The sequence below is a fragment of the Suncus etruscus genome, chromosome 18 (assembly GCF_024139225.1).
Source record: "Suncus etruscus isolate mSunEtr1 chromosome 18, mSunEtr1.pri.cur, whole genome shotgun sequence".
NCBI classification, from domain to species: domain Eukaryota; kingdom Metazoa; phylum Chordata; class Mammalia; order Eulipotyphla; family Soricidae; genus Suncus; species Suncus etruscus.
Window position 1 is genome coordinate 35717521 of NC_064865.1, and position 72089 is coordinate 35789609.

A 72089-nucleotide genomic window follows, 5' to 3' on the forward strand; every position below is an offset into this window, starting at 1 on the left:
TGGTGCTCCTTCAGAGAACTGTGCCAATTCTAAGGTTAGCATCAAGGTTCAGGTCTGGATGGTTGATATTTGGGATCACATGATATCTAATTAGAGTCCCCATGACATATGTTCAGGGTGGAAGAAGCCCCTGTCTTATAAAATTTATGGGTTCTTATTCCTAATAGATATGAACTTGTTTCTATACATAAGATTTCCCCATTTTAGTGTGCCTGTGCAAAAAGAAACTATTTCATATTATATTTTTTGGTGCATTTGGGTGTAAAAATGATAAGCTATACAATCCCTGTGCCCTGGTTTTGACCTGATCTTTTATCTCAAACAAGACTATTCTACTAGAATTTTGTACTAAGCAGAACCCAAACAAACAAAATTAAAAATTAAAATTAATAAAAGAGGAATGGAGGAGACTAGCTTTACATTTGGAAATAAACACACTGAGATGTACAACTATAAGGAATTAAACACACAAAGAAAATGTATATATCCCCATTAAGTCTATTTAGATAGTCTTGGGGGGAGTGAAAAGATCCAGGGCACATTTTTGTCCCACAACTTGGTCTTATTTAGTCTGAGAAATGATTTGAAGCAGTATAGCATTAGGTTGCTGCTGACTAGCTCTTGGGGTCCAGTTGAATTACAAAACCTTTTTTGAGTCCCCTTGAGGAGAATGAATGCATGAGTGGTGAAATATGAAGAAATGAGACCACACAATAAATGTATGGAAGAAACAGCATTCTAAACTTTAATTTGTGTGGCAAGTATATATGAGGTAAATTGCCAGTCACAGGTATGAGAAGAATGTTTGGATTGACAAAAAACAGATATATTATGGTATACAGAAATATTAACAGTATCCCTGTTTGATATACAAAACAATTCACCTGGCAAAGGGAATATGCAGCTCTTGTAGAAAAAAATATATTGAGTAAGAGTTCTGAGTTAAAAGGGAAAATAATTAGTTTTAACAACTCAAAAGCAGATTCTTCCCAGCTAGTTTTAGAAGTAAAGCTATTTTTTTTGGTAGCAGGTTTCCCATTTATGCATGAGAATCTATTTGTGTAATAGGAGTAGGTGAAAGAGCCAGACTAAAGAAATGCAAATTTCATACCTGGTAAAGACTTTTAGCAACTTGTGCTACATCCTGGCTAAGCCTTTTTCATGTAAATTCTGAGTTGACAGAGAGAAGAAAATTGTTTTTAAGTATCTTTATTTGGTGCTGAAATTATCCAGGTAAAGAGAATTTAACCAAGATTTTATTTATTTATAATACAACAGAAAGGAGAATATTACTAATGGACCAATTAGATATGAGGGAAATATAATATCAATACCATAACATGAATCATAGAAATATTTCCAATTTCCACGCAGGGGAGAAAAAGTCCCAGGGGTGTCTGCTGGTAAAATATCTCTTGGGAATATTCAGGACAGTGATCCACGAAGGAAAGAAAACATCCCAGCAGGTCTTCTGGTAAAATATTCTTTGAGAATATTAAAATTTCTCTTGTTATGATGTGACATCGAGTAGTATTTCGAGCTGGGGGTCCCTCTGAAGCTGAATTAGGTAGCATGCAACAGTCCACAATGAAGGTGGGTGGGAGAAAAAAATGCCACATAGAATGAATCAGGATGAGTGGAATTTCAGCTTCTTGCCAGAGTAAGAGATGTTGGGCTGAGAAGGTGTTCTTTCACTCTGAGAGCCTAGTGGCAGTTTGCTGAGGCAGGGGGATAGTCTCGTTCCTAAGAAGTTAAGAACTGAGGGTAAAGAAAATTGTATAGGAAAAAATAATGGTTCAGGATCAAAGGGGTGAGAGGATAGAAGGAGTTCTGAAATGGGGGGAGGAAGGATAATATATGAGAGGCCTATATAGACATATAGGCATTGCTTGTTTACAGTATAAATTAGACAAACTAAGAGGAGTCTGCTGCATACAAACTCAGGCCCACTTATAGACAGACATTAAAGATCTAGTCATAGGTATTTGAACTCATTTTAGTTGAACATCTGACCCTGATGGGGTGGGTCAGAACACTTAAAAATAAATAATTAAGAAAAAATAAATAAGGCTGGAGTGATAGCACAGTGATAGGGTGCTTGCCTTGCAAGTGGTTGACCAGGGAGGGACATGGGTTTGATCCTCGGCACCCTACATGGTCTCCTGAGTCTGCCTGGAGTGACCTCTAAGATCTTCTGGCTTACTTCATTTAACATAATATTTTCTAGTTCCATCCACATTGCTGAAATTGCATGATTGTATCATTTATTGCTATGTAATATTCCATTGTGTATATGTATCACATCTTCAAGATCCACTCATCTACTGTTGGGCATCTAAGCTGATTCCAAATCTTAGTTATTGTACTGAGTGCTGCAATCAATAGTGGTGTGCATACACACTTTTGGATGGATGTCTTTCTATCTTGGGGCTACACCCAAGAGAGGAATGGCTGGGTCATATAGCAGCTCAATTTTGAGTTTACTGAGAACCCTCTATAATATTTTCCATAATGGTTGGAGCAGGTAGCATTTCTACCAGTAGTGGATGGGAGTTCCTTTCTTACCACATTCCCCCCTACAGAGACTTATCCAATTGGTTTGATATGTGCCATCCTCACTGGTGTAAGATTGTACCTCATTTTTGTCTTGATTTGAATTTCCCTAACAATGAGTGATGATGAACTGATGTGTTGATTGGCCATCTGTTGGTCTTCCTTCAAAAGGTATCTATTCATTTCTCCTCCCTATTTTCAATATTTTTTATGTTTTGTGAAGCTAATCTTTGTGAGTGCTTTGTATATCCTTAATATGAACCCTTTATCAGATGTGTTTAGTGAAAAAATTTCCCCATTTTGTTAGCTGTCTTCTGGTTTTAGCCCATGTTTCTTTCACCATTCAGAAAAATTTTAGTTTGACATAGTCCCATTGACTTAGGTTTGATGCTATATCTCTTGCCATTGGCATTTTATTAAAAATATTTTTGAGATATAAGTTTTGGAGTGTTCTGCCTGTTTTCCTCAATGAACTTTAGCTTTGGATCTGATTTCAATGTCTTTAACTAATTTTGAGTTGACTTGTGTTTAAGGTGTGAGGAATAGATCAATATTTAATTTCTTATGGGTGATTATCCAGGTGTTTCAACACCATTTGTTGAAAAGACTGTTCCATTTCAAATTCTTGGCTCCTTTGTCAGATATTAGTTGACATATATCTGGGAGTATGCCACTGGATATTCTATTCTGAAACATTGGTCTGAAACTCTATCTTTGTTCCAGTACCATGTTGTTTTGATAATTATGGTTTTATAATAAAGCTATAGTAAAGCTTCAGTTGGGGTGAAGTGATGCCACCCAGCTTCTGGTTTTTCAATATGCATTTGTCTTTTGTGGTTCCAAATGAGATCTAAATTTGGAAAGGCATTTGCATTGAATCTATATAATAGTTTAGGTAAGATGATCATTTTGATAATGTTGATTCTTCCTACCCATAAACATGGAATGTTCTTGCAATCCTTAGGTCCCTTTCCATTTTTTTCTGAAGCATTTTGAAGTTTTTATAGTATAGGTCTTTAACCTCTCTTGTTAGTTTAATACCTAGGTACTTGACATTTTTAGGTATTATTTTAAATAGGATGGGTTTCTTTATCTCTTTCTCCTCTGCTTTATTATTTGTATAAATGAAGGCTACTGTATTTTGTGTGTTGACTTTGTAGCTGTCCACTTTACTGTATTGGTTTATTGTTTCTAGTTTTTCTGTGGACTCATTAGGATTTTCAATATATCTCAACACTATAATCTGCAAAAAGAGATATTTTGACTTCCTCTTTCCTTATTTGAAGTCCTATGATTCCCTTCTCTTGTTTGATTACTATTGCCTGGTCATCTAAAACTATGTTAATTAAGAGTAGAGACAGTGGACAGCCTTGACTAGTGCCTGACTTTAGTGGAAATGTTTTCAATTTTTCTCTGTTAAGGATAATGCTGACTGTGGGCTTTTTATAGATAGTTGTAACTTACTTCATGAAGGTCCTTCTAACCCTGTTTTGCTGAGTGTTTCTATCATGAATGGATGCTGGATTTTGTCAAATGCCTCTCTACATCAATTAATATGATCATGTGGTTTTTGTCTTTCTTGTTGTTGATGTGATGTATGATGTTGATGGATTTATGTATGTTGAACCATCCTTGCATCCCTGGGATAAACCCTAAAACCAACTTTGTCATGGTGTTTTCCCATTTTTGGTAAATATTGCCAGTGGTTTGTCTATCTTGTTTATTTTAAAAAAAAACAAAATAACTCCTGTTTGTATTGATTCTCTTTCTATTGTTTTCATTGTTACTGTGTTGTTTATTTATATTAATGTTTTTATTATGTGTCTTCTACCTGTGTTTAGATTTCTTCATTTCTGGGTTTCCAGATACTTAAGGTGTACCTTTAAGCTATTGATGTTTTCATTTTCCTCTTTCCTAACATAGGTCTCTATTGCTATTATTTCCCCCTAATCACTGCTTTTGCTGTGTCCCATAGATTTTAGCACTTCATTACTTTATATTCATTCATCTCAAGGAATATTTATATATTTTTCTTTTTCCCCTTTGATTCTGCTGTTGTGTTTAGGCTTCAGTTGTTAGATTTTCTCCACATCTTTTTACAATCAATCTTGATCTCTGTTGCATTGTGGTCTGATAAAGTCTTTGGTACAAATTGACTTTATATATAAGTTTTATTTGTGTCCTAAGGCTTGGTCTTCCATATAAATCATTCCATGTTCACTTGAGAAGAATGTGTATTCTGTTTTCTGAGGATGGAGGGCACATTATACCTACAACTTATAGTTTCTCACTTAAGGCTCTTATGTCATTGATAGTTTTCTACCTAATGGATATGTCTAGTGGTGGAAATGGTCTGTTGAAATCTCCCATTACTATAACATTTCTGTCCATATGTTTCTCCAGGTTTGTGAGCAAACATCTTACATATTTTGCTGGCTCTACATTTGGTGCATAAATGTTGGTCATACTTAGTACTTCTTGGTCTAATGTTCCTCTAATCAATATGAAGTGTCCATCTTTGTCTCTGAGTACTTTGTTGAGGTTGAATGCAATTTGGTCTAATATGAATATAGCTGTCCAGCTGTTTTTTTCCCCAGTGGCATGTATAATTGATTTCCATTCTTTTACTCTTAGTCTTTGTCTATCCTGAGCTTTTAAGTGTGTTTCCTGAGGGCAGCAGATATCTGGGTTTTCTTTCCTAATCCAACCTTCTAGTCTGTGCCTTTTAATATGAGAGTTTAGTTCATTGACATTTAAAGAAATTATTGACAAGAGGGTTGTTGTGCAATTACATTGTATAAGGTGTTGTTACAGTTAGTGATTTTTTTGTTTAATTGATCTCTGAGTAGATCATTTAGTGTCAGTTTGGTTAGCATAAATATTTCAAATTCTATTTTGTTCGATAATGTTTAGAGCCCTCCCTCTCATATAAATGAGAGTTTTGCTGAGTAGTAGATTCTAAGTTGAAAGTTTCTTTCATTCAGTAGTTTAAATATGTCATTCCAGTGTCTTCTTACCTGAACTGTTTCAAATGGAATATCTGGTTTGAATCTTATGTTCCTTCCTTTGTACTTGAGTTTTTTTTTTCCTTATTGCTTTGAAGAATCCCTTCTTTTTGCCATTTGGATTACTATATGTCTTGGTGTTGATTTGTTAAGGTTTATTTTATTTGGTATTTTTTTTGCCTCTTGGATTTATTTGTACAGCTGTCTCTTTCCAGAGAGAGAACCCACCTCTGATGATCTGCCCTCAGGAGATGTTTTATGTGTTGTGCCCTCCCGAGCAGTTCTAGGTGGAGTGCTTCTCAGGTTCATAGAATATAACAGAGCAAAAGTTTCAAATGGCTCCCGTGTGTCAAAGCACACAACAAGAATCAGCTGTGGTGCATGTTTTGAGTATTATCATAGCAAACCTGTATGCCAAGTTTGAATGGGTCTAATACATTAACCTGGGCTTTTATAAATGTTCAGCAGCCTCGAGGCTATTGTGATTGCAAAGATTTTGGCTGTGACAGTTGAATGTATATTAAGACTGCTCTGAGAGAAAATTGAGGCATCATTAACAAGTTGGGACAGAGCATGCATTATCTGAGTGGCAGCTGGTTTTGAATGGCTGAGGGCTGGTAAGCAATGTTTAGCTATCCACGTAGTATCCTAGTAGTATTCTCTTACTAGGTGAGTGTGCCTTTTTTTAGTTTGTTTTTGGGTCACACCTGGTGGCACTCAGATATTACTCCTGGCTCTGTCACACCAAGTTGCTCTCAGAAGTCTCTCCTAGCAGGCTCTGGCGACCATATGGGATGCCAGGATTCAAACTGGGTCCGTCCTGTTTTGGCCGCATGCAAGGCAAATGCCTTATCCCTGTGCTATCACTCTAGCTCCAAAGTGTGCTTTGAGGTCTGCAGAATGGTGCTAATGGTGTGTCTCTCTCATTTAAGACTAAAATTGATTGACAGAGACCACGTCTTTTTGTCAGAGCACTGTTGACAATTTTCTATTTATTTGACTCCAGTCTACTCAAGAATTAAAAGTGCATAGAATTCTACTCTAGAACTTTCAGCAGAGTTTTAACTAGGGCAAGTGTAGTCCAATATGGCTTTCACCAGAAATTTCATCAGCAATTTTTTAAAAGATCATCATTCTTTTAATCTTCAGTGACTCCAGCCACTTTTATAGCCCTTTTTCTTTCCTCTTGTGCTTTTACTGTTAAGTTCATAGCTTGCAGAGCAATTGTCATATCAGTACCTCCTATCGAGAGTAAAATTTCAGACCTTAAAATTCTTTTACTGATTGCAATGGTTGTCAATTTTGGAGATTTTTTTTTTCATTTTCGTTTTGGGGTTACAGTGAACATTGCTCAAGGATCTGTATCTCTAAGCTCTGGGTCACTATAAGTACAGATAGGGGCATCTTATGTGGTTTTTTTTTTATATCAAAAGAAGTTTGCTAACATACAAGGCAATTGACTTATCTCTAATATAATATATTTGGCCTTATAATGGTGAGTATTCTTTGATTATTGTATTATCTCATATACAACTGTCCTATGCTATAATTTCTCTGTTCAAATTTTAGAACAGTTTTTGTGCATATTGATTCAAATTTTTGGCATAGATTTGATGTGATGACTGGAAGAGGTAAACATAGATTCTCCCTATGCAACTCCTTGTATTCTCACTTACAATCCTTTTCTCATAATTTTCTTAATGTACTTATTTGTTAATTACAATACCTGTACTATTCCATGTAAGTTAATGTCAATTTTTATATTTTAACTTAGTTTCTTCTCTATTAATTTAAAGTTAGATAACTGTTAATGTGACTATTTTTAGATGTGTAGGTGTACAGCTTCCTGTCTCTTTAAAAGTATTTGTTTTTAAATCCTAGTCTCTAGGTCAGAGACAGCTAGGCCACAGGCAGCAGAGACTAAGGCTTGGGACATAGAAACCATGTTGGTGATGCCAAGGTGAGGGACAGAATCCAAGGCAGGTAACCAGAACTATGGAACTCATGTCAGAGACAACAAGTCGTGTTGTGGGTGGCAGAGCTGAGGCTTTGGGACCACAAGTCATCTTAGACTAGAAAATTATTATAGATTTTAAGAATTCACTATACATAATTTAACTAATGAAGCCATTATTTAGTAAAGTTTACCCTCACCAATGATGATTGGCCTAGAAAAATGAAAAACCTTTACATCTGACTGACTTTATAACTTTTAAGCATTCTGATCCATTTCACCTGCATAAGCTTTTCAACTGTAACCCATAGATTAATCTTTAGTGTCTGTCTATGTGTGGGGTGAGTGTATATGTTAGCCACCTCAATGCTTGTCTAATGTCTCTCTGTAATATACATTGTGTCTGTTTATTTTTCTTTCCCCTGTTATATATAACCTCTTCTCCCCCACCCCTGCTTGCCACCTTACAAATCCTTTTCTAGCCCTTCACTCTCTCAACCTCAATATGTTATTTCCCACAATTCAACCTTTTTTACCCTCAGTTCTTAACTCCTCAGGAACCAAAATGTTCCCTTCCATCCCAGGCAACTTCCAACCACCTCCCAAAGTGTAAAGACAGATTCCCAGCTCACCTTACCTCAGCCCAAGAAGAAACAGTAACTGTCACTGGTGCTGATTTTCTCTCAGCGACCCCTTTTCTCCACCTCCCTTCACTGTGAACTATTGCTCGCTACCAGATTTGGTTTCTGAGAAACCCCAGCCTCAGAACATTTCCTGATGTGTAACTGTTGGGAGCCATTTTAAGACCTCACAAGACCATATTGCAGGCTAGAGATGAGCTCCGAATTTATTCTACCTGCAGACTATTTCAAAAGACTTAAAAGGAACATATATATCTCCTTTGAATACTTTTTTGATGTGTTTCCTTAATAGGTGTATCTCTTATTGTCTATCTTCTTATATAGTGCCAGTTTCCCTATTCTTTTATTTGCATCTATTTACTAGGAAATTTTAGTCGATAAGTTTCTCCAGTGTTCCAACTTCATGTTAGAACCAGGTTAGGTTTTTGGGATTGTTTAGCTTGTGATTTTTACCCCCACATGCACTCCTTTTCTGCATAGGCACATTAAAATGGGGGAAATCTTATGTGTGCAAACAAGTTTTTATCTAATGGATATAGGAACACATAAATTTATATAGCAGTAGGGCCTTACACACTGAAAACTTGTCATAGTGACACGGCTTAGACTTCAGAAGATCAGACATTGACTATTCACCCCTGAAGCTTGGATCTCATCTATGGAATCAGCATGGTTTTCTACACCAGCACCAGGAATTGGACTTCCACCAGGGAAGGCTCTAATACTGCTCTGACATCGACTTGCTTCAGAGTGGGTTCATATGAAACCCTGACCATTTGGTAACAGCAACAACCTGCTTTCAGGGCAAGGATTCTCTGCATTGCCACTTAGTGGTGACATGAAATCAGAAGATGCTCCATGTAGCCCGGATTTTGACATAGGATCTGTACAAAAATCAGGATCTCTACAGAAACCTGATCACAATAACCATGATTATGAAGAGCTTTTACTGGGACTACAGAGAAAGACTTTGGGGTTAGACAACTTAGAATGCCCAGAGCTTGCAGTTGATCTTTTGCCAAGATGCTTCATGAGTTTTTAAGCCAAAAGTTTTTCCTTTCTATTATCCCCATATTTTTCTGTGCCTATGCAAAAACAAAACAAAATAAAATGACCCTATCTCACATACCACTTTAATGTATGTTTTTATATTTTATCTTTTGAATTAGGGCTCCCCCTTTTTCATAGAACATTGGGACATGGATTACTTTATTTTGCAACATATTCTTGCTTGTTTTTTTTGGGGAGGGGTTATCACCCAGTCACCTGGCAAAACTCAGAGGTTACTCCTAGCTCTGTGCTCAGAAATCGCTCCTGGCAGGCACGGGGGACCATATGGGATGCCATGATTTGAACCACCGTCCTTTTGCATGTAAGGCAAATGCCTTACCTCCATGCTATCTCTCTGGCCCATATTCCTGCATATTTTTTAAACGAAGAGGAAAGGAATAAAGAAAGACTGGAGGACAAAGTTCAAGTGGTCTAGGATGAACTGACAGAGAAACAAATAAAGACAGAACTAAATATACAAGCCAAAGTCAATAATAATAGAATCAATGTACTAAACTTTAACAATCTAAACTTAAAGGGACCTATTATACTGCAGCTCAGGGGGCAAAGTGTGGTGGTATAGGATGAACTCTAGATCCTTTGGTGGAGGGAGTTTGATACTGAAGGTGGGGAGGGCTCATTGTATATCTGAAATTCAACCTTGAAGACTCTTTAAATCACAATTGTTTCAAAAAATTAAACAAAATCAATGAAAACAAAAATTGGTTCTTTAAATAGTAAACAAAATTGATAAACTATTATGAAACCCAATCAGAAATGAAAAGGGGCAATTACTATAGATACTACAGAAATCTATAGGGTAATAAGAGACTTCTTTAAGAAACTCTATGCCATAAAACATGAGAACCTGGAAGAAATGGATGATTCGTGGACTATTAAATTCTCCCAAAATGAAAAGTTGATTTAGCATATCTGAACAGATCCTCATTATTGAGTCAATTAAAATGACAATCAAAAATCTTCCCCAAAACAAAAGCCCAGACCCAGATGGATTAAATAACACATTCTTTCAAACCTTCCAAGAAGAGCCCTCTCTATACTTTTTAGTATCTTCCAGGAAATTGAAGAAATGGAAACACTTCCATGTAGCTTTTATGTAACTATCACTCTGATACCAAAGGCTGAAAAAGATGCCACAAAAATATAACTGCAGAACAGTTTCTCTGATGAAAACAGAACCAAAGATTCTCAGCAAATTCTTAACAAATATAATTCAAAGCCTCATCAAGAAAATCATACACCATGACCAAGTAAGATTCATTCCAGAAATCAAGGATGACTAAACACCTGCAAGTCATTCAATATAATACACCACATTAAAAAAATCAAAAAACACATGATCTTATCAGTAGGTGCAAAAAAGCATTTGATAAGGTGAAACACCCATTCATTATAAAAATTCTCAACAAGATGGAAATAGAAGAATCTTTTTTCAATATAGTCAAAAGCATTTACCACAAGCTTATGGCAAATATACTCAGTGGAGAAAAACTGAAAAACTTTTCCCTAAGATCTGGCACAAAGGCAAGGCTGCCCCTCTCACCACTCCTATTCAACATAATACAGGAAGTATTTGTCATAGCAATTAGGCAAGAAATAGATATCAAGGGCATTGAGACAGAAAAGGAAGAAGTCAAGCTCTCACTGTTTGTAGATGGCATGATATATACTTAGAAAATCCTAAAGACTCTACCAAAAAGCTCCTGAAAACAAAAGATTTGTTAGCAACGTGACAGACTACAAAATTGACACACAGAAAACTTTTTTTAGGGGGCTGTAGAGATAGCATGGAGGTAGAGCATTTGCTTTCCATGGAGGACAGTGGTTCGAATCCCGGCATCCCATATGGTTCCCCGAGCCTGCCACGAGTGATTTCTGAGCACAGAGCCAGGTGTAATCCCTGAGCACTGCTGGGTGTGACACCCCCCCCCCAAAAAAAAAAGAAAAAAAAAGAACAAAAAGAAAACTTTTCCACTTACAGTAATACCACAGATATTCAAATACCTTGGGGCCAACTTATCTGAAAAAGTGAAAAATCTGGGGCTGGAGCAATGGCACAGTGGTAGGGTGTTTACCTTGCATGCAGCTGACCAAGGACTGACCCCAGTTCGATCCCCAGAGTCCCATATGGTCCTCCAATCCAGGAGCGATTTCTGAACACATAGCCAGAAGTAACCCCGAGCAACACCAGGTATGGACCCCGAAAAAAAAACCAACAAAAAAATTAAAATTAAAATAAAGTGAAGAATCTACCTGAGCTCTTACTGCTGCAAATTATCAGACTCAATAAAATGACAATGTGGGACAAAAATGTGCCCTGGATCTCATCCCCCCCAAGACTATCTCAAAAGCTTTAATGGGGATATTTATGTTGTCTATGAATGTTTAATTTATTAATATTTATACCTCTTAGCATGTCTATATCCAAATGAAAAGGTAGCTTCCTCCATCCCCCTTTTTTTAAAAAAAATATTTATTCTTCATTTCTTATTCTGGATCTCATCCCCCCCAAGACTATCTCAAAAGCCTTAATGGGGATATTTATATTGGCTATGTATGTTTAATTTATTAATATTTATACCTCTTAGTGTGTCTATATCCAAATGAAAAGGTAGCTTCCTCCATCCTTTTTTTTTTAAAAAAGATATTTATTTATTTTTCATTGCTTATTCTGGTTCTGCTTAGTATGAAATTCTAAAAGAAATATCTTCTTGGGATAAAAGCTCAGGTCAAAAACAGGGCACAGAGATTGTATAGCCTGACATTTTTACTCCCCAATGCACCAACAATATAAAATGGTATCATTTCTTTATGCATAGGCACACTAAAATGGGTAAATCTTACATATCGAAATAAGCTCTTATCTATCTACTAGGGATAAAAACCCATAAAGTTTATCATACAGGGGCACCTCCCACCCTGACCATTTGTCATGGGAACTCGACTTAGACCTCATGTGATTGGACATCACTGGACGTCCAAATCCTGGATCACAATCATAGAACTGACACAGTTCCCTGCAACAGCACCAGGAATCAAACTTGCCCCTTGGGAGAGTCCCAAATACAGCTCTGGCACCAACTTGTGCCATGTTCATACAACATCCTAATGACTAGGAAACAATAACTTGATCTTAAGGCAGGTTGCCTCATCTCATCACCTAATGGTGAGATGAAATAAGAGGGCACTTCATGCTTTGATCTATGCAAAAAACAAGACCACTAATTACAGAAGACTGACTGCAACAACCGTGACTGAGCAGGACTTCTGGAACCATAAAAAAAGACACTATCTTAGACTTTTTTCCCTAGGACCTGTGCAAAAATCAAGATCTCTAATTACAGAATACTGACTTTGACAACCACAACTGTGCAGAACATAAAAAGACTTCAAAATTTGAAAATGAACATGGCTATAACGTGGATCCCATGACAGTAACCTTCAATGGTGGAGAAACCCTGCGGGGTCCTAAAGCCCCCCGGAGGGGCCCGGCCAGCGGGGAAGCGGCTGGGAGGCTCTTGGACGTCCGCACCTTTATTTGGCTGGGTTAAAAGAACAACCACACCTGTAAAAAATCTGAGAGAGGTTAGTAATGAAGACCTCAGGCGAAATATCCGATCAGAGGCAAAATTTATTGGTTCAGCATCTCTTATATAGAGGAGGAGAAATGGGCAGGTAAAAAGGACATGTCAATCATACTTTTTGGCGCGAAGGTTATAGAACAAAGGCAGTAAAATATTCAGAGGGGAGGGAGACCTTATGTCTCCAAAGTGGGATCTACAGCCCGCTTATCTGGAGCTAACATCAGTCTGTGAAGGGGCAGGTTTTTGAAGGTAGCTATTAACTCCGGAAAGAAGCTAAAGGGAGTGGTCTAGATCTGGAATTAGCATTGGGGTGTTTACTTTTCTCTTTGGCTTCAAAGAAAAATCTCCTTCAGCTGTGAAATACCTTTCCTGTTAGCTCAAAAGCTTACAGCAAAGTCTGCAGGTAGGCAGCCTTAGGTAAAAGGCTGCATAAAAGACAGAAGACAGAAAAATTTATCTCTGACAGGATACTGTCTCCAACAAAACCCTATATTTCTTCAGCCAAGGGAATTTCCTTTCTAATTTCCCCAAATACTGTGCATGTACAAGAAGGTGACACTGGTTATCCCCTTCCTTTATATTTTTTCCTTTCCTTTTCTTTCTTCATTTAACTTTATATTTATAGTTTCTAGACATGGGCTCCTCCACCATTTTTTTGTCTTCTTTTTTTAATTTTTATTGTGACCAAAGTGCATTACAAATCTTTCACTGCATCATTCATGGTACATAGTGATAATGAATGAGGGGCATTCCCATCACCAGTGCTGTCCTCCCTCTGCCCCTATTCCCAGTATGCATCCCATATCTCCCTCCTCTACCCCCCCCCCAGTATGCTAGTGCAACTGGTCTCCACCTAACAGCTTGTTGTAGATTGAGCATCCATTCCACCATCATTGGAGATAAAAAGGATAAGAAAAAGGGGAGAAAACAATTTGGTGATAACTACCAAAAAAAAGAAAGGAGAAAAGAAAAAAAAGAAAGAAAAATGGAAGAAAAAGGAAAAAATGGACTTGACCAATAAAAACAAATCTCTAAATAATAAACACAATCATGAAAAAGGAAGAGAAAAGTGGAACAACAAAGAGAAGGAAAATAAATTCAAAAACTAACAAATCAAAACAAAACAAGAAAAAGTATGGGTGCTGGAGTGGTAGGGTTTGGCGTTCCCCCACTTTTTTTTTGCATAGGCACTATAAGCATTGGGGAAGAAAGGGAATTCCCATGGCCTAAGAGATTCAGGGTTTCTCCATCCTTGAAGCATTCCATCATGGGATCAACCCCTGGCTCCATATATACTCATTACCCCATCCCAAAGGCTTTTTTGTGATGCCAGGAAAGTTTCTTCTTGGTTGTGTGTGAGAAAATCAAGCCACTGTTGCTAGCGATCTTGGTATTTGCGCAGATTATAGATCAGGGTCTAAGATAGAGTCTCTAGATTCTTGAGGTTCCTATTCATCGTTGTTGTTCCACCTTTTTTTTTTTTTTAACAGAACCATAAAACATGAATCATTTGTTCTGCCTCATAAGTTGAGGGAAAAAAGTGGAAAGTACCAGGGCAAGGGATCTCATGAACATTGAGTGGAAATAAAAGAATGATCAGACCTAAAAACCTAACCCAAGATCAAAGACAATAGAATCAAGAAACCCAAACTCCAACAAGCTATACAGAAAAGGGACCTGTTACACTAGCAGTTCATAGGGCTAAGGGCAGAGTAATGGTATGCATGCTGGAAACCGGGGTGGAGGGAGGTTTTGTGATGGGAATGGCCCTAATTCACTGTAACTGTGTACCTTAAATATAACTGTGAAAGACTTTTAATTCACATTGCACAATATAAATTATTAAAAATAAAATTGGGTTGAAAGATTAAAGAAAAAAGAAATATAATGCTTGACTGAAAGACAGGCAGGGGATTGGGGAGGAGGTTAATTGGGGACATTGTTGATGGGAAAGTTGCACTGGTGAAGGGGTGTGTGCATTTTATCTGAAACCCAACTATGAATATGTTTGTAACCATGGTGCTTAAATAAAGAAATTATTATTAAAATATTGTATTACCATGATTTGCCAAGTTTTTCATAATACAGTTTTAGGCATTCAATATTCAAAAAGCCACCCCCTCAAAATATTCCAGCCACTACCAAAGGAACAAAACTTTTCTGTATCAACCTATTGGAAGCACTTTCTCCTTACTGTCCTCCTATTATCTATGATCTATCTATACCTCTCTGTTATCTATAATGCTATAGTCCTGTAGAGGAGTGAGAACACCCAATGTTTCTTTTTACTTATTTTACTGAACATCCATGTTTTCAGAAAAAGAAACTTTTTTATTATAATAATTTTTATTGTGACCAAAGAGTGAATAACAAGTTGTTCACAGTAATATTTAAGGTACATAGTGACAATGAATTAGGGCCATTGCCACCACCAGGGTTGCCCTCCTCCCTCCACCCCTTTTTCCAGCATGTGCCCCATATCTCCCCTTTGTCCCCCGGAGTGCTAGTGAAACTGTTTTTACTTTTCTTTATGTGAAGGTTATTGCAATGTATATACAAAAGAATTTTAAAACCCACTGCTATGAAGTTGAATACTTGGCTATGTATAAGGTAGGTTATAGTAAATAGTATTGACATGAATATAGAGTTTCCATATTTTTCAAATTAATTTTCTTCATTCCTTAGAATTGGAACAGCTTAATCATATGAATGGTCCATTTTTATTATATTTTTTATCATTTTTCAATTCATGTCATATTTAAATTGATTTTACTAATGGATTTTACTTTTTAATTTATTCTGTTCATTGAAACATTTTTTGGGTGGAGTCATGCCCAGCAGAGCTCAGATTTTTTTTCTGGCTCTGTACTTAGAAATTACTCCTGGAAGTCTCAAAGGACTATATGAGATGAAAGGGATCAAATACTGACCAGCTGTTTCAAGCAAATGCACTACCCACTGAACAATCACTCCACTCCTCTATTCATGCATTTTATGAAAGTGCAACATTATGTATCTTAACTTATTTATCTTTCCTCTGGAAATATTAAGACATTGAAACTACTAAATTTAAATATGATATTATCTTTTACCTTAACATTTTTGCGTTTTGAGAGTAGACATCAAGAAGTAGAATCAGCAGCAAATTTGTTTTTGTTCAATAACTTTGTCCATTATAACTAAAACTTGTATAACTATTGTTTCATGTTACCTAAATAAGGACTAGCAACAATAACATACTACAAATAGTTGCATCTCTTTTCAGATTTTTATTAAGATTTTTCATCATATTGGAATATATTTACAGCTAATGTGATTATTCCTCACTGCTGGCAAGATTGTTTAGCATTCCACCAGTAGTCACAGAACTTTAACATCTTTCTAGTATAGCTAGAGGAACAGACTTTCTTCTTACTCCTGTCTTAGTTACAATTTACTTAGTTACTAGTTACTATTTCCTCAACTTATTTCATTTTAATGTATTGAATTATTTTAACTGTATAAGAATAGACCTTATGTTCCACATCAGGATGAATGATCAATAACTGAAATATTAATTTTCTTCTCAATAACTGAAATATTATCATTATAATAATTATAATTTTTATTATAATAATGAAAATATTATTTTCATTTTCATTATTACTATTTTTGACAAAGCAATGTAAGTTCCCTGTTTCCTTATAAGATAATTTACTCTCATTCGTTTGGTATCCATAGCCATCTACTGTATTGAAACTATCACACATTTTAAAATAAGATTATTAATGATATTTGGTTTATTATTTATTAAATTGTTTCTCAACTTAAGATGCATCTTAGTGTATTGCCAAATTACATATTAACAATTGTCCTTCAATATTTGTAAACAGTAATCTTTCATAATTTTTATTTAAATTTACTGCTGAAAAATTTGAATGTATGTAGTTATTATTTTTTGAATGTTGTTTCTGTAGTGATATTTAGAATGTTGTCAGCAGACTAATGTTACATGAAAATTAGATTTCTAAAGTATCTGGATAGATAGTTTTCAAGAACAGTTTTCAAGAACTCTAAGACTGATTTCTTCACCATGTAATATTTTTTTTTAAATATGGACCGCTTCACTAATTTGCATGTCATCTTTGGGCAGGGGCCATGCTAATCTCTGTATAGTTCCAATTTTAGTATATGTGCTGCCGAAGTGAGCACACCATGTAATTTCTTGATAATCATACAAATATTCAGAGAAGCAACTCTGAGAGTATTTACTGAATGCTAACAGGCGTGGCTCCGAAGAATAAAAGTTAGTGCTTACAACTAATTTATGAAACAAGTAGAGTATTCTAAAGCCTTTACAGCAATTTGACTAAATAAACTAAGAATATTCAATTTAGTATAATAATTAATTGATAGTATAAGTAGTTTTATTTGATTAATTTTATCGTAAATTATTTTAGAAAATTATATAATATAATACAAGTAATTTTATAAAATAACAGAATTATATTTACAGAAAAAGTAGGAATGCTTAATGTTCAGACTCTGCTCATGTAAACTTTTTGAGCTCTGTATCAAAAGGGGTTATGACCAATGAATTGATCTGAGGACAGTCTCCGAATACTATAGTCAAAATTTTAGAAAAAATGTGATGTTGTCTTCATTAATTATGGTCTTCCTCTAATCATTTTATTGAGTTTCTGGGTAGAAGTCCACGAAATTCGGTTTGAAGTAAGGACAGAGTGATCCAGTAAAGCTGGGTTGGGTGAAGGTGTGAATGTGAGTACGATCAGTAAGGTTGTAGAAAGAAATGTTATTATCCTCATAGTCCAAGAAAACCACAATCTTTTGTGGAACATTTTTTATCTGGATGCTTTCTTCCCTGGAATTGTCTTGGAAACCACAAGTAAGAGCTCTATATTCACATCCCTTCTTCTCTAAGACTCTAAGTTTTTTTATAGATGAATGTTGGAGTGAGTTGTCTTTCCTTATTTCCTTCTCATAAACACCTAAAGTCCACTCGCCAGTACCTTTTAAATCCACTTCCCAATAATATCTCCCTGAAGTGAAATAACTTTGATTAAGTTTGATAAAGTTGTCATCTTCTTCCTCACTGCTTATATGTCCAACTTGTGTTAACTCTTTGAGATTCTCTTTGTCCTCTGGATAAGATTGATTCTGATTAAAGTGTTCATGCTTTAAAGTCACGTTAGCTTGAAGAAAAGAAAAGGAAAAGAAGAAAGTAAACATTTGAAAACAAATCATTCATACAGTTTATTTTTTCAAAAAAAACAGAGAAAATGTAAATAAGATAAAGGGAGAAATTACTTTTTCTCTGATAAACATTTATTGATGAAAGGTGGACAGGGAAAGATTGTATTTTCACCAGGAGTTCAAGTCTACTTTCTTTTTTCTTATTCTATAGTACTCTTTATACTGCTAGTATCTAAACAGAAATTTTACTTGAAAATAATATTCTTTTCATACTCTTTACAAGTTACTTATGCTCATTATTTATAATAGATACCATGTGGCCTGAATTCTTTTAACTAACTTTGGACATTTTGATAACCTTTAATTTAATTAACTTCTGTTGAATTATCAGATTAAGTTTTCATCATAGAACCAAGTTGTTGAGAAGCACAGATGAGATAAAGATATGAGGCAATATATGATTGTGGAGTCACTACCAGAATAGCAAATTCTGACACTAGTTTTCAATTTAGGCTAATATTTTATCTTCATTTTCTTTCCTGAAGTTGTAAAATCAATGGTTTATCAAACTCAAGTGTGATCTAATTTAGGAGGGAAAATCAGGATAGCAGAAGAAAGTTTGGAAATGGCAGTGGGTGAGTGAAAAATGTTTTCAGTTCTTACCCAACTGAAAATGTTCCTTTCTCCAGTCTGAAAAATAGCAATAAAAATGGAGACTAAGATTAAACTGTAAGTCACTAATAAAAAAACAAAATGCTCTCTTTTCTACACATCACTTGTACTTTCAACTTTCCATATAGTCTTCTCTAAATTTCACAAACTCTTTTAAATTCCATAAAGTTAAGCAAATTGCATGCTTTCTGTGCTGTATTTAAACTTAGGACTCTTTCTCCCAAGTCAGGCCTATTTTGATGTAATCACTTTTTTTTCCAGTCACACAGGTATAGAGACTAACTGGAGTAGAATGTAGTATTTTGTACCCCATGATCTCATTTAACTTTATTAATATCCTCCTCAAATAGAATAGAAGCTATGAAAAATATTTTCCTTTTATCTTGAGGATTTTTTCCCAGATCATCTCAGAGTTGAGGTTAAAGTTATGACTAAGACTTCTAAACTTATTCCTCTATTTTGGATTTATAATAAAATCTTTCATATTTTTCTTCAGAGAAATTTGTCAAGGTTCTCTACTTCTCAACATTATCTGATTCTCTCTTTGGTTACTTCTTTTATGATAGAATTTGGACTTCTGTTTAAAGATTTTACATTTTTTTTTGGTTTTTCAGCTACACCTGTTTGATGCTCAGGGGTTCCTCCTGGCCAAGTGCTAAGAAATACCCCTGGCTTGGGGGGACCATATGGGATGCCAGGGGATTGAACCGTGGTCCTTCCTTGGCTAGCGCTTGTAAGGCAGACACCTTTCCTCTAGCGCCACCTCACAGGCCCCGATTTTACATTTTTAAGCTAAAATCTTTATTATTATTATTATTATTGTTGTTGTTGTTGTTGTTGTTGTTGTTGTTATTGTTGTTGAATCACACACTCAGGAATCACTCCTGGCAGGATGGAGACACCATAAGGGGTCAGATAAATGCAAGGCAATTACTGCTGTGCTATCACTCCAACCCCTAAAGGTTTTACTTTTTATATATATAGAAAAAAGAAAGAAAGAAAGAAAGAAAGAAAGAAAGAAAGAAAGGAAGGAAGGAAGGAAGGAAGGAAGGAAGAAAGAAAGAAAGAAGAAAAGGAAGAAGGAAAGAGAAAGAAAGAAAGAAAGAAAGAAAGAAAGAAAGAAAGAAAGAAAGAAAGAAAGAAAGAAAGAAGAAAGAAAGATAGAAAGAAGGAAAGCAATGAAGGAAAGCAAAGAAGGAAAGCAAAGAAAGTATGCCGTAGGGGCCGGAGCGATGGCACAGTGGTAGGGCGTTTGCCTTGGATACAGCTGACTCGGGATGAACCTCGGATCGATCCCCCAGTTTCCCATATGGTCCCCAAGCCAGGAGAGATTTCTGAATTCATAGTCACCAGTAACCATGAGCATCACTTAGTGTGACCCAAAAAAGCAAAAATCAAAATAAAGGGGGGGGGCAGAAGCAAGAGAAAGAGATAACAGGCCCAATAGTGCAGTGTTTTAGACCTGAAGTGTTAGTGATCATTAAGGCAATGCTGGAGACACATGCTGTACTGACATGAATCCAATTCCCATCCCTCTGAATGCAAGTATGTACTCCATTCTTTTGATCTATTTTAACCTCTAAGCATTTTAATTTTATGAATATTTTTATAAAATTTAAAGGATTTTTCAAACATTTTAAAACTGAAAACAATCATAGAAAATATGTAATAATAGAAAGTAATAGTTAATATTTGCCCAAATATAAAATATAATGTTTACCTTTTTAATTTTCATAGTAATATTACATTGTTTTATTAATAAATGTTAATTTGGCTCTCCAATTTTATAAAGATTACTTTGCATTTTGCACTTCCTTCTCTAAAATAAATGGGATAACAATTTATACTGAGTCCTCTTCTAACCAAACTATGGGGTTTTCCAATTAGCAATTAATTATTTATATTCTTTAGCTCTGCAAAACAACTTATTATCTGTCCCACCACAAAACACAAGAGATTGATGTCAAATAAATCTTTATTTTGTCAGTAGATATGTGGTGTTCATATAAGTGTGAGTGTGTGTGGTTACTAAACTCAAAATAGTAGGCTACACTGTAACATATAATGCCAGGAGCAAAATTACATACCAGGATATAGCCATGCTTTCTTCCAATCTAAAAACAAGAAATTCATGTCAGACAAAGTAAGACATTAATGTAAGGCCTAATATTCCTCACCTTCCCCTTTTATTACTTCTTAGAAGTCATCATTAAATCTATTGCCCCCCTTTTTAAAGGAAAGACGTTGGGTTGGGAATCAGAACGTCAGGTGGCATGGGAGATCCCCAGGATCTTACCTGCATCATATAAGAACTTTCGTCTTTCTGAAAGAACAACATGTAACTATGATACACAGAACTGATATAAGAGAAGATTATTCTTACTGGGAAAAAGAGAAGACTTACCAAGCTCTGCCTTAAGGTTTTCTGAAACAGAAGATATAGCATCATCAAATTAGGTTTATCTGCACTTTAGTTTGTGTAGTAATTAAAAGAATCAAGTGTGTTCTTAAAGTTGTGTGGTCTCCATAGTAAAATGAATGGAAAAATATTTAGCTCATATTTAAAATCTAAAACAAGTACTCAGAAGTCACTGGAAAGTGCTATTTAGTTAGAAAACTGGGAATTCCTGCTTCTAAGATATTAAAAAATTGTAGGGTTTTTGAAGCTATTCTTAGTGTAGGTTTTTTGTTTGTTTGTTTTGTTTTTTGTTACTCCTGGCTATCTGCTCAGAAATAGCTGCTGGCAGGCACGGGGGACCATATGGAACACCGGGATTTGAAACAACCACCTTAAGTCCTGTGTCGGCTGCTTATGCTGCTGTGCTATTTCTCGAGCCCTTTTGAAGCTATTCTTAAAGTGAAGAATGAAAAGCTAAATGAAACAAGACATTTTCACAAGTTAGAAGCAGCAACAAAGTTGGGTCCCAGAGTCCAGGAAGGCATCCACAAGTCTGAAAAGCCCCACTCCACATGCTTCAAGATCACTGTCCACATTCCTCTAAATATGTTACATGGTTTTCTCCTTTCCATGTGACTCTCAAATCTGTTCAATTGTGATATTTTGTACTTTCCTAGGGATCATTTAGAAACTTTTCATTTCACCATCCACTGTGTAGCAATATCCTCAACTTGTACTTAATCTCTGATTTGCACAGAAGTCTAAACTAAACTCACCTCTTTTAAAAAATAATTTTTATTGTGACCAAGGTGAATTATGAATCATTCACAGTAATATTTAAGGAATATAATGACATTGAATCAGGGGTATTCCCACCACCAGTGTTGTCCTCTCTCCACCCCTATTCCTAGCATCCCCCTTTTTTACCCCCTGGACTGCTGGTATAACTGGTCCTTCTGTGTATAGCTTGTGGTAGAGGGTATCGATTCTATTGTCATTGCCTTTGGGTTTGGTGTTTAATAATTTTTTATTTCTACTCAATATTTATATGACTGTTTGGTCCTGGTACCATCCATTTTGTTGTTTTTTAATTTTCTTCTATTTTTTTTTCAAACACAAACACATAACTTAAATCATCTTGTTCTGTCACATAAATTGAGGAAGAAAAACAATAAAAACATAAACTCACCTTTGACTTTAGATGCATCTTCCTTTTCTTTTTTCACCCGATCTCTTTCCAGAAATTCTTTCTCTCGTTTTCTAACTTCTCTCTCTTTGGCATGATGCTCTTTCCAACCAATATAACTAATCCCAACAATGAGGAACCCCAGCACAGGAACAGTACCTATCAGAGCTGCTTTCCATGGAGATATCCTAGGGAAGAAGGGTTCTAACACAGAGACACAGAGACACACATACAGATGAGGACTGGCTTGGAGGAAGCCGTGGACTATCTCTCCAAGGCACCCCTTGCTCCACATCTCCACATTCTCATTTCTATACCCTAGCCATACCCCCAACCTTGTCTTAAGGTTCACACTTCACTGACCTGGGAGGAAAATGAGTGACTTTTTCTCTTGTCTGGAGATAGGATTCTGAATGGAGCAGGTCACATTACCCAGAGACTTGTCTGTGACCACAAGAGATGTCTCTACATGAAAGAGCCCATCTCTGTCTTGACTCAAGGACTCAGAGAGGGACAGAAGCTTCATTCCAGACTCGTCATTCCACTGAACTCTGGGTTTTGGAAACCAACCTCCTGAGGAGCACAATACCCTGATCCCACCATCTTCAGGTCCTGCCATGTGTACGCGAGGAGTAGAACCCAAACCTGAGGAGATAAGACATGTGTCTATGTCCTGTGGCTCTTGAGAAACAAACTATCTGAGGATGAAGCTTGTAGGGCTTCATCAGTCACTAGAATAAGTAAATTGAAACTCAGAAATCAAGAATCATATCCAAAGAGTATGAGGATGGACTGTAATTCAGTTCTGTATTTCAGTTTTTGTTGTTATAAATATTGCTGTTTGAAAGTGAGGAATGCTCAGGGACACTCCTGGCTGTGTGCTCCTTGATCAAACTAGGGTTGACTATATGAAACAAGAACCTAAACTCTATTATCTTTCTACCTCAAGTATCTGGGATTCAGTTTTTAAATAAGTTTAATATCTTTGTAATAAAATAAAGTTGTTCCTCTTCCACTTGTTTTGGACAAAATTTATAGTGAGATTTGACATCCTTCAATTAATGTTACTAATGGAACTTTAGTTTAATTTGCCTTTTCTCTCTGAGGGTATTAATACCTATGTAAATTAATCTCAGGGTTTTTGAGGATAGTAAAATATTGTCAGATGCAATACTTATAACATGCAGTTCCAAAATGGCCTCTTGGGAGATGGGTCCATCCTTAAAATGACACTGGTACTGGCCATCATCAGAGGCACGGACATGCTGGATCCGCAGAGCCACAGCTCCCTTGTCAATGGAGTCTCTCAGTAACTCTGTCCTGCCACGGTACTCCAGCATTTGTTCTCCATCTTGTTCCTGTCCATTCTGGTACATAAGCACTGTAGAGGAGAGCTGAGATCTATTCCACCAGATGTGCATGTGGGCTGCACTCTGTTCAGGAGAAAGCTGACAGGGCAGTGTGGCATCTGTCCCTAGCAGAACCATAACAGGCTCAGTTGGTCCCTTCACAGAAAACTCAGCCACTAAATTAAAAAAAAAAAGACAGAATGAAAATTATTTGAAAAGGAATGAGATGAAACCTTTATTTGTATTTATTTGGAAACATTTCTATTTGTAAGACTTTCAGAAAAGTTTTATACTTTCATAAATATATTATAATAGGTATAAACATACATCACTTCTATGCTATATAACATGTACTATTTATAAATATATTCTGAGTTATTTATCATAGCTATATATACTGCATAAAATATACATACACATAAATGCATATAAGCTCAGTTTTACTCAAGGAAAATATAACCATATTACTGCATACAATCATAATCATTTGATTATACTTGATACTGTTTTTTCATCATGCTTAAATATTTCATATATTTGTGAATATTTCACAGTGTCCTAATTATTTGTACAGTCTCCAACTAAACAGTTTTATATTTATTCACATGATAAATTTATACTTTTAGACAAAAGTGCTGGATAACATATATGGAAATTAAACACTTTGATACTTGCTATATAATGAACTCAAATGAAAGATTATTTATAATTTATACCCAATTAAAGATTATTGCTGGGAGCCCCTCACCCAAAAGCCATAATTGTTACCTCCTCTTTAGATTTTTTCCAAATATTGCCTCTCAAACATTATCCATAGGATTATTTTATTTTATGATGTAAGAAATAATTACTTGATAAGATGCTTTGAATGTGGAGAAACCCTGTATCTTTTAGGGCAAGGGAATTCCCTTTCAAATATTCCCAATATTTACTGTGACTATGCAGAAAGAAAAACAAAAACAAAAACAAAAAAACATACTCTGGGGCCGGCGTGGTGGATCTAGAGGTAAGGTGTCTGCCTTGCCAGCGCTAGCCTAGGACAGACCGCAATTCAATTCCCCCGGCGTCTCATATGGTCCCCCTAGCCAGGAGTGACTTCTGAGCGTATAAGCAGGAGTAACCACTGAGTGTCACCGGGTGTGACCCAAAAACCAAAAAACCAAAAACCAAAAAACAAAACCAAAAAACCAAAACAAAACATTCTCCCCCACAAAACCTTCCTTTTTTCCCTTTCTTTTTTCTTTCTTATTATTGTTGTTTCTTTTGTTTTTTTTTGATCTTGTTGATCTTGTGTGTGTGTGTGTGTGTGTGTGTGTTTGCCGTTGCTTGTTTTTTTTCCTTCTTTCTTCTTTTAAATTGATATTAATAGCTTACAGAGATGGACTTCTCCCAGCCTTTTTTGACCCCAACAGAACCACAGAACTTGAATTACCTTGTTCTGCCTCATAAATTCGCGCGAGGTGGGGGGGGAAGTGGAGGATACCAGTAGTAGTCACTTGAACATTGAGTGGAAATAAAAAATGATCAGACCCAAACACCAAACCCTAAGTCAAGGACAACAGAATCAAGATATCCATTTTACAACAAACTATATACAAAAGGATCTGTTATACTAGCAGTCAGGGGGCAAAGAGGGAGGTATGGAATGCATGCTGGGAACAAGGGTGGAGGGAGGACAGCACTGGTGGTGGGAATGGTCCTATTTCACTGTCTCTATGTACCTTAAATATAATGTGAAAGACTTGTAATTCACAGTGGTTCCAATAAAAATATAAAAATAAGAAATACAGCCATGTTTTAGGCACATATAAAAATGTAAAATAATCAGATTGGTCTAGAGTGGTCGTATAGGGTTTATGGCATTTGCCTTGCATACTGCTGGCCACAGTTTTAATCCTGACATTGAAAACAGTCCCCTGGAACTGCAAAGAGTAACCCACATGCACAGAGCCAGGATAAGCCTTAAGTACTACCAGGTGAGGACAAATATGAAAGAAATTAAATGAAAAAGAACAACCAGATAGTGTTAAGGGTATCCTGAATTTAAAATTTCTATACTTAGATTTTGTTTTCTATTTTTGGTCCCTTTGTTTGTGGCACATACAGTTGTGCTCAGGGATTTCTTCTGGTTCTGTATTCAGGGATCTCTCCAGGAAGTGCTCAGGTCTTGGAGATATAGCCCCCAAAATGGGTCTGTGACTTTAAGAACAAAGGGTACTCTCAATTAGAAACTCCTGTGTCAAACTGAGAGTTGGTTGCCAGGCACATAGGAAACCTTGTGAGAATACAGGGGTAGAGGAGTTTTGTGGAGAGTTATTGGTGGAGAGTTATTAGCTAGAGGGATGTTGACTAGACTTCCTGAAAGGCATTGCTGTAAGCCCAGCTTGTTGCTTGTTGCTGTACTATTTTTGCTTTTATTTTTCTTATTTATTTTTAATAATTTATCTCCCATTTACCTGAAAACAAATGTATTATAATCAGCTATATCAACTATGTAACTATGTGATACAAGCTCTTTAAATAAAGCTCCTAAAACTCCTCTCTGTTTTGTCCTATTAAACCATTTATAGAGAAACCCTGTTGGCTGGAGTCATTGCTGAGCAACAAGAGGAAGGCATGTTTTGTTACATTTGGTGCTTGGAACAGGTGAGTGATGTGGATCTGTCTGTATTGGATAGTAACTTTGAGAAACATGTGGTTGTTGACTGGAATTGTTGCTGAGTGACAACTCTTAGGGTAGAATATTTGGTACTGTGGATTGAATCTGGGTTGGTTGCTATAAGGCAAACAGCAAATACCTGAACACTTTATGGCACTATTGCTCTGGCCTCAATAGTATCAGTGTAAATACTACAAAATTGTATTTTATGCACACTTGCAAAAACTAATAAGCTAAATCTAATACACTTAAATATAGGGAAATATTAGCCATCAGTTTTATAAACTTTGTCCAAAGGAATAAAATGATTTATAAAAAGGAAAACCATTCAATTTTCAGATTGGCACTTCAAAACTATTAGCAGCAAACAGAACCTGGATTGTTTTGGGATATAACTACTGGTGATAGGGTAAAGTGAAGACTAGTGGATAACCAACTAGTTTCATTATAAATAAAGTCATTGAAAACAAGACAGAAAATAAAAATCATGAAGAAAACTAACCTGTTGGGCACCAACTGGACACCTGCAGAAGAAGAAGGAAAGAACCAGCCAGAGAGATGCTAAGTAGGGGTACCATCATCACAGTGGAGGGTAGGCAGTACAAATTTTTTACTCTGATAATGAGGTATTCTGTTGGAGAAAGTAGTGAGAAAATAATCTGAGTGAAGATATTTTCTAGAAATCATGTTTGGGCAGTTTCCATGTCTGTATTCAGGCATCTTCATAGTCTCTGTTCTTGAACAAGATATAAATCAAATTGTGAAAAATTATGGGTACACCAGACATGCAGCTGAAAGCTGGCAATCTTGAGAGGAGGCAAGTCAACTCCCCATCCTGCTGAATCCATGCCTGATACAGCCATCACCCATAATGAACACTTCCTCAATTGCCCTGCTTCACTTCTCCTCTATCGATCTCTGCAGAGACACCAGTCTGATCAAAACTCCATGTATGCTGGTATTTGAGCTGACATGAAGAGGACATTATAAGAGTGAGTGATGGTACCCTCCCGCTGTTTCTTGTACTTCTGGAATCCCTGGCAGCAGAAAATACACCCACAAAAGACTCAATAATAGTGCTTGGAATTACTGAACAACTTCATTTTTGTTGAATTTTGTAATCCTGGTAGGAATACACTAATTGGTTTCTGAAATCACCTAATATCCTAAAACAAATGAAGTGACAGAATGATCAACTAGCAACAAGAGCTAACTAAACCATCTGAGGACGATTTAATGACCTCATTGGAGAAAACAATTTTCACAAATTTGCTTGTTGCTGTACTATTTTTGCTTTTATTTTTCTTATTTTTTAATTTTTAATAATTTATCTCCTATTTACCTGAAAACAAATGTATTATAATCAGCTATCTCAACTATCTTACTATGTGATACAAGCTCTTTAAATAAAGCTTAAAAATCATGTTTGTAGGCTAGAGAGATAATAGAGAAATTTAGGTGCTTGACTTCCATGAAGGCAATCTTAATTCAATTCCTAAACCTGCCAGCAGTGATCACAAGCACAGAGCCACGATTAATCTCCAAGCATCACCTGGTGTGGTCCTAAAACCAAAAGCAAAAACTTGTAAGATTACCACCGTGGAAAGAAGGGGATCAGATGAGGTGGTAGAGATAGAGGGACACTTGGACAATGATGAAAGGAAGTGAACTCTCTGGTGGATGAATGGAAGTGAACTCTGTGGCGCTGGATTGTGTTATTTATGAAACCTTAATATTAACATTATTGTAAAACTAAAATAAATTTTAAATCAAACTTGGGGACTACAGAGATATTAAATCATGTAGAATGCTTGCCTTGTACTTAACTACCCTAAATTCAATCCCTGGCTCTTTATATGGCCTCTCAAGTTCTTCCAGGAGTGGCCACTGAGTACCACAGTATGTGGCCAAAAATTTTAAAGCATCACATTTGGCTCTTTTTCCTCACAAGTGTTAAGATAAACCCTATCAACTTTCACTCATCCATGGTCTTTTCCTTTCTCTTTCAAAAAACTGACAATGCACATAGAAACCATAAATGATTCTCTTGTGTTCTGTAAACTTTTTACTTTATAAGTAAAAAATCCATCCTTTATCAAGTTTCACTTCAAATTGATATTCAATGTCAATAATTTATCAAATATAGTTCATTCACAGTAATTTATTATCATATTCTTATATTTATTAATTAATTTAATAATGCATTGTTCGTACCTTTAATAATTGCATTAATTCAGAATCATACTTCAGAAAGGGAAGGTTGTTTCCTTCAGTCTCTGAATTTGCTTCCTTCTTTGTCTGGACTCACATGTCTCCTCAACTTCCCACCTACATCACCACATCTCTCTTACCATATAGATTGAAGCAGACAAGAGGGATATCTTGGAAGGTCCTGTTCTCCGTAGAACACCATTCAAATCCCAGTTCCAGAGACAGTTTTTATCTGGCTGTTCTGTGATCAGCATCCAAATTATGACTGCAGAGGTTGTAAGGGGCCAGTTTCTAATTCACCCATGATTTGAGAAAATATTCTCAAGAAGGAAAACAGGTAGTGATTCTAGGAGGTCATGCAAAAGTCTTCCCTAGAATGAGTTTAGTAAGAAAGTCACAGACTTTCTCTAACTTTTCTAGTCACTTTGAAAGTGCAAGTAATAAAGTAATAAAGTAAATATTAGGAGACTTTGAACTGTGCTGAGCCATACAATACAAACTCTAACAGGGGTGGAGGGAGGATAACATTGGTGGTGGGAAGGCCCCATTTAATGTCACTATGTACCTAAAATATTACTGTGAAATATTTTTAAACCACTGTGGTATAAATAAAAATTATTAAAAAAATAAACATCAGTCATTTCACACTTAGAAAAAATCTAGCATGTTTTCTCCGTCCACATGGAAAAAGCTGGAATCACATTATTCTGGCAGGTGCTCACTTTCTGACAATTAGATCTGTTATCAGCCTAAGTTTCAACCCACAAAGTTGAACTCTCCACCTTGTGTACTGCTTCCTTTTCCCATGAAGCCTTTTATGCTCTGCTGAGTACTCCTTCCCTTGCAATACCTTCTGTATCACTTGGGCTCTAACACCCATTCAGTATAGTGGGTAGAACATACTTGGAAAAGTAAAGAAAAATATCTATAGGGAGAAAAAGGAAAGGCTGAAGACTCTATTTGCTCCTGTCTACTCTGTTCATTATTTTAGTCTATTCCAAATTACAAATACATAAAAATATGAATTTCGAATGAGTCTGAAAAGAATTCGAAATATATATATGAATTTGTATGTATATTTATGTAGATACATACCTTAAATTTTTTTTGTTTTTGGTCAATTAGTTGATTGAATTCAGTTAACCTGTGGAGAGAATTTGGAGAAAATTACAAAGAGGGGCCGAATAGATGACATGGAGGTAAGGCATTTGCCTTGCATGCAGAAGAAAGAAGGTTCAAATCCTGGCATCCCATATGGTCTCCAGAGCCTGCCAGGAGTGATTTCTGAGCATAGATCCAGGAGTAACCCCTGAGCAATACCGGGTGTGACCCAAAAACAAAAACAAAAAGAAAGAAAGAAAAGAAAATTGCACAGAGCACATACTAGTGTGTGTTCAAAGGAGGAAGGTAAAGAATGCTGCTAGTATAAGTGGTCCCCTCTGTGACCAGCTTGTTGTAGATTGGGTTTTGATTCTTTTGTCGTTGGCTTTGGATTTGGTGTTAAAGTCCAATCATTTTTATTACTACTTAGTGATCATATAACTGCTCGGTTTTGGTACCCTTCATTATTTCCCCCTCATTGAGAGGCAGAGCAAGATGGTTCAAGTTATGTGATTTGTTTGAAGAAAGAAAAGCAATAATATGAGGTAAAAATCAAGCAAGCCAAAAAAAATGGGCAGAGTCCAGAGAGGCTCTTAACATCAGTTTGAGAGAAGAAAGGGAGAAAGAAAGAGAAACACCACAGCAAAAAAAAAAAAAAAAAAAAAGAAAAAAAGAAAAAAGAATGAAAGAAAAACAAAAAATCCAATGAGCACTACAGCAATAAAGACAAGCACCACTTAATAACCAAGGTTCTGAAATAAAAAAAAATGAAGCACAAAAATAAGTGAAAATGGATCTCTCCTTCCTGGGAGCCGGGAGTCTAGCAGGAGGAGTTTTGGCAGGCCCCCGCCATGCCAGAGGCCTGCTTGGCCAGGCCTAGTGGGGGTGCGGGACTTGGGTAACCCCAGCACCCCTCTACCGCCCTGCTCCAGATCTCCAGGGCTTCCCCGGGCCACACGCCTGGGCAAGCCGGTGAGTTGGGTCTCTTGGTCGAGCTTGAAGGTACCCTAGGCCTTCCCCCACCATCCATGCACCTCCTTAGGGAGGGTCTGGGTGGGACTCTGAACTTATGGTCTCCCAGCTTCTTGAAGGATCTCTCCTTCCTGGGAGCCGGGAGTCTAGCAGGAGGAGGTTTGGCAGGCCCCCGCCATGCCGGAGGCCTGCTTGGCCAGGCCTAGTGGGGGTGCGGGACTTGGGTAACCCCAGCACCCCTCTACCGCCTTGCTCCAGATCTCCAGGGCTTCCCCGGGCCACACGCCTGGGCAAGCCGGTGAGTTGGGTCCCTTGGTCGAGCTTGAAGGTACACTAGGCCTTCCCCCACCATCCATGCACCTCCTTAGGGAGGGTCTGGGTGGGGCTCTGAACTTCTGGTCTCCCAGCTTCTTGAAGGATCTCTCCTTCCTGGGAACCGGGAGTCTAGCAGGAGGAGGTTTGGCAGGCCCCCACCATGCCGGAGGCCTGCTTGGCCAGGCCTAGTGGGGGTGCAGGACTTGGGTAACCCCAGCACCCCTCTACCGCCTTGCTCCAGATCTCCAGGGCTTCCCCAGGCCACACGCCTGGGCAAGCCGGTGAGTTGGGTCCCTTGGTGGAGCTTGAAGGTACCCTAGGCCTTCCCCCACCATCCATGCAGCTCCTTAGGGAGGGTCTGGATGGGGCTCTGAACTTCTGGTCTCCCAGCTTCTTGAAGGATCTCTCCTTCCTGGGAGCAGGGAGTCTAGCAGGAGGAGGTTTGGCTGGCACTGGTAATCTCTGTCCAGTCTACATTTTCAAAATCGTGCGGGGGCGATAGCCCCCGTGCGCACAAGAAACATTAATAGTACTCTCACAAGAAACATTAATAGTACTCTCACAAGAAACATTAATAGTACTCTCACAAGAAACATTAATAGTACTCTCACAAGAAACATTAATAGTACTCTCACAAGAAACATTAATAGTACTCTTACAAGAAACATTAATAGTACTCACTATCATTGAATTATGTTTTTATGTATGCAGAATGTCCATTTTGTACTCTGCCCTTTTGCATACCCCTTCATAAGTTCATATTTCTCTTTAACTTCTTTAACTCCTATCATCATTACTCCTTTTTTACCCTTTCTAACTTAAGTACGGTAGAGTCAAAGTCACAGACCAAAGTGGTGCCCTAGAGTTAACACCCACCCAACAATTTAAAAAGGACACATATCTTTTCAACATTTTATGGGTGTTTTCTTTGATGGCTATAACTTTTGCTAAATACTTTCTTATACAGTGATGATCCCCCTCCCCATGTTTTTTATCTTCTCTTTGTGAACTGCTCAATATGGAATTTGGTGTGAAAGAATCCCTCAGTTTAATACTTATGTTTGAACCAAGTCATGGGTCTTGTTGGAAATGTTCTTACGCCCCCATATATCTGATAGCATCACGTGGCTTTATATTTTGTTTGCGTAGGCACACTAACATGGGAAAATACTATTCATACAAATAAGTTCTTATCTAATAGAAATGGGAACACACAAATCTTGTAGTGCAATGAGACCTTACACCCTGAACATTGACATAAACACCTGGCACAGGTCTCAGAAGAATGAGCATTCTCCATTTACCCCTTGATCTACAGAAGACATTTACAAAACATCCAAGGTTGTATATAATATCACCCGGAGGCATTCCTGTACCAGGGACGACCCTACAGCTGCTCTGACATTGATCTACTCAAAAGAGACACCCCTTAACACTGAGAAGACAACAAGAACAATGACCTGCTTACTGGACAGGGCTTGCTGTATTGCCCCTTAATGGTGAGGTTTGTCTATAACATCACCTGGAAGCAATCCTCTACCACGGAAGACCCTACCACTGCTCAGACATTGTCCTGCTCAAAAGAGACTTCCCTTAACACTGAGAAGACTTAACAACAACAACATGCTTACAGGACAGGGCTTCCTGCATTGCCCTTTCATGGTGAGGTGAAATGAGAAGGCACTCCACATCATGACTTCAATGTAGGACATGCAGATTCCAGAATCTTTAATACAGAAACATGAGACCAACAACAGAGACTGTGTGATAAGTGTGTTGGCACTACAGACAATGTCTTGGATCGAACAATAACTTGCCTGAGGCCTAGAGCTGGTCTTATGCCAGGAAACATCAGGGGTAGGATCTCTTTGTATTTAGGCCAAGGTTATTCCTTTCCATGCCTCTCATATTTTGGTGGGCCTATGCAAACAACAATTGCCACTCTAACACCGTGTTTACAGTGTTCCTTTGACTCTAATCCTTAAAACGCACCCACTTAAAATTTGAGGTTAACTTAAGCTAATATGCATGTACATGGAAATGTAAAAAATACTATGCCTCTAATGTTTAAGGAGTTACGTAAGTTTGATGGCTTTAGATTGCCTTGTGTGCTGTTAAGAAATATTATAATGTGCTACAATCTGGGAACTTGAGGGACAAAGTAATTGCACATGGATTCTGTTTTATTTATCTTAGCTTTCTTTGGTGAAAGTTCAAAGTTAAGATATCAGCAAAGGGACTTCTGATAATTATGTTATGGGTGATTGTCCTTCCACTGTAACTTTACCTTATCCTCTTTCTTTGCATCTTTTGTTCTCATAATTCAAAATAAAAAATTATAAAAAAATAAGTGAAAATGACAACAATAACAAAATAATAACAATAACAAAACCAAAGAGCAAAAAAAAAGTTAATAAATAAATAAAATTATTTTGTGCTGCTCTAACTTTTCATTTGTTTGTGGCCACCTAATGGTGATCACAATCTACGCATGGCTCTGTCTTTAGGAACCACTCCTGATGGTGCTCAGGAGACAATCATATGTGGTGCTGCAAATAAAACCTGGGTCAGTCATATTCAAGGTAAGCACCTTTACGACAGTACTATATCTCCAGCCTGTGACAATATTTTAATGTATATTATCATATCAACAGTTTTTCTATTAGCAAGTTTATCTTGTATTTGTTTACTTCTTATTTTGATATATAGCTTATAAAGGCATATATATGTGTATATAATATATATAATCTCAGAACTGGAATTTCAAAATGTAAATTAAATGTTTTGACATATTTTTCATACTGTAACTCAGAATCTCTCATTGTAAAGAATAAATAGTTGTTCTATGATTTGCGGAGACTTAAGTTATCTTTGAACAAAACTGAATTATGTGGTGGTGAGAGAACAAAAAGATCCTCATTATGTCATGGAAAGATGAGACTCATCATGAAAAACCCCTGAGCATCGCTGGGTGTGACCCCAAACAAACAAACAAAAAAGGTAGAAAGTATGAATGAATCCTAGTATTTTAAATCCCTGTACAACAAATAAGGCTCCTTGAGTAGATTAAAAAGTCATCATCAAAATGACAGATATATTGAGGAGAAGATAGAAGAAAAATAATATCAGAAATTGGATTTTCTTTAAAACTGAAGAAGCACTTGCTCTCTCTTGAGATTCTCTCTTTTATTCCCATAACACTTTAAGTAAAATTTTCTCATGGCTTTACTAAAATGTAAAATAATATAGATTGCTAATATATAGCTTATGAGTTATAGATAATTCTAAGTGTTTTTCATATTTAACTAACAATATCATACAAAATTATGGTAAATAATATCAAACTAATTGTCAAATAAGAAAACTAAAACACAGAGATAAAACTTGTAATGAGCTTGACCAAGATTGTCTCTCTTTCAAGTTCTAATATCCATCCTATTAACCAAAATAATTTTATGTATCAGACAGAAAACTTTGACTCGGTATTAATACTTTCTATATGCTGGACAGATTTAATTATTAAATGAATTCATTGTCCATTCCGGGTCAAAGTTTTCTTTCCTTATCTTACTTTCTATTTTGAGCATGAACATTTGGCGAACATGAAATTCACTATTAAGATGTTCCTGTGCAATGATTCAATTTTCTTTACTTTTTTCCTTTAATCTTTAAAAGATTTTCTGTGAGACCCTACATTTTCCAAATTCAGATGTGCATTTGGTATCTTGGATAAAAATCTCACAAAATAGACATTTGGGGAACCAAGACCTGGTAAGTAGGAGGAATGGCAGAGAACATGCCTGGTGTTTGGTGTAAGAAAGGTGAGGTCTTTCAGAATGTCTTCATCTATGTAATAAGGACTTAAACAATGTGAGTGTTGTAATATCTGTATGTTGAGTAAGGAGGAAAGTGAGGAAAAGTAGGCAAGGATCTGGATGCTTGCAAAGTACAATTCAGGGTATAGCTGTGCCTCCATCACATGAGAATGTGATTGAGAAGTTTTCTGAAACCAGAATAGTGTATTTGCTGAAGATATCTTTCTCAACAACCTCTTATACTTTCTTTTTTAATTTTTAAAAGAAAAAAATTATTATAGAATAGTAGATTCCACTGAGGTGACATATAGACTTATATCTTCAGAAAAGGACTTTTTGGTATGAAGATTCTTTTCTTGGAAAGGAGTAGTTATTTTTGAGAGTGTTAATCACTCATAATTCTTGAGCATAAAGCTATGACTGTTTAAGGGTTTCAGAGGATGAGTTTTGAAACAGTGTGAACTTCCTTAGTGATGCTATTTCACCGGTGGTTCCTATTTTGTCTCTCATAAAATCAATTTCAGAATTCATCTCTATGTGATTCTGATTTCTACTAAGAGAAAAATGATGGATTCCTGGAACTTTTCTTTGCCAAGATACCTCTTCACTATTTTGCTTCTTCAAGTGAACATATGGATATCAGGTAATAGTATTTAAATATTTTAATTATATTTTAATATGTTCTCTAGATAGAATGGTTTAGTCTCATAAATTGTCAGACATTCCTGAATTAAATTCTAAATCCTTTAATTTTGGTATAATGTTTTTTATTTCTCCATACACAAAAGCAAATATGTCATTTTATATGATTAAAGAACAAAATCAGGTATACTAGCTTCACCAATACCTTTTAATTTACTTATGTTCAACATTAAAAGAAATATATATTTTGATATCCAGATCTAATTTAAAACTTATTTGGGGGTGGGAGTAGACTGTGGCACACCCGACAGTGCTCAGGTCTTACTCCTGGATCTGCATTCAGGTGGTCTTGGGAGACCATATTGAGTGCAGGGAATCAACACTGACTTGTCCAGGGGTGGGGGAAAAACTGATTTGTCCACATACAATGGAAGCATCCAACCTGCTATGTTATATTTCTAGTCCTAATTTAAAACATTGACTTCAGCATTCTAAACATTATTTTATCTTCCTTCATATAATTACCACCATTGTAATTAAAAGTGAACTTTAAAGCTAAAAGGCTGCTTCATTGACGAGACAGAATCATTTTTTCTTATTCATTATCATATTTGCTTGAGTATTTGCTGCGAATATATGCAATGAAAATGAGGAAATATCTATAGACTCCCCAACATTACCAATAATTGTATATTTAGAATTTAGCAGGAAAATCATTCTCATGTTATTTTCACTTGTGGGTGTATTCCATAGATTCCTTCTTGGTGATTGGACCCTCAGAACCTGTTGTGGCCATGCTGGGTGCTGAGACTGTCTTACCCTGTCGTGTGTCACCAGCCATGAGTGTAGAGAACATGGAGCTGCGGTGGTTCCGGTCCCAGTTTTCAGAGGCTGTGTATGTGTATCAGGATGGAGTGGAGCAGGTGGAAGAACAGCTAGTAGATTATAAGGGGAGAACAGAGTTGGTTAAAGACTACATCACTGAGGGAAGAGTAGCTGTGAGAATCTACAGTCTCCGGGTCTCAGACAATGGGATATATAAGTGTTTATTTAAAAAAGACAATGATTTTGAAGAAGCCACGTTGGAATTAAAGGTAATAGGTAAGTAATGATTTGCAAATGAAGACAACTCCAAGGGAAAAGTAATGTTCTATATTTTAATTGTGGAGCTAACAGTAAATAGGACAATTAAAGCAGGTGCTTGGAACTAGACAATATTCCAGGTAGAGAATTATACCCTGGATTTTCTATTTATTTATAAATTTATCACACTATAAGGTAAAATTTCTTTTATAACTACATATCAATGAGTATGTTACTCATTGTCCACTTATGTAATTCACTATGCATTTTGAAAGAAGGTATTAAATTATCTGTTGGAAGATATCACACTGAAGGTTTTGACTTTGGATGGACTCATGTAGAAGGAAAAAAGGTTGACATCACAAGGTTGATGTGGAGAAAAAAATCAATATACAGTGACTAGTTAACTATAACAATAAAATATAGCAGAGGATTTAGTAACTAAGAGACAGAACACAGGCAAGACATTTTTTTTTCATTCACCCAGCCCCAATTCTATGCCCTGTATGGTACAAATGTTTCCCTAAGCACCACCAGGAGTAATAACTGAGAACACCCAGATATAATCCAATAGAAAAAATCTCATTGTGGTTACACATTGGTAAGCTTAAGAGGTTAAAAAAATCATAGTATCAGGAATAATTCCATGGGATTTACAGTTAATATAGTTTATTGACTGATTATCATAAAGATAATTCCAACCTTAAGAAGTAGCTGGTTCATTTCAAATCCACATTTATCACATTCAGTTAACCTTTGCCCAGTGTAACTGTGTCTACTGGCACTCTTTCCTGTTTCTCTTTATTAATCTAGGTAGATGTGTTGTCTGCATATTTAACTTAGAACTTCATTGGTTATAATATCTTAAGAAATACAAATGTGCTTTGATTCTTTATTAAAGCTTAACAGGCTTTTATCTGATTCATCTTTCCTCAAAAGTCACTTTAACAATACATCAATGTTTACTCTGTTCAAGAATGTTAGCATCTCTCAGACAATTCAGAAAAGATAGACTGTCAATCTGTTTTCTATTTCCTGAAGTTAGTACATCCAAATACATCAGGGCTTAATAGAACTATCATTCTGAGAATCCTAATGTACTCTGTACATCTGTGGAAATAAGGTAGAACTGAGCAAGATAATGAGGCTGGAATGATAGTACTAGAAGTGAGTCACTAACTTTGCATTTATATGCATTACCTGTCACCATGGTTCAACTACCTGGTACCAAATATAGTCTCCTGAGCATTTTTAGGGCTCACTTCTCTGCAAAGATTCAGAAATAATCCTCAGACATAGCAGAATGTACATCCTGTCACCTCCACTAAAAGGGAGGGCAAAATACTTAACAATATTATTTGGGCTATATAAATATACAGGAATTAAGTTCTTTGCCATGCATTTGGCTGACCCTGGTTTGGCCGACCCTGGTTTGGCCACCATGGCACTGTATATGATTCCTTAAGTACTGCCAGTAGTGATTCCTGAGCAGAAAGCCAAGAGTAAACCCTCAGCACAACCATATGTGATAAAAAGACTACGCCAGATATAATAGGATACATATTCTAATTTCAATGCTTTGTGGGGCTAGGAGGTCCCCATAAGCAGTGCTCAGGTATTCTGGATGCTCAGGTATCCCTTTCCAATGATTGTAAGGCCAACTAGCCTCCTGATGCAATAAAATGTCTTGACTATATAGCTTTCCTCAGGCTCTATGATGCCTAAGGCCACTTGAGTAAGACTTGGTGGCCTTCAAGGCCACAATCATTGATACTGAAATGACATGTGGTGCCAGGAATTAAACAGAGATTGGCTAAATACAAAAAAATGTACTTTGGGGGCCGGGCGGTGGCACTAAAGGTAAGGTGCCTGCCTTGCCTGCACTAGCCTTGGACGGACTGCGGTTCGATCCCCCGGTGTCCCATATGGTCCCCCAAGCCAGGAGCAACTTCTGAGCACATAGCCAGGAGTAACCCCTGAGCGTTACCGGGTGTGGCCCAAAAACCAAAAAAAAAAAAAAGTACTTTGAGGCCGAAGAGATAGCATGAAGGTAGGGCATTTGCCTTGCATGCAGAAGGGTATGCAGAAGGACAGTGGTTCGAATCCTGGCATCCCATATAGTCCCCTGAGCCTGCCAGGAGTGATTTCTGAGCATAGAGCATAAGTAACCCCTAAGTGCTGCTGGGTGTGACCCAAAAACAAAAACAAAACAAAAACAAAAACAAAAAATGTTCCTTGATCCCTTAATATCTTTCCAGATCAAGGTATCAACTTTTTTATTTCTATAAAATCTTTATTTAAACACCATAATTACAAGCATGATTGTAATTGGGTTTCAGTCATAAACAGAACATCACCTTCACTAGTGCAACCTTCCCACCACATATGCCCCCTGCTGCCTCTCCATGCCTGTATTCAAGGCAGGCATTCTACTTCTCTCACTCATTAACATTGTTGTTAGTTACTAGTGTAGTTATTTCCCTAACAGCATTCACCACTCTTTGTGGTGAGCTTCATATAGTGAGCTGGAACTTCAGGACCTTAACTCTATTGTCTTTGGCCTTATTACAATAATGTCTTTAAATCTTTTATTTTTGGTTTTTGGGCCACACCCATTTGATGCCCAGGGTTACTCCTGGTTAAGCACTCAGAAATTGCCCCTGGTTTGGGGGGACCATATGGAACATCGGGGATCGAACCGTGGTCCATCCTTGGCTAGCGTTTGCAAGGTTACCTCTAGCGCCACCTCGCCGGCCCCAATGTCTTTACATTTTTTAAACCCGTAGATATGTGAGACTATTATGTGTCTATCTCTCTCCCTCTGACTTATTTCACTCAGCATAATAGAAAAATTTCATGACTTAACCTTTTGTGGCCATCAGGAAAGATGAAGATAACTTTTTAAAAAATATATAATAAAAATGTCTTAAAAGTCAGATCTTTATTACTCTAGAAAAGTGAGATAGCTCTAGTATTCTGGTAACATGATGTTTTAATATAAGTAAGTGCTAGTGAGAAGTCACAAGAAAATTAAAATTGCAGAGTTGCAGAGGTATGAAGGAAAACTAAACTGAATAGACTAGAAATGTTCTAAAGAGAAAATAAACTTAGTTCTGATAAACTAACTTGACATTACTCTCTCTGCTACTTTTTTCTCTTTTGATAAAATAATATATTTAAACACTATGCAAACATGATCATACTTGGGTTTTAGTCATAAAATGGACACCTCACTTCAACAGTGCAACATTCCCATCACCAATGCCTCCATTTACCTCCCCCCTGCCTATATTTGAGACAGGCTTTCTACTTCCCTCACATATTGACTATTGCTATAATAGTTCTCAATGCAATTTTTTGTCTAACTGCACTCAGCACTCTTCGTAGCGAGCTTCATATTGTGAGCCAGTCCTTCCAGCCCTCATCTCTGTGAATTATTTCAATGTCTTTTATTTTTCTTAATACCCATAGATGAGTGAGAATATTCTGTGTGTGTGTCTCTCTCTCCCTATTACCTATTTCACTCAACATATTAAATTCTATGTATATCCATGTATGGGAAAATATCATGACTTCATCTCTTCTGACAGCTGCATAATATTCCATTGTGTATATGTACCACAGTTTCTTTAGCCATTTATCTGTTGAAGGGCATCTTGGTTGTTTAGAGTCTGGCTGTTGTAAATAGCGCTGCATTGAATATATGTGTGGGTAAGGGATATTTATATTGCGCATTTGAGTACCTAGATTATATCCCTAGGAGTGGTATAGCTGGATCATATGAGAGCTATGAGAGCTCAATTTCCAGGTTTTTTTGAGGAATCGTCATATTGTTTTATATAAGACTGAACTAGACGGCATTCCCATCAGCAGTGAATGAGAATTCCTTTCTCCCCACATCTCTGCCAGCACTGATTGATCTTCTTTTTTTTTGGGGGGGGTCCACACTCGGCAGTGCTTAGGGGTTACTCCTGGCTCTACACTCAAAAATCGCTCCTGGCAGGCTCGGGGGACCATATGAGATGCCGGGATTCGAACCATCGACCTTCTGCATGCAAGACAATCACCTTACTTCCATGCTATCTCTCTGGCCCCTTTAATCTTGTTCTTTTTGATGTGTGTCAGTCTCTGTGGTGTGAGATGGTATCTCATTGTTGTTTTGATTTGCATTTCCCTTATCTTTAGTGATGTTAAACATTTTTTTCATGTGTCATTGGGTCATTTGTATTTTTTTTTTTTGAGAAATTGTTAATTTCTTCTCCCCATTTTTTTATGGGGTTAGATGTTTTTTCTTGTAGAGTTCTGTCAGTACCTTGTATATCTTCGATTAGCCCCTTATCTGATGAGTATTGGGTGAATAGATTCTCCTACTCTGTGCGTGGCATTTGTATCCTAGGCATTATTTCCTTTGAGGTGCAGAATCTTCTCAGCTTAATATAGTCCCATCTGTTTATCTCTGTTTCAACTTGTTTAGAGAGTGCTATTTCCTACTTGAAGATTCCTTTATATTCGATGTCTTGGGGTGTTTTACCTATGTTTTACCTATGTTTTACCTTATGATTTTGGGGTTTAGTATCAAGATCTTTAATTCATTTGCATTAGACCTTTGTGCATGGAGATCTGAGTTTATTTTGCAAGTGGCTTCTCAGTTGTCCCAATACCACTTGTTGAAGAGGCTCACATTAGTGTCCAACAAACTCAAATACTTTGGAATAAACTTAACTGAAGATGTGAAGGACCTATACAAAGAAAACTACAAAACCCTGCTTCAAGAGATAAAAGAGGACACATTAAAATATAGACATGTACCCTGTTCATGGATTGGGAGAATTAACATCATTAAAATGTTAATACTCCCCAGAGCATTGTACAGATTTAATGCAATCTCTCTATGGATGCTCGTGACTTTCTTTAAAGAAGTGAACCAAACACTCCTAAAATTCATCTGGAACAATAAACTCTCATGGATAGTGAGAGTTACCCTTCCTTGGGAAAAAGAATATGGGAGGCATCACTTTCCCCAACTTTAAACTGTATTACAAAGCTGTAGTCATTAAAACAAAATGGTATTGGAATAAAGACAGATCCTCAGATCAGTGGAATAGAGTAGTCATAGAATGTTCCCCAGACATACAAACAACTAATCTTTGATATAGGGGCAATGAATGCAAAAATATATTCTCAATTCACAAAAAAAGAAAAATTTGGAAAAATTTCTAAGGAATTTTCAGTAGAACTAGAAATAAATATCAATTTATACAAAGATTTTGCCCATGTTAGGAAATGTGCAATGGTAAAGTTACAGATGTTGGAACATTTTAGGCCTGAAACTCAATCATAAACAACTTTGTGTATCTCATTAAAGTTTTAAATTAAAAATACTCAACTAGAATAGAGGCAGATATACACAACTGAAATATATATTGTTGATATCAACTAATTCAAATTATATTTCTATCCTATTAGCCTTTTATTTTAAATAGCAAATATTTCTAGGTATAAAATATATAATAGGCATCACTATATGTTTTGTATCAAATTCAAGTCTATTATGTATTTGAAGCATAAATATGCATTTACCTCAGAGGAGAAGAAAATATATGATTTTATTTACTCAAAACATGATGATGTTTCATCCATCATTTTATACTGTTGCTCTTCTGTAAAATTAGGGACATCAGGACAAAAAATATCAAAGTCTTAGATGAATGGCTTTTCTTTTCAGGTCTGGGTTCTGGTCCTTATGTTTCCATTGTGGGTCCAGAAGACAGAGGTATAAGGCTGAGATGCACTGGCAAAGAGTGGTTTCCTCAACCTGAGATACAATGGAAAGATACAAAGGGAGAGAAAATACTATCTCTGTCTGAGAAGGATGCCCAAGATGAAGATGGATTGTACCAGGTAGAGGCGTCCATCATTGTTAAAGACATATCAAACAGAGAAGTATCCTGCTCCATGAAGAACCCTTTCTTTGGACAAGAGCAGGTAGAAACAATTTCAATTCCAGGTTAGTGTTGATCATTTGGTATTTAGGAAAAGAGTAACTGGGGAATATTTTGACCTGGTGTGTGACTTGGGGGTGTATCTTGGGGGTTCTGGGTCAGAACCCTTTTTCCCTAGGTACTCTCCATGGAAAATAGCATTTGCTGTGACATTTCTTATTCTTGGAATTTTCATGGTTGCTGCTTTATTCTTGGCATGGAAAGGACAACAGGAAAAGAAGAAAGCATGTATAATTAAGGAAGAAAAAGAAAATGAAACAAAAGAGAGAGGTAAATGAATCTATGAATTTGTAGGTTATTTACATGACTTGCTTATGGTTAACTATTGTAACAAAAAATATATAGTGTTGTTAGGAACCCCAAACCCTAATAAGACTGGAACCTACCTTCATTAGATAATGTAATATATTGAATCTGATAGAAAAGCACAATAATATAAACATGGAATTAGGGGAAGATGACCATAGTAATTTTCAATTAGATAAAATTCTTGACTAGATTTATGGAAGTGACATTTAGAATCTGGGTTTAATGACAGTTTACAAAATTAACATTGTATTTTTCTTTCATTTTCAGAATCACTTGAAAATGAGATGTGTAAGTTTTCATTTTCTTTTCTCTAATATAAGAAAGAGAATACTTACTTTTCATAGTGTATTTGTATCTCACCAACTTTTCTTCCTTTTCAGTACAAAGAAAAGAATTATATAAATCACGTAAGTTGTGTTGCTGTTAAATGTGAATCAACTATCTTCTTTGCCTCTTTCTTCTGATCACTTCCTGTTATTCTGCTAGTAAGCAAGAAATTCCCTATTCTAAATGCAATGATTTGTTAGACAATTGATACTCAACAGTGGACATGTGAAATTGACTACACTTTACATGTCTATTACACTTACATTCTAGAAGAGGATACTATAGGCATTCAAGGGTATGTGGGAGTTGCATTTCAGAACAAAGTGCATCAGCAAGGTTGTCAGAGGTGATTTATAAAAACATATGGTATCTCAGAGGTATCACTGAGAAAGTATGTGATTAATATGTCTTAAATTGTATAAATGACAGAAAGCTTAAATCTGTTAGGTTGAGGTCCAGGTGGGATTCATATAACTTTATTAAGAATGAGATAAGCTAAGTACAGGTTTTTTTTTTTTTGTTTGTTTTTTTTTGGTTTTGGGGCCACACTGGCAGCGCTCAGAGGTTACTCCTGGCTCTGAAATCAGAAATAGCTCCTGGCAGGCTCAGGGGAAATGCAAGGTGCTGGGAATCAAACTCAGATCTGTCCCGAGACAGCCACATACAAGGCACACATCCTACTTCTGTGTCCCAAGTAAAGATTTCCTTATTTGAGCAGAGAATGTATGTGTTGAGAGAAGGAAATTCATAGTGGTGCTGATAAACTCCTGCTGAAAATTTGAATTTTTTAATACATTCTTCAAATTCAAGCCTTATTTTATCCATCTTTCTAAGTTTTATCACACTTTATGTTCCAATCGTTATCCATAGTTATCTCCCCTCATATTTAATCACAGATATATTAATCAAAAGTGGAAAAATGTAAGAAATAACAGATTTGGGGCCAGGCGGTGGCGCTGAAGGTAAGGTGCCTGCCTTGCCTGTGCTAGCCTTGGACGGACCGCGGTTTGATCCCCCGGTGTCCCATATGGTCCCCCAAGCCAGGAGCAACTTCTGAGCACATAGCCAGGAGTAACCCCTGAGCGTTACCGGGTGTGGCCCAAAAACCAAAAAAAAAAAAAAGAAATAACAGATTTAAAAGAGAAGTATCCCAGAATTTTCATTGGGATGGTGAATACACAAATATAAAATTGTTATAAAGCTTCCTATTCCAAGTGATTGCAACAATTTCATCCTCTCAAGTGGATGAAAATTTCCTGTAGAGCCTAATTCTTATTTATGTTCTTTTTATTTTTTATTTATTTTTATTTTTTGTGTTCTTTTTAGACTGGAGAAAAGCACAGATATATGCTGGTAAGTAACTTAAAGTTGGTGGGCAATATTAGGTTAATTACAACTTCATGAGTCCATTCCTGGTCACTTTTAAGAAAAACGTCATTTTCTATAGATTTGATTTTGAATTGAGAGTCAAATATACCACAAGAAGCATGAGGCATAGCATACCAGTAGAATATAGAAAGCACTTTGGGCATCTTTACCTATATTATTTTCTTTTTCATTTTAGATTGGAGAAAGGAACAGTTCACAGCAGGTGGGTAGAATTATTTAGTCCTATTTAATCTTTTTTGTGCAAATGAGAAAATCTTGTACTTTGTATAAACTCCAAATAACATTTACTTGTCTATTTTATACTTTCACAATTTTTCTTAATATCTTGCTAAAATTTGCTACTGTTGTTGTCATTAATTTTTTCATCTAGCATAAATGCATATTGCTATCTGCTCAAAAATCAATTAAGCAGCCATCATCTCATACTTAAATAAAATATATGAGTTGTGAATTACATTGCAAAAGCTTAATATTTCCATTAGAAAAAATGGTGGAGTATAGGAATTCATTTTGAAATTTATTTGTTATATGAGACTTCAGTTACATAGCACAATTATTAAAAATAAATGATCAATCATGCTTAAAGATTTTATATAAAAATAAAAAAAAAAGGGCCCGGAGAGATAGCACAGCAGCGTTTGCCTTGCAAGCAGCTGATCCAGGACCAAAGGTGGTTGATTCGAATCCCGGTGTCCCATATGGTTCCCCGTGCCTGTCAGGAGCTATTTCTGAGCAGACAGCCAGGAGTAACCCCTGAGCAATGCCGGGTGTGGCCCAAAAATAAAAACAAACAAACAAAAAAACAAAAACAAAAAATAAAAAATAAATTATATTGAATAAATGATTGAATCAAAAGATGTCAATCATGAGACCAACCTAAAAGATAAGAGCTTGTTAATATCTCCAAGTACATGGAAAATGAGCCTGGGTCAACTTAAAGTTTTACAGTTTTAAGTGATCAATTTTAATTTATGCTACTTTACTCTGACTATCCCTGTATCCACAAACATATATTAGTCTCTTTAATCTTCTTAAAATGCAGTTTAATTTTCTACAAAAATTACTACTAAGACTTATTATTTAAGCTATTTTAACAGGAAGCATGTATCATGACATTGTTTGCAGTACTAATGGCATAGTGGTGGTTACTATAACTTATTAGAAGCTAAAACTTACCAATGCTTTCCATAGACAAAACATAATGCTTAGTTATTGAGATGATACTGTTTATCAAACTATTAATATTTATCAGTTCAGTGTTATAATTTTATAAACAGTAAATAAAGTGTGACTCAAATAGATTTTTTATTTAATTCAGGTACTAAAGACATACTATCAAAATTTGATCATTCTATCACAGAAACTGAACTTAACCATTTTAAATAAGTTTATCTACATATATTATTATGATCGTATTATTTTTTCATTCCCTTGTTCATATGATAAATTAATTGAGATATATATTGAAGCATCTTTATATCCTTGTTAGTCATGATGTACCTTTAAATGACATAACTTGTTGAGTTTGGTTTTCAAATGTTTTGTTGAATATTTTACTTCAAATTTATCAGGTCCATAGGTAAAAAATTTTTCTCTCTCTCATTCTCTGTATTTGTATTGCCTCTTCATGATTTTGGTATGTGATGACATAGAAACTAAAAGTACTCCTGCATTTTTGTAGTTTTTTATTTTTGTTTTTGCTTTTGGGCCACACCAGGTAACACTCAAAGGTTACTTCAGTCTATGCACTCAGAAATCGCTCCTGGCTTGGGGGACCATATGGTATGCAAGGGGATCCATCCTAAGCTAGTGTGGGCAAGGCAGACACCTTACCGCTTGTGCCACATCTCTGATTCCCATAGCTTTTTTTCTGAAGAACTGAAGAATAATGGAAAACTATTACCAAAACAAAAGTACATACTATGAAATAGAAAAAATAAATTCACACAACTGACAAAGGCCTAATATCCAAGATATGTAAGATATTCACAAAACTCAACAAACAAGCCCCTAGACAAATGATCCTTTGGAGAAGGGCCACAGAGATATTTTAGGCTTTAATGTGATTGTATTTTCCAACCTTGGTTTGATTTCTGACACCAATATAATCTCTTGAGCACTACCACAAGTAACACCTAAGCATAATCATAGGAATAGCCTCCGAGCACCACTTGTAGTTTCTCCCCCAAATAGTGAAATGAGCTGAATAGACACTTTACCAAAGGAAACAAAGAGGACCAACAGATATTTTATAAACTTTTCATCATCAAGATTACTAGGAATATGTGAATCAAAATAGCAGTTATCTTTAACCTCATGAAAGTGAGTATAGCTTATATTAAAAATTCCAGAAAAAACTAATTACAGAAGTAGTATGAATAAAAAGGAACATACACTTTCTGGGGTGGAAAAAAAACTTATTAAAGACATTCAGAAAAGTAGAAAAATATTAAACATATAAAAATAAACGCCAGAACGATAGTATGCCCACCAAACTATATAGTCCCCTGAGTCTGCCATGAGTCAAACCTAAGCACAGAGCCAAAAAATCAGTTATGAACTAAATGCTCCTCCAAAAAAATAAAAAAATATAAAACAAATCAAACTGCCATAAAGTGAGTGGTATCTATAGATATATTTATATATAATATTTACAATATTAATTACAATATTTACAGTAGAAAATAACTAAAGAACCAAGTTGTTAACATTTGCTGGTTAAAGAAGTTGTGGTATATATGCACAATGGAATTTTACTCTGCTATAAAAATATGAAACCTTGGCTATTGGTGTCATTTTGATTTACTTTTGCCTCTGGACAAGGAATAATGATTCTTGTTTCATAAATCTATTGCCCACCCTTTTGTCTCATTTGGTAAAGCATCTTGTCAGTTTCCCTTCTCTTTTTGAGGGCATGGTATGTGTGTGTTTGTATATGTGTCTAATTTTTGAGAGTTCCTAACATATCTTAATTATCTTGCGCATTGTCCAATATGTAGTATGTGATAAACTCCCATTCTATAGCATGTTTTCATTTACATGATACCGAAAACAGAAAGAGCACATACATGCAAAGGTATTTGTATTTCGGCATCTGTGAAGGACATAGATGTAGCTATCTTCAATGAATATCTCAGCAATTAGGGGACAGAGAAATATTAAAATGGTATTGTCTTGCATGTGGCTGACCTGGGATGGACCCACACTTGATTCTTGGCATCCCATATGGTTCCCTGAGCCTGCCAAGAGCCATTTCTGAGTGCAGAGCAAGGAGTAACCCTTGAGCACTGCTAGATATGGTACAGAAAAAAGGAAAAAAATATCAGCAATTAGAAGTCAATAGTAGTTTTTAAGGCTTGTACATCTTAGCAGATGAGAATTAATTCCAGATATGTAACTATACTTATATAGGTGAAATTGATTAATGTAATATGCCACATTAACTAAAGAAAAGCTAAACATAATATTTTTATATTAATAAATTAGATCAGGCTTTGACAAGCTTCACAACATTTTGTGATAAAAAGCTCTCAACAGATAAGTTTAAGGGAATATATTGAAGTATGGTAAAAGATATATTACAAATTAAAACTGTACTCTATAACAAAAAAACTAAATATTTTCCTTTCAGGTAAAAATGTTATATCCATTCTGATCATTATTCAACATAGTTGTCAATCAGAGAGTTAGTACAAGCAAGATTAAAAATAAGAAGATCCAAAGTGAAATAAGTAAAAAGGTCACTATTTGCAGAAAACATGATAATACAATGAGAAAAAAATCAAAATTCAACTAATCTTTATTTAAACACTGTGGCTAAAAGTTGTTCATTGTTGGGTTTCAGTCATACAATGTACACCAACCTTCAACTGTACACTCTTCATGTCTTCTATGTCTTTCATTTCCCTCTCAATGCCTAACCCCCATCCCTGCCTGTCTCTAGGCAGACAATATGCTTCTTTCCCTCTCTCCTTTATGACACTGTCATTTGCATATTGTCAATGGAGAGATGCCTTGCATGTCACTTTCTCCCACTTCAGCACCAAGTTCCTTTACCAGGTGATCAATTCCAACTATATTGTCTTAGTAGACCCTTCTCTATTCTAACTGCACTTTTGATACTTTGTGGTGAGCTTCCTACCCTGGGCTGAATCTCCTGGCCCTAATCTTTATTATCTCTGGATATTGTTACCATACTATTTCTTATTTTTCTTACATCCCTCTAATGCATGAGATCATTCTGTTTATCCATTTTCCTATGGCTAATTTCACTCAACATAACAATATCCATATCCATCCATGAATAGTTAAGTTTTATGATTTCATTCCATTGAGTAGAAATACCACTGTGTTTTTAGCTTCTCTTCTCCTGTTGGGCACCAGGATTGACTCCATATTTTGGCCACTATAAATAGTGCTGTGATGAACATAGGATTTCAATAGTTTTAGAGCATGTGGAAAAATATTATCCAAGATCTTGTCCAAAGGCAGCTTTCTATAAACTGCATATCTTGTGTTCCCTATAAATTAATGATGTACTAAATAAAAAATACTTTTTCTTTAGTTTCTCTTTGTTTTTCTCCATGTCTCTTTCCCAATATTTGCAACTTTCCTAAGACCAACAAATATTCATTGTGTAAAGATCTTAATTTTTTTCCACCTGCAGTGAATGTTTCTCTGAATCCAAGTTCAGCTCATCCCAGCCTCAGAGTAACTAAAGATGAAAAACAAGTTTCAATGTCTAATGCTCCTCAGAACTCTGATACTTCCACAGTTCCAGGGCAAGAGGAATTGGATTCCCTATGCAGTGTACTGGGAAGGAATTCTTTTACAGATGGAAGACATTATTGGGAAGTAGAAGTGAAAGCAAAAGTAGGAATTGGTACTAGATGGAGTGTGGGAGTTTGCTCAGATACAGTGAAGAGATCTGGGTGGTTTATAGAATGCCCAGAGAAAAATTTCTGGGTAATAGGATATGTTGATGGAAAATTTAAGGTTTTCACAAATTCATCTGAGTCTCAATCACTGGAGTATCAGCCCAACAGGATTGGAGTTTTCTTCGACTGGGATGGTGGTGATGTGTCCTTCTACAACATGGATGATGGGTCTCACATCTATTCTTTCACTAACATCACCTTCTGTGGGAGCATCCACCCTTATTTTAGCCTTCAGGGTGAAGTCATATTTTTGATCCCTAGATTAGATTCAGCTTCTCCTAATTCTTCTCTAAAAGCATCTCATTTAGACAGTAATAAAATGGATCACTCAGAAGAAACTAAATCTCTAGTTTCATCATCATAAGTGAGGGTAGCAACTCTGCTTCTAGAACTTCTAGAGTTGTGTTCCATACAAAAGATTCCCTATAGTGGTGAATAGGTCAAGTTCTGTAGATATGAATTTTTATTTCACTGAGAAATGCAAAGAAACGGAAGAGGAACAATGAAAGAACCATATGGAGGAATTTACTTCAGTGCTTTTATTGGGATAAATGTTCTATTTTTGAATAGCAAAAATTTTCCCATGAAAACTAAAAATAATCCTAATACCCCTTTGTTAAAATAGTCCATGTCTTTTAATAAATATTTTAAATCTTCCACTAACTAGCTTAGAAGTAACATATGAATATTGGTGGAGTTTGGGGTGCTTTGGCAATGGCAAGGTGTGATAATTGTGAACATCCAAAGCATAAGCATTAACATTATTGTAAACTTGCAAACATGGTATGTAAATTATAATGATGATTAAACAATAAAATTAAATTTAAAATCTCTCTTACTAGTTTATTCACATGTGTGAAATAGGTGTTATTTTTGTTTCTTTTGTTTGTTTGTTGCTTTTTGTTTTTTGGGTTTTTTGGGTTACACCCGGCAGTGCTCAGGAGTTACTACTGGCTCTGTGCTCAGAAATCGCTCCTGGCAGGAGCATCACCAGGTATGGACCCCGAAAAAAAATTAAAATTAAAATAAAGTAAAGAATCTACCTGAGCTCTTAGTGCTGCCAATTATCAGACTCAATAAAATGACAATGTGGGACAAAAAATGTGCCCTGGATCTCATCCCCCCCAAGACTATCTCAAAAGCTTTAATGGGGATATTTATGTTGTCTATGAATGTTTAATTTATTAATATTTATACCTCTTAGCATGTCTATATCCAAATGAAAAGGTAGCTTCCTCCATCCCCCTTTTTTTAAAAAAATTATTTATTCTTCATTTCTTATTCTGGTTCTGCTTAGTATGAAATTCTAGAAGAAATATCTTCTTGGGAAAAAATCTCAGGTCAAAAACAGGGCACAGAGATTGTATAGCCTGACATTTTTACTCCCCAAAGCACCAACAATATAAAATGGTATCATTTCTTTATGCATAGGTACACTAAAATGGGTAAATCTTACATATAGAAATAAGCTCTTATCTATCTACTAGGGATAAAAACCCATAAAGTTTATCATACAGGGGCACCTTCCACCCTGGCCATTTGTCATGTGAACTCGACTTAGACCTTATGTGATCGGACATCACTGGATGTTCAAATCCTGGATCACAATCATAGAACTGACACAGTTCCCTGCAACAGCACCAGGAATCAAACTTGCCCCTTGGGAGAGTCCCAAATACAGCTCTGGCACCAACTTGTGCCATGTTCATACAACATCCTGATGACTAGCAAACAACAACTTGATCTTAAGGCAGGTTGCCCCATCTCATCACCTAATGGTGAGATGAAATAAGAGGGCACTTCATGCTTTGATCTATGCAAAAAACAAGACCATTAATTACAGAAGACTGACTGCAACAACTATGACTGAGCAGGACTTCTGAAACCATAAAAAAAGACCCTATCCTAGACTTTTTTTCCCTAGGACCTGTGCAAAAACCAAGATCTCTAATTACAGAATACTGACTTTGACAACCACAACTGTGCAAAACATAAAAAGATTTCAAAATTTGAAAATGAACATGGCTATAACGTGGATCCCATGACAGGATCCTTCAATGGTGGAGAAACCCTATATTTCTTCAGCCAAGGGAATTTCCTTTCTAATTTCCCCAAATACTGTGCATGTACAAGAAGGTGACACTGGTTATCCCCTTCCTTTATATTTTTTCCTTTCCTTTTCTTTCTTCATTTAACTTTATATTTATAGTTTCTAGACATGGGCTCCTCCACCCTTTTTTTGTCTTTTTTTAAAATTTTTATTGTGACCAAAGTGCATTACAAATCTTTCACTGCATCATTTATGGTACATAGTGACAATGAATGAGGGGCATTCCCACCACCAGTGCTGTCCTCCATCTGCCCCTATTCCCAGTATGCATCCCATATCTCCCTCCGCTCCCCCCCCCCAGTATGCTAGTGCAACTGGTCTCCACGTTACAGCTTGTTGTAGATTGAGCATCCATTCCACCATCATTGGAGATAAAAAGGATAAGAAAAAGTGGAGAAAACAATTTGGTGATAACTACCAAAAGAAAATGAGAAAAGAAAAAAAAAGAAAGAAAAATGGAAGAAAAAGGAAAAAATGTACCCGGCAAATAAAAATAAATCTCTAAATAATAACCACAATCGTGAAAAAGAAAGAGAAAAGTGGGGCTGGAGAGATAGCATGAAGGTAAGGCATTTGCCTTTCATGCAGGAGGTCATCGGTTCGAATCCCGTTGCCCCATAAGGTCCCCCGTGCCTACCAGGAGCAATTTCTGAGCCTGGAGCCAGGAATAACCCCTGAGCACTGCTGGGTGTGACCCAAAAACCAAAAAAAAAAAAAAAAAAAAAAAAGAGAGAAAGATAAAAGTGGAAGAACAAAGAGAAGGAAAATAAAGTAAAAAACTAACAAATCAAAACAAAATAAGAAAAAGTATAGGTGCTGGGGTGGTAGCGTTTGGCATTCTTCCCACTTTTTTTTTTTGCATAGGCACAATAAGCATTGGGGAAGAAAGGAAATTCTCGTGGCCTAAGAGATTCAGGGTTTCTCCATCCTTGAAGCATTCCATCATGGGATCAACCCCTGGCTCCATATATACTCATTACCCCATCCCAAAGGCTTTTTTGTGATGCCAGGAAAATTTCCTCTCGGTTGTGTGTGAGAAATATAATGCTTGACTCAAAGACAGGAAGGGGATAGGGGAGGAGGTTAATTGGGGACATTGTTGATGGGAAAATTGTACTGGTGAAGGTGTATGTGCATTTTATCTGAAACTCAACTATAAATATGTTTTTGACCATGGTGTTTAAATAAAGAAATTATTATTAAAATATTGTAGTACCATGATTTGCAAAGTTTTTCATAATACAGTTCTAGGCATTCAATATTCAAAAGCCACCCCCTCAAAATATTCCAGTCACTACCAAAGGAACAAAACTTTTCTGTATCAACCTATTGGAAGCACTTTCTTCTTACTGTCCTCCTATTATCTATTATCTATCTATACCTCTCTGTTATCTATAATGCAATAGTCCTGTAGAGGAGTGAGAGCACCCAATGTTTCTTTCTTTTTACTTATTTTACTGAACATCCATGTTTTCAGAAAAAGAAACTTTTTTATTATAATTTTTATATTATATTATATTTTTATATAAATAATAAATTATATAATATATAATTTTATTATAATTTTATATTATATATTATATATTTTATATATATTATATTACAATAATTTTTATTGTGACCAAAGAGTGAATAACAAGTTTTTCACAGTAATATTTAAGGTACATAGTGACATGAATTCCCACCACCAAGGTTGCCCTCCTCCCTCCACCCCTTTTTCCAGCATGTGCCCCATATCTCCCCTTTGTCCCCCGGAGTGCTAGTGAAACTGTTTTTATTTTTCTTTATGTGAAGGTAATTGCAATGTATATACGAAAACCCACTGATATGTAGTTGAATACTAAGGTATGTATAAGGTAAGTTATAGTAAATAGTATTGACATGACTATAGAGTTTTACATATTTTTCAAATTAATTTTCTTCATTCCTTAGAATTGGAACAGCTTAATATATGGAAGGTCAATTTTTTTTATTAACCAACTTTATTACATACATGATTGTATTTGGGTTTCATTCATGTAAAGAACACCACCCATCACCAGTGCAACATTCCCATCCCCAATGTCCAAAATCTCCCTCCTCCCCACCCAACTCCTGCCTGTACTCTAGACAGGCTTTCTATTTCCCTCATACATTCTCATTATTAGGATAGTCCAAAACATAGTTATTTCTCTAACTAAACTCATCCCTGTTTGCGGTGAGCTTCATGAGGTGAGCTGGAACTTCCAGCTTTTTACTCTTTTGTGTCTGAAAATTATTATTGCAAAAATGTCTTTCACTTTTCTTAAAACCCATAGATGAATGAGACCATTCTGCGTTTTTCTTTCTCTCTCTCTGACTTATTTCACTCAGCATAATAGATTCCATGTACATCCATGTATAGGAGAATTTCATGACTTCATCTCTTCTGACAGCTGCATAATACTCCATTGTGTGTATGTACCAAAGTTTCTTTAGCCATTCATCTGTTGAAGGGTATCTTGGCTGTTTCCAGAGTCTTGCTATGGTAAATAGTGCTGCAATGAATATAAGTGTAAGGAAGGGGTTTTTGTATTGTATTTTTGTGTTCCTAGGGTATATTCCTAGGAGTGGTATAGCTGGATCGTATGGGAGCTCGATTTCCAGTTTTTGGAGGAATCTCCATATTGCTTTCCATAAAGGTTGAACTAGACGGTATTTCCACCAACAGTGGATAAGAGTTCCTTTCTCTCCACATCCCCACCAACACTGCTTGTTTTCATTCTTTGTGATGTGTGCCAATCTCTGGGGTGTGAGATGGTACCTCATAGTTAGTTGTTTTGATTTGCATCTCCCTGATGATTAGTGATGTGGAGCATTTTTTCATGTGTCTTTTGGCCATATGTATTTCTTCTTTCAAAGTCAAAGTGTCTGTCCATTTCTTCTCCCCATTTTTTGATGGGATTAGATGTTTTTTTTCTTGTAAAGTTCTGTCACTGCCTTGTATATTTTAGAAATGAGCCCCTTATCTGATTGGTATTGGGTGAATAGTTTCTCCCACTCAGTGGGGGGCTCTTGTATCCTGGGCGCTATTTCTTTTGAGGTGCAGAAGCTTCTCAGTTTAATATATTCCCATCTACTAATTTCTGCTTTCACTTGCTTGGAGAGGGCAGTTTCCTCCTTGAATATGCCTTTAGTCTCAATGTCCTGGAGTGTTTTACCTATGTGTTGTTCTATATATCTTATGGTTTTGGGTCTGATATCGAGGCCTTTAATCCATTTGGATTTAACCTTCGTACATGTTAGCTGGGTTCTAAGTTCAATTTTTTGCAAGTGGCTACCAGTTGTGCCAACACCACTTGTTGAAGAGGCTTTCTTTGTTCCATTTAGGATTTCTTGCACCTTTATCAAAAATTAGGTGATTGAATGTCTGGGGAACATTCTATGAATATTCAAGCTTATTCCACTGATCTGAGGGCCTGTCCTTATTCCAATACCATGCTGTTTTGATAACTATTGCTTTGTAGTAAAGTTTAAAGTTGGGGAAAGTAATTCCTCCCATATTCTTTTTCCCAATGATTGCTTTAGCTATTCGAGGGTGTTTATTGTTCCAAATGAATTTCAAAAGTGCCTGATCCACTCTTTGAAGAATGTCATGGGTATCTTTAGGGGGATTGCATTAAATATGTACAATGCTTTGGGGAGTATTGCCATTTTGATGATGTTAATCCTGCCAATTCATGATCAGGGTACGTGTTTCCATTTCCACGTGTCCTCTCTTATTTCTTGGAGCAGAGTTTTATAGTTTTCTTTGTATAGGTCCTTCACATTTTTAGTCAAGTTGATTCCAAGATAATTGAGTTTGTGTGGCACTATTGTGAATGGGGTTGTTTTCTTAATGTCCATTTCTTCCTTATTAGTATTGTTGTATAGAAAGGCCATTGATTTTTGTGTGTTAATTTTGTAGCCTGCCACCTTGCTATATGAGTTTATTGTTTCTAGAGCTTTTTGGTAGAGTCTTTAGGGTTTTCTAAGTAGAGTATCATGTCACCTGCAAACAGTGTGAACTTGTCGTCTTCCTTTTGTATCTGGATTCCCTTGATATCTTTTTCTTGCCTAATTGCTATAGTGCTTACTTCCAGTGCTATGTTGAATAGGAGTGGTGAGAGAGGACAGCCTTGTCTTGTGCCAGAATTTAGAGGAAAGGCTTGCAGTTTTTCTCCATTGAGGACAATATTTGCCTCTGGATTGTGGTAGATGGCCTTAACTATATTGAGAAAAGTTCCTTCTATTCCCATCTTGCTGAGAGTTTTGATCAAGAATGTGTGTTGGACCTTGTCAAATGCTTTCTCTGCGTCTATTAATATGATCATGTGATTTTTATTTTTCTTGTTGTTGATGTTGTGTATTATGTTGATAGATATATGGATGTTAAACCAGCCTTGCATTCCTGGGATGAAACCTTCTTGATCGTAGTGGATGATCTTCTTAATGAGGCATTGAATCCTATTTGCCAGGATTTTGTTGAGGATCTTTGCATCTGTATTCATCAGCGATATTGGTCTGTAATTTTCTTTTTTTGTAGCATCTCTGTCTGCTTTGGGTATCAAGGTGATGTTGGCTTCATAAAAGCTATTTGGAAGTTTTCCTGTTTTTTTGATTTCATGAAAGAGTCTTGCCAGGATTGGTAGTAGTTCCTCTTGAAAGGTTTGAAAGAATTCATTAGTAAATTCATCTGGGCCTGGACTTTTGTTTTTGGGTAGACATTTGATTACTGTCTTAATTTCCTCAATAGTACTGGGTGTGTTTAGATATGCTACATCCTCTTCATTCAACTGTGGAAGATTATGAGTCCACAAATTTATCCATTTCCTTCAGTTTTTCATTTTTAGTGGCATAGAGTTTCTCAAAGTAGTTTCTGATTACCCTTTGAATCTCTACCATATCAGTAGTGATCTCTCCTTTTTCATTACTAATACAAGTTATCAATTTTCTCTCTCTTTCTTTCTTTGTTAGTTTTGCCAGTGGGCTATCAATTTTGTTTATTTTTTCAAAGAACCAACTTCTGCTTTCGTTGATCTTTTGGATTGTTTTTCGGGTTTCCAGTTCATTGATTTCTGCTCTTAGCTTTGTTATTTCCTTCTGCCTCCCTATTTTTGGGTCCTTTTGTCGAGCACTTTCTAATTCTATGAGCTGCATCATTAAGCTATTCAGGTATGCCCCTTCTTCTTTCTTGATGTGTGCTTGCAAAGCTATAAATTTTCCTCTCAGTACTGCTTTTGCTGTGTCCCATAGGTTCTGATAGTTTGTGTCTCCATTGTCATTTGTTTTCAGGAATGTTTTGATTTACTTCTTGATTTCATCTCTGACCCACTGGTTATTCAGTATGAGGGTGTTTAACTTCCTGGTGTTAAAGTTTTTCTTCTGTGTCCCTTTGTAGTTCACATATAATTTCAGGGCTTTGTGGTCAGCAAAGGCAGTCTGCAAAATTTTTATCCTCTTGATATTATGGAGGTATGTTTTCTGTGCTAGCATGTAATCTATCCTGAAGAATGTCCCATGTACATTAGAGAAAAATGTGTATCCAGGCTTCTGGAGATGGAGTGTCCTGTATATATCTACTAGGCCTCTTTCTTCCACTTCTCTGTTCAGGTCTAGTATATACTTGTTGGGTTTCATTCTGGTTGACCTGTCTAGTATTGACAATGCTGTGTTGAGGTCTCCCACAATTATTGTGTTGTTATTGATATTATTTTTCAGATTTGTCAACAGTTGTATTAAATATTTTGCTGGCCCCTCATTTAGTGCATATATGTTTAGGAGAGTGATTTCTTCCTGCTATATGTATCCCTTGATTAATACAAAATGTCCATCTTTGTCCCTTACAACTTTCCTAAGTATAAAGTTTGCATCATCTGATATTAGTATGGACACTCCTGCTTTTTTATGGGTGTTGTTTGCTTGGATGATTTTCCTCCAGCCTTTTATTTTGAGTCTATGTTTGTTCTGACTATTCAGGTGCGTTTCTTGTAGGCAGCAGAAGGTTGGGTTGAGTTTTTTGATCCATTTAGCCACTCTGTGTCCCTTAAATGGTGCATTTAGTCCATTGACAGTGAGAGAAAGAATTGTCCTGGGAGTTATTGCCATCTTTATATCAAAGTTTGGTGTGTCTGTTGGTAAGCCTTGTCTTAAAATATGCTGTTCCGTTTTTCTTTTAAGAATGGTTTTGTGTCTGTAAAGTTTCTGAGCTGTTGTTTGTCTGTGAAACTATGTATTGTTCCTTCAAACCTGAAAGTGAGTTTTGCTGGGTGCAGTATTCTAGGCGAAGCATTTATTTCATTGAGTTTTGTCACTATTTCCTACCACTGCCTTCTGGCCTTGAGTGTTTCTGGTCACAGGTCTGCAGTAAATCTCAAGGTTGTTCCCTTGAATGTAATTTCTCTTTTCGATCTTGCTGCTTTCAGAATTCTGTCTCTATCTATGGGATTCATCATTGTGACTAGAATGTGTCTTGGGGTGGTTTTTCTGGGGTCTCTGTTAGTTGGCACTCTTCGGGCATGCAGGATTTGATCGCATGTATTCATTAGCTCTGGTAGTTTCTCTTAATGATGTTCTTGACTGTTGATTCTTCCTGGATTCATATTGATTCCAATGATTCATAAGATGTTTCTGTTGAGCTTATCATAGACTTCTATTTTCATCTGTTCCCATTCTTTGAGTAATTTTTCCATAGTTTGATCTTTTGCTTTGAGGCTTTTTTCCAATTCCTTCTGCTGTATGGAGTTGTTATGCATCTCATCTTCCAGTGTACTGATTTTATCCTCAGCTGCTGTTAACCTGTGGGAAAGCTCAACCATGTTTTTCTTCAATTCATTTACTGAGTTTCTCAGACCTGTTATTTGGTCTGAAATTTCAGTTTGGAGTTTTCTCATTTCTACCTTTATATTCTCTTGATTCTTATTAGTGTTCTCTTCTATACTTTGTTTGAGTTCTTTGAACATCTTCCATATTGCAACTCTAAACTCCTTATCTGAGAGACTGACTAGTTGGTTGGTCATGCTCAAGTCATCAGAGTTGCCATCTTCTTTCTCTATATCTAGCGCTAGCCTGCGTTGTTTCCCCATTATCACACTTGTATTGTGGTTTTTTCTACTTGTTGTGGTTGTTTTCATTGGCTAAATGATGTGCACCATTGTGAAGGGGAGCGGGGCGTCTGTGTTCCTCTGGCTCCTCCCTTTCTGGGTGTGTCGAGTCACCTCCACGGAAAGCTCATGGGAAGGCTGGCCATCTGCTGATGAGCCACATTGAGGATGAAATCAGGCCGAAAATGCAGGACAGCACAGAAGAGAGGCAGATAGGGGTGCTGGCATCTGAGATCCAGCAGAGTTCAGTGGCTCCTCCCTTTCTGGGCATGTCGACTCACCTCCACGGAAGGCTCATAGGATGGCAGGCTGGCAGATGAGCTGCACCCAGGATGAAATCAGGTTGAAAATGCAGGACAAAAATGCAGGACAGCACAGGAGAGAGGCAGATAGGGGTGCTGGCATCTGAGACCCAGCAAAGTTCAGTGGCTCCTCCATTTCTGGGCGTGTCGACTCACCTCCATGGTAGGCTCACGGGAAGGCAGGCTGGCAGATGAGCGGCACCCAGGATGAAATCAGGCCGAAAATGCAGGACAGCATTGGAGAGAGGCAGATGGGGTGCTGGCAGCTGAGATCCAGCAGAGTTCAGTGGAAGGTCCATTTTTATTATTTTTATCACTTTTCAATTCATGTAATATTTAAATTGATTTTACTCATGGATTTTACTTTTTAATTTATTCTGTTCATTGAAACTTTTTTTCGGTGGAGTCTTGCCCAGCAGAGCTCAGATTTTTTTTTTTTCTGGCTCTGTACTTAGAAATTACTCCTGGAAGTCTCAAAGGACTATATGAGATGAAAGGGATTGAATCCTGACGATCTGTTGCAAACAAATGCACTACCCACTGAGCAATCACTCCACTCCTCTATTGATGCAAACGTTTTATGAAAGTGCAACATTATGTATCTTAACTTATTTATCTTTCCTCTGGAAACATTAAGACATTGAAACTACTAAATTTAAGTATGATATTATCTTTTCACCTTAACATCTTTGCATTTTGAGAGTAGACATCAAGAAGTAGAATCAGCAGGAAATTTGTTTCTGTTCAAGAACTTTGTCCATTATAACTAAAACTTGTAAAACTATTGTTTCATGTTACCTAAATAAGGACTAGCAGCAATAACATACTACAAACAGTTGCATCTCTTTTCAGTATTTTTATTAAGATTTTTCATCATATTGGAATAAATTTATAGTTAATGGAATTATTCCTCACTGCTGGCAAGATTTTTTAGCATTCCACCAGTAGTCACAGAACTTTAACATCTTTCTAGTATAGCTAGAGGAACAGACTTTCTTCTTAATCCTGTCTTAGTTACAATTTACTTAGTTACTAGTTACTATTTCCTCAACTTATTTCATTTTAATGTATTGAATTATTTTAACTGTATGAGAATAGACCTTTCTGTCTACATCAGGATGAATGATCAATAACTGAAATATTAATTTTCTTCTCAATAACTGAAATATCATTATCATTATAATAATTATAATTTTCATTATAATAATGAAAATATCATTTTAATTTTCATGATTACTATTTTTGACAAAGCAATGTAAGTTCCCTGTTTCCGTATAAGATATTTTATTCCCCCGGTTTCCCATATGGTCCCCCAAGCCAGGAGCGACTTTTGAGCACATAGCCAGGAGTAACCCCTGAGTGTCACTGGGTGTGGCCCAAAAACAAACAAAAAAAAAGATATTTTATTCTCATTGGTTTGGTATCCATAGCCATCTACTGTATTGAAACTATCACACATATTAAAATAAGATTATTAATGATATTTGGTTTATTACTTATTAAATTGTTTCTAAACTTAAGATGCATCTTAGTGTATTGCCAAATTACATATAAACAATTGTCCTTCAATATTTGTAAACAGTACTCTTTCCTAATTTTTATTCAGTTTTACTGCTGAAAAATTTGAATGTATGTAGTTATTATTTTCTAATGTTGTTTCTGTAGTGATATTTAGAGTGTTTTCAGCAGATTAATGTTACATGAAAATTATATTTCTAAAGTATCTGGATAGGTAGTTTTCAGGAACAGTTTTTAGAAACTCTAAGACTGATTTCTTCACCATGTAATATTTTTTTTTAAATATAGAACGCTTCATTAATTTGGTGCCATCCTTGGGCAGGGGCCATGCTAATCTCTGTATAGATCAATTTTAGTATATGTGCTGTCGAAGTGAGCACACCATGTAATTTCTTGATAATCATACAAATATTCAGAGAAGCAACTCTGAGAGTATTTACTGAATGCTAACAGGCGTGGCTCCGAAGAATAAAAGTTAGTGCTTACAACTAATTTATGAAACAAGTAGAGTATTCTAAAGCCTTTACAGCAATTTGACTAAATAAACTAAGAATATTCAATTTAGTATAATAATTAATTGACAGTATAAGTAGTTTTATTTGATTAATTTTATAATAAATTATTTTAGAAAATTATATAATATAATACAAGTAATTTTATAAAATAAAAAATTATATTTACAGAAAAAGTAGGAATGCTTAATGTTCAGAATCTGCTCATGTAAACTTTTTGAGCTCTGCATCAAAAGGTGTTATGACCAATGAATTGATCTGAGGACAGTCTCCGAATACTACAGTCAAAATTTTAGAGAAAATGTGATGTTGTCTTCATTAATTATGATCTTCCTCTAATCATTTTATTGAGTTTCTGGGTAGAAGTCCACAAAATTTGGTTTGAAGTAAGGACAGAGTGATCCAGTAAAGCTGGGTTGGGTGAATGTGTGGATGTGAGTACGATCAGTAAAGTTATAGAAAGAAATGTTATTATCCTCATAGTCCAAGAAAACCACAATCTTTTTTTTTTTTTTTTTTTTTTTTTTGGTTTTTGGGTCACACCCGGCGTTGCTCAGGGGTTACTCCTGGCTGTCTGCTCAGAAATAGCTCCTGGCAGGCACGGGGGACCATATGGGACACCAGGATTTGAACCAACCACCTTTGGTCCTGGATCGGCTGCTTGCAAGGCAAACGCCGCTGTGCTAACTCTCCGGGCCCAGAAAACCACAATCTTTTGTGGAACATTTTTTATCTGGATGCTTTCTTCCCTGGAATTGTCTTGAAAACCACAAGTAAGAGCTCTATATTCACATCCCTTCTTCTCTAAGACTCTAAGTCTTTTTATAGATGAATGTTGGTGTGAGTTGTCTTTCCTTATTTCCTTCTCATAAACACCTAAAGTCCACTCGTCAGTACATTTTAAATCCACTTCCCAATAATATCTCCCTGAAGTGAAATAACTTTGATTAAGTTTGATAAAGTTGTAATCTCCTTCCTCACTGCTGTTATGTCCAACTTGTGTTAAATCTTTGAGGTTCTCTTTGTCCTCTGGATAAGATTGATTCTGATTAAAGTGTTCATGCTTTAAAGTCATGTTAGCTTGAAGAAAAGAAAAGGGAAAGAAGAAAGTAAACATTTGAAAACAAATCATTTATACAGTTTATTTTTTCAAAATGACAGAGAAAATGTAAATAAGATAAAGGGAGAAATTACTTTTTCTCTGATAAACATTTATTGATGAAAGGTGGACAGGGAAAGATTGTATTTTCACCAGGAGTTTAAGTCTACTTTTTTTTTCTTATTCTATAGTACTCTTTATACTGCTAGTATCTAAACAGAAATTTTACTTGAAAATAATATTCTTTCCATATTCTTTACAAGTTACTTATGCTCATTATTTATAATAGATACCATGTGGCCTGAATTCTTTTAACTAACTTTGGACATTTTGATTACCTTCAATTTAATTAACTTCTGTTGAATAATCAGATTAAGTTTTCATCATAGAACCAAGTTGTTGAGAGGCACAGATGAGATAAAGATATGAGGCAATATATGATTGTGGAGTCACTACCAGAATAGCAAATTCTGACACTAGTTTTCAATTTAGGCTAATATTTTATCTTCATTTTCTTTCCTGAAGTTGTAAAATCAATGGTTTATCAAACTCAAGTGTGATACAATTTAGGAGGGGAAAATCAGGATAGCAGAAGAAAGTTTGGAAATGGCAGTGGGTGAGTGAAAAATGTTTTCAGTTTTTACCCAACTGAAAATGTTCCTTTCTCCAGTCTGAAAAATAGCAATAAAAATGGAGACTAAGATTAAACTGTAAGTCACTAATAAGAAAACAAAATGCTCTCTTTTCTACACATCACTTGTACTTTCAACTTTCCATATAGTCGTCCCTAAATTTCACAAACTTTTAAATTCCATAAATTTAAGCAAATTGCATGCTTTCTGTGCTGTATTTAAATTTAGGACTCTTTCTCCCAAGTCAGGCCTATTTTGATGTAATCACTTTTTTCCAGTCACACAAGGTATAGAGACTAACTGGAGTAGAATGTAGTATTTTAGTGTAACTGCCTCTGCTCCTGTCCTTTACTTGGAGAGAATTCCGGCCAGCAGCTTTCTCTCAACCAGGACAGAAGGCAGAAAGGAACTACAAATAATTCGCGAGTGTTATGCTCTTTTGTGAACACCTAAAAAATTAAGCTGTAGAAATTAGTAAAACGCTCAGGGTGACGTTGCCAGATGAGAGGCTTTATTGAGGGGAGAGCAGGGTTTTTATGCCCTGCTCAAGTGGGAGGAGTAGTAACATAGGATTGAAACATAAACCAATCAGATTTGTACAAGTACAACAATTTTAACCAATGGGAGCACATTTTGATGGCGGGAAGGATAAGGAGGAACCTGGCAGGATGAGGGGAGGGGAAGCAAATTCTTAAACAAATAGCTAATTGATGTTTACGCAAATACAATTTTTTGTTTAGCCTATTTTCCATTTAAATCTTTCTTTTGTGCAAGCAATAAGGATCATAATTTAAACTTTACAAAAACATATCTATAACTATATGCTTGAGAGCAGATACAAAAACAGATTCCATGGAAAGGTTAAGGAATCTGGTTAAGCCAGATTCTTTGTGCTGAGCTAAATTTATTTGCAGAGTTTTCTGTTGGTTCGGGGCTATGCAAACTTTATGGCTTAGATCAGGCAGGCGGTGGAAAATTCATCCAGAGTTCCATTGAATATGTGGGTGTACGGTCGCCCACATTTTAGTACTCCATGATCTCATTTAATTTTATTAATATCCTCCTCAAATAGAATAGAAGCTATGAAAAATATTTTCCTTTTATCTTGAGGATTTTTTCCCAGATCATCTCAGAGTTGAGGTTAAAGTTATGACTAAGACTTCTAAACTTATTCCTCTATTTTGGATTTATAATAAAATCTTTCATATTTTTCTTCAGAGAAATTTGTCAAGGTTCTCTACTTCTCAACATTATCTGATTCTCTCTTTGGTTACTTCTTTTATGATAGAATTTGGACTTCTGTTTAAAGATTTTACATTTTTTTTGTTTTTTCAGCCACACCCGTTTGATGCTCAGGGGTTACTCCTGGCCAAGTGCTCAGAAATTACCCCTGGCTTGGGGGAACCATATGGGATGCCAGGGGATCGAACCATGGTCCTTCCTTTGTTGTGGGCCAATTCTGTTGCAGACTTCAGCGCCTGCAAACAGATCCTTCGTGGAGTTCGGGAATCCTTCATGGGGAGAGAGTGAGTACACGAAATGGCGAAAAGACGGAGCAATATTGTAGAAATGAAATGAGACCACACAAAATGCATGGGGACTTGCGTCTAAAAAGACGAAGACAAATTTATTTTTTGAGCTGGCTTCTTTTAAGGTTTGAGGTTTGGAATGCAGGGTGTAAATTTTTGACATCAAAGAAAATGGGAGAAGAATGAAGGACCATGGATAAAATTTGCACATTAAAGAACTGATACTGAAGTTGAAAAGAAGTTTTGTTTTGGGTTAGTTTTGTTTTGGGTAAGCAGGGGGAAACAGGTAATTTTCAGTGGGAGACTTTTGGCGGGATTTGTACTGTCCTCCTTTGTTAGAATTACTAGGGCTTGATTTTTAATATTGGTTAAAAATAAAGAGAGAGATAGTTACAGCCACTTTAGAATTATGGCCAAACAATCCACGCAAAGGGTCAACTGGTTTTGACTGCTCTAAGCGGGCCTTTTTGGCAAATAATTCTTTTTCAGGAGTGCAACACTATTTAATGTGTGCCCTTCCTGAGTGAGGCGCAACATTCCTTGACTAGCGCTTGTAAGGCAGACACCTTACGTCTAGTGCCACCACACTGGCCCATATTTTACATTTTTAAGCTAAAATCTTTATTATTATTATTATTGTTGTTGTTGTTTTTGGTTTTGGGACCACACTTGGAATCACTCCTGGCAGGATGGAGACACCGTAAGGGTCAGATAAATGCACTGCATTCCTGCTGTGCTATCACTCCAACCCCTAAAGATTTTACTTTTCATATATATAGAAAGAAGAAAGAAAGAAAGAATGCAAGAAAGAAACAAAAATAAAGATGGAAGGAAGAAGGAACGAAGGAAGGAAGGAACGAAGGAAGAAGAGAAAGAAGGAAGGAAGGGAGGAAAGAAAGAAGGAAAGAAAAAGAAAGAAAAAGAACGAAAGAAGAAAGAAAGGAAAGAAGGATAGAAAGATAGAAAGAAGGAAAGCAATGAAGGAAAGCATAGAAAGAAAAAGCAGCATATTTGTCTAGCAAGCAGCTGACCCAGGACCTAAGGTGGTTGGTTCAAATAGCTGCTGGCAGGCACGGGGGACCATATGGAACACCGGGATTTGAAACAACCACCTTAAGTCCTATGTTGGCTGCTTATGCTGCTGTGCTATTTCTCGAGCCCTTTTGAAGCTATTCTTAAAGTGAAGAATGAAAAGCTAAATGAAACAAGACATTTTCACAAGTTAGAAGCAGCAACAAAGGTTGGGTCCCAGAGTCCAGGAAGGCATTCACAAGTCTGAAAAGCCCCACTCCACATGCTTCAAAATCACTGTCCACATTCCTCTAAATATGTTACATGGTTTTCTCCTTTCCATGTGACTCTCAAATCTGTTCAATTGTGATATTTTGTATTTTCCTAGGGATCATTTAGAAGGTTTTCATTTCATCATCCACTGTGTAGCAATATCCTCAACTTGTCCTTAATCTCTGATTTGCACTGAAGTCTAAACTAAACTCACCTCTTTTAAAAAATAATTTTTATTGTAACCTAGGTGAATTATGAATCATTCACAGTAACATTTAAGGAATATAATGACATTGAATCAGGGGCATTTCCACCACCAGTGTTGTCCTCTCTCCACCCCTGTTCCTAGCATCCCCCCTTTTTTTTTACCCCCTGAACTACTGGTATAACTGGTCCTTCTGTGTATAGCTTGTGGTAGAGGGTATCGATTCTATTGTCAATGACTTTGGGTTTGGTGTTTAAGTCTAATAATTTTTTATTTCTACTCAATATTTATACGACTGTTTGGTCCTGGTACCATCCATTTTTTTTTTATATTTTCTTCTATTTTTTTTCAAACACAAACACAACTTGAATCATCTTGTTCTGTCACATAAATTGAGGGAGAAAAACAATAAAAACATAAACTCACCTTTGACTTTATATGCATCTTCCTTTTCTTTTTTCACCCGATCTCTTTCCAGAAATACTTTCTCTCGTTTTCTAACTTCTCTCTCTTTGTCATGATGCTCTTTCCAACCAATATAACTAATCCCAGCAATGAGGATCCCCAGCACAGGAACAGTACCTATCAGAGCTGCTTTCCATGGAGATATCCTAGGGAAGAAGGGTTCTAACACAGAGACACACATACAGATGAGGACTGGCCTATTAATGAGATTGTATGAGGGAAATGGAGAGCCTGTTTAGAGTACAGGCGGGGGCCAGGTGGGGAGGAGGGATACTTGGGACATTGTTGATTGGAATTTTGCACTAGTGATGGGTGGTGTTCTTTACATGACTGAAGTCCAAACACAATCATGTATGTAATCAACGTGTTTAAATAAAATAAAAATAAAAAAGAATACAAAAAGAAAAGAAAAGAAACTCCTGTGTCATACTGAGAATTGGTTGCCAGGCACATAGGAACCATTGTGAGAATACAGGGGTAGAGGAGTTGTGTGGATAGTTATTGGTGGAGAGTGTTACACCCCACTCAGGAAGGGCACACATCAGAAGCGCCTTTCAGCCTTCTTAGGTGTAGTGCTCTCCTGAAAAGGAATTATTTGCCAAAGTGGCCCGCTTAGAGCAGTCAAAATCAGTTTACCCTTCACATGGATTGTTTGGCTATAATTCTGAACGTGGCTGCAAGTATCTCTCTCTTTATTTTTGACCATTATTAGAAATCAGGCCTCAATATTTCTTTCTAACAAAGAAGCACAGTATCAAATCCCACTGAAAGTCTCCCACTGACCAGCTCTCTGTGATCTCTGCTACCTTGGCGCCAAGATTATGTTTTTTTTCCAAAACTTAGCTCATAAGTAAAGCAATTTTCAGTTTTCCCCAAAACTCTAAAACATTTCTCTCTCTTCCCACTTCCCTGAAAATTACCTGGTTTCTCCTGCTTACCCAAAACAAAGCAAACCCACAACAGAAACTGCTTTTCACCTTCAGTATCGGTTCTTTAATATGGAGATTTTAGCCATGGCCTTTCATTCTGTTTTTCTGACCATCTCCCACTTTCTTTGATCTCCAAAATTACACCCCACATTCCAGAGCTTACCCCTTAAAAGTTACCAAGCTCAAAAAATAAATTTGTCTTTGTCTTTCTAGACACAAGTCCCCATGCATTGTGTGTGGTAATTCATTTCTACAATATTGTTCCATCTTTCCACCATTTCATGTTCCCACTCTCTCCCCGTGAAGGTTTCCCGGACTCCACGAAGAACCTGCTTAGAGGCGCTGGCGTCTACAGCAGAATTGGCACTCAATGTTTGGAGGCCATCGGAGAGAGTAAGCTACCACTTTGTCTTTTCTCCTATCCTTTTTTTTCCTTCTCTTTTTAATTTTTTAGGAACGTGAAATAGGGCCTCGTCAGGTTGCCTAGGAACCCCTGGACAGTACCAGGTTCAAGATGAGAAGGTATACAAATAACATGAGTCAAAATTATTCTAAGCAACAAATTCTTTCTGATACTATAAAGTATATTCTGAGAGCTAAGAGTTCTGCCATATCTCAACAACAGATACAGCAATTCATTCTATTCTTAGAGACTTATAGCCTCTGGTTTATTGAGATAGGTACTCTATGTTTGGAAGATTGGCTATAAGTACAGCAGGATATTCAGGATGTATATGAAACGTATGGTCCTGATGCCCACCTAAATCTTATCTATACGATTTGGACAGAGGTTATGGAGGTGATTGATGATAGACAAGAATTAATACACGCAGCCCAGACAACTAGGGCAGATATGGAGCACAGTTATGATCAGCAGTCCAGGCAGAAGCCTAATATAAATTTTAAAAGGAGAACTAGCGATCAGGGGCTTGATAGAGCAAAAGACGGCTCAGAAATTTTAACAGCTGAAATGCCGGTTTCTTCTATAGCATCTCTAAACTTAGAGACAAAGGAATCAACCAGAAGGCACCAAGAATATACTTCGGCCTTCAAGGATAGTCTCCAGGAAGCTCGTAGGACAGGCGATTTGGAATTCTGTTTCTCTTTGATCCTAGATAATGAAGACGAACCAAAATGGGAACCCTTGCCTTTAACCGTCCTCAAGGAACTTAAGCAGGCAGTGAAAGATTTTGGGTCATCATCTCCCTATAGAATTCAACTAATTGAAAGTGTTGCAGCCAGGTGGATGACTGTCAGTGACTGGTATAAAACAGCAAAATCTGTGTTAAGTCCTGGAGATTATGTAATTTGGAAGACAGAGTATGCGGAGCAAGCAAAAGCCTTAATCCAGCAAAACCTCCGCTCAGGGGCTAGAGTGCGAAAGTTAACTCTTTCTGAACTCCTAGGTACTGAAGAATATGAGGATTTGGACACGCAGGCGAGAGTAGGAAAGCCAGTCCTGCAAGAGATCTCAAAATTAGCCTTGGCTTCTTGGAAGAAGTTAAAACCCCTAGAGATTAAAGGAACAACTTTAGTGGGAATAAAACAAAAACCTTATGAACTTTTTGAATCTTTTGTGGCTAGATTAGAAGGAGTGGTTGATTCTGATTTTCAAGGAGAGTTTAAGATCATGGTACAATCGTTGACAAACACTATTCAAATCCACAAAGGTCAATGAATTGCTCAGTTATTACTATTACCTTACTACAACCTACCTAATCCCACCCTAAAAGAGGAGAGAGGGACAGAAGGTTTTGGCTCTACGGATCTAATTGCTTGGATCAAACAATAAAAATGAAAAGACCTTTAAGGCCAATAAAGGTGCAGGGAAAGGAGATATTAGGACTCATGGATTCAGGGGCAGATGTCTCCTATATAGAAGGAAAAGATTGGCCATCTTCTTGGCCCACAAAGTACACTTCTTCGTCACTAATGGGTCTTGGATTAGCAAATAATGTAGCAAGAAGTACAAAAATTTTGAGTTGGGATGACGGTGAGGACAAAGGACGATTTCAACCATATGTCCTGTCCATATTGCCGTTTACTTTATGGGGCAGAGATGTTCAAGAAGAGATGGGCCTTGCCTTTGTTAAGACCAAACATTTAAAGAATTTGCAAATTCCTAGGGATCAGAATTTTTCCTAGGGGCCGCTGTTCAGTACTATGCAGAAAAAAATAACATGGAAATCAGATGAGCCTGTCTGGATAGAACAGTGGCCCTTATCCAATGAAAAACTACAGGCTGTTGAATTTTTAGTGCAGGAACAATTAGATCTGGGACACCTAGAGGAATCCACCAGTCCATGGAACACCCCAATTTTTACCATTAAGAAAAAATCAGGAAAATGGAGATTATTACAGGATCTTAGAGCAGTCAATAAGGTAATGCATCACATGGGCACCCTGCAACCAGGGCTCCCTTCTCCTGTAGCAGTCCCACGAGGATTTTTTATAGTCGTTATAGACTTAAAAGATTGTTTTTCTTTCTATTAAATTAGACCCCTCTGATTGTGCACGGTTTGCATTTAGTGTTCCTTCTCCTAACTTTCAAAGACCTTATTGCAGATATCATTGGAAGGTGCTCCCACAAGGAATGAAAAATAGTCCAAATTTATGTCAAAAATTTGTAGATACAGCTCTTTTAAATGTAAGACAAGCTCATCCAAGCGCTTATATCTGTCATTTTGTGGATGATATTCTTTTAGCATGTGAAACAAAGGAACTAACTCTGCAGCTATTGCAAGAGACAGTAAAGGAATTGAACCATTTTGGGCTGTTTGTGGCAGATAAAAAAATTTAATTGAATCCACCTTTTAATTATCTAGGCAGAATTATTAGAGCTGATTATATAGGAATTCAAAAAGTTGAAATTAGGAGAGACAAGCTGAAAACTCTTAATGACTTCCAGAAATTATCAGGTATCATAACCTGGATCAGGCCTTTTCTGAAAATAACTATAGGAGATCTAAGTCCGCTATTTAACATTTTAAAAGGGGATACTTCCCCCAACTCAAAAAGAATCTTAACCCCCAAAGCTGAGAAAGCATTGCAGCTTGTTGATCAGGCCATCCAAAATAGCAGGTTGTTAAAAATAGACTATTCCCGACCGTGGCAATTATTAATTTTGAAAACTGCCTACACTCCCACCGATTGCATCTGGCAAGAAGGACCTGTGGAGTGGATTCATCACCCACACTCCTCTCATAAGACAAATTGTTCCTATCCATACATGGTAGCTTTGGTAATTAGCAAAGGAAGATTAAGAAGTATAGATCTTACAGGCTACGAAGTTGCAAATATCATTATTCCTTATACGAAACAGCAATTTGAACTTTCATTACAAACTGAAGAACAATGGGGCATAGCCTACAGGGATTCAGCGGACAAGTGCTTTACCACTTACCAACGCACCCGCTTTTTTTTTTTTAATATAATTTTTATTTTGATCATAGTGGCTTACATATTGTTGACAATAATATTTTAGGTACATATTTACATAAAATCAGGGGGGATTCCCATCCCCAAATTGTCCTCCCTACACCCCCGTTTCTGTCTTACCTCCCATTTCCTCTTCCCTCACCCCCAGGGCGGCTAGAATATGTGGTCCCCTCTGTCTCTAACCAACTACTTAGTAGTCTTGCATCAGTTTGGTCTTGATGCCTCCCTTATTTCCCCCTCTAAGTAGGGGCAGGGGTAGCTAGTTCAAGTTGCGTGGTTTTGCCTGAAAAAGAGAAAATAAATAAACCGGGGTAAGAGTTTAATACCCCGAAAATGGGCAGAATCCTTCTAGAGGTTCTCATCATCGATTTGGGAAATGAAGGAGAAAAAGAAGTTGAAACACTCCACCAGTACCAAGAGACAGACATAATTTTTCCTACTAAGATTAGCCGTTCACCTCTAGATGGTGCTACACTTATTTTTACTGACGGCTCCTCAAACAGACGTTCTGTGGTCCTCATAGAAGGAAAACCGCCTGGCCTAAGGGTGAGGGAAGAGCATATGGGAGACAGGACAAAACCGAAGGTGTAGGGAGGACAAATTGGCGATGGAAATTCCCCCTGATTTTATGCAAATATGTACCTAAAATATTATTGTCAACAATATGTAAACCACTATGATCAAAATAAAAAAAAAGGAAAACCGCCTGTTATTGTAAACACTCCCGATATATCTGCCCAAAAGGCAGAGCTTATTGCTGTAATAGAGGCTTTAAAATTATGCCCCCCAAAATTTAATCTGTATACTGATTCATTATATGTTTTTTATCTTTTTCCGGGAGTGGAAACAGCTGCAATCTCTACTGGTTCTACTGTTTCTGACTTACTGTTACAGTTACAAACCTTGATTCATTCTAGACAGGAAAAGTTTTTTATTGGACATATCAGAGGTCATTCTAATCTTCCTGGACCTCTTGCTGAAGGAAATCAGTTGGCAGATGCCTATACTAAGGATTGTATTTTAAATGTTATTGATGCTGCACACAAAAGTCATCAGATTCATCACCAAAATGCTTTAGCTTTAAAAAGAATGTTTGGCATCACTAGAGAGCAGGCTCGGCAGATAGTAAGGGAATGCAATAGTTGCCCTAATTTGTCCCCTTCACCTAAAATGGGAGTAAATCCCCGGGGTTTGAAACCCAATGTGTTGTGGCAGATGGATGTCACACATATTAAAAAAAATTGGCCGCTTGTCATTTGTGCATGTCACTGTTGACACCTTTTCACACGCCATGGTAGCCACTGCCAGGACAGGTGAAGCAGTTAAAGACGTAATTCAACACCTAGTAACCTGCTTCTCTATATTGGGCATGCCCAACCGTATTAAAACTGATAATGCCCCAGCTTATACTTCTAAAGCATATTTAAAGTTCTGTAAAAACATGAATATTATCACCCAAACTGGAATTCCGTTCAATCCCCAGGGACAAGCTATTATGGAAAGAGCTCATCAAACACTAAAACACCAAATAGAAAGATTGGAGAACTCAAAATTTCCCTATTATTCCCCCATCAATTAATTAATCATTCTCTATTTGT

General features: G+C 36.6%; 2 protein-coding genes and 2 non-coding genes across 4 annotated transcripts; 1 reads left to right on the forward strand and 3 right to left on the reverse strand.

Annotated features, from left to right (window-relative positions):
- Positions 1 to 16895: 16895 nt before the first annotated feature.
- On the reverse strand, positions 16896 to 16999 carry LOC125996766 (U6 spliceosomal RNA). Its single transcript, XR_007491446.1, has one exon. It is a non-coding gene; the product is annotated as a U6 spliceosomal RNA (small nuclear RNA).
- A 477-nt stretch (positions 17000 to 17476) lies between these two features.
- LOC125995796 (butyrophilin-like protein 1) lies at positions 17477 to 23786 on the reverse strand (the record flags this gene model as incomplete). Its single annotated transcript, XM_049764782.1, has 8 exons — positions 17477 to 18000; positions 18665 to 18691; positions 20761 to 20787; positions 20970 to 20996; positions 21078 to 21098; positions 22261 to 22461; positions 22621 to 22902; positions 23432 to 23786. Coding segments are annotated over 8 exons (1464 nt in total), but the record flags the coding sequence as incomplete, so codon positions are not given.
- An 11457-nt stretch (positions 23787 to 35243) lies between these two features.
- LOC125995797 (butyrophilin subfamily 1 member A1-like) lies at positions 35244 to 49732 on the forward strand. The gene is made up of 9 exons (XM_049764783.1): positions 35244 to 35322; positions 36075 to 36422; positions 42130 to 42411; positions 42509 to 42676; positions 42983 to 43003; positions 43096 to 43122; positions 44369 to 44395; positions 44607 to 44633; positions 49098 to 49732. The coding sequence occupies exons 1-9, from the start codon at positions 35244 to 35246 to the stop codon at positions 49730 to 49732; spliced, it is 1614 nt and encodes a 537-aa protein (XP_049620740.1).
- A 10944-nt stretch (positions 49733 to 60676) lies between these two features.
- Positions 60677 to 60778, reverse strand: LOC125996805 (U6 spliceosomal RNA). The gene has a single exon (XR_007491480.1). It is a non-coding gene; the product is annotated as a U6 spliceosomal RNA (small nuclear RNA).
- Between the last annotated feature and the right edge of the window lie 11311 nt (positions 60779 to 72089).

Bases quoted from the DNA above. Each gene is read 5' to 3' on its own strand.
- LOC125995797 (XM_049764783.1), top strand. From the start codon at position 35,244: ATGATGGATTCCTGGAACTTTTCTTTGCCAAGATACCTCTTCACTATT. The intron at 43,123-44,368 runs GTAAGTTGTGTT...TGTTCTTTTTAG, and splicing joins AAAAGAATTATATAAATCAC to ACTGGAGAAAAGCACAGATA. The intron at 44,634-49,097 runs GTGGGTAGAATT...TTCCACCTGCAG, and splicing joins AAAGGAACAGTTCACAGCAG to TGAATGTTTCTCTGAATCCA.